Source organism: Ambystoma mexicanum, chromosome 9, assembly GCF_040938575.1.
Source record: "Ambystoma mexicanum isolate Mex_15411 chromosome 9, UKY_AmexF1_1, whole genome shotgun sequence".
In the NCBI taxonomy this organism is placed as follows: domain Eukaryota; kingdom Metazoa; phylum Chordata; class Amphibia; order Caudata; family Ambystomatidae; genus Ambystoma; species Ambystoma mexicanum.
The window spans coordinates 118963209-119035297 of record NC_090931.1 but is presented as its reverse complement, the minus strand read 5'-3'; positions in this window follow the sequence as shown (position 1 = coordinate 119035297).

The window sequence follows — 72089 nt, the reverse complement described above, 5'->3', positions numbered from 1 at the left end:
GCCTGATGACCAGGTGTATGGAGGTACAGGTTTCCACCACACATCATACTGGACCTGGTGAGTGAGTGGGAGGATGACCTCACATCACCCACCCTGTGCTCCCAAGCACTCAGCCCCCTGGAGAAGGTCCTCAATGTACTGCACTTCTTAGCCACTGGATCATTTCAGCGGACAAGTGCCATAGTGGGTGGGGTGTCACAGGCCACCCAGTCACGCTGCCTACACCAGGTCTTGAACATCATGACTGCACGCCCATCAGTCCGCAGGCACATATACCTGCCCAGAACACCTGCAGAAAGGCATGCTGCCGCCCTGGATTTTTACGCAGTGGCACGATTCCCCAAAGTGCTAGGTGCCATCGACTGCACCCATGTGGCTCTACGTCCCCCCAGGGCATCTGAGCACATCTATAGGAACCGCAAGCACTGGCATTCCATCAACGTGCAGGTAGCATGTAATGCCAAGGGAATCATCACCTCAGTATATGCCAACTATCCCGGCTCCACCCACGACAGCTTCATTTACCGAATGTCCACCCTAAGCCGGGACCTAGAAGCTGGGCGGCATGGCGATACATGGCTGCTTGGTGAGTATGTATGCCACTGCACATGCATGCATGTTGGATACTGAGCAAGGTCACAACCTCACCAATGATACCAATCCCCACCTCCACAGGGGACAGTGCCTACCCTCTCAGCCCCCACATGATGACGCCAATTCGGAACCCCACCACGCCACCCCAGGTAAGATTTAACACAGCCCACATTACAACCAGGGGCATAGTGGAGCGCACATTCGGAGTGCTGAAGTCACGCTTTCGCTCCCTTGACCGTTCTGGCGGGCAGCTGTTATACGCTCCCCCAGTAGTGTGCAGGATCATAGTGGCAGCATGTGTCCTGCACAACGTTGCAACACGCCGGGGCCTGGCCGTGGACATGGTGGTGGCCCCACATCCCCAACCACATGCACAGCCGCTGCGCATGGGAGGGGAAAGGGCACGGGGGGAGGCAGCCCGTACACAGCTAGTGGCTAATTACTTCACATAGAAATCACACCCCTGTGGAGTGCACACTGCCCTGGCACATTCCATCTGACAATCAATGATGACTCAACCTGACACTGATCCTGAATGTGTGGAGAATGAACCGGGAATTCCATGTCAGCCTGAGATTGTTCACCTGGAAGTGTCACAATGTGTGCATCCCTACCCACACAGACACCACCAATGCAGTTTTGTGAAGTTACACATTGAAGCAGCTAAAATGAATACCCACTTGCAAAATGCAACAAGAGGTCAGTGCCATGTCAGCCAACCCAACCCCAGCACTGCCACACGACACACCGTGCCATGTCATGCTAATTGCAGGTAAACAAAGTAATCCCCACAACATGACATCACTCTCACTATGTACAGTGGCACTATTAGAAACCTGCAACACCTGAAATGCTCACAGCAATGCCGGACCAACAACATACTTGAGCACGTAGTACCATTAACATGGCATCAAAAATGTTACATATTAGTAGTCTCGCCACCTGGAAATGCCTGCACTCCCACCACTACCAACTGTGCAGTGTTGGCGCCATGTAGAGTTGTAGGTGCACTGCTGCCAACATGGTCCCCATCGCCAGACTAGAGGTCCTTGTGTGGACTTGAGGAAGGGACCTGCAAATTGGGAGGTAGACACAGAAGAAGAGTTACACATCAATGCAACATGCAGTGTACAACACAACAGCAATATGCACTATGAATGTATACACAGTATTGACTACAGACTGGCCACACAGCTCATGGGAGTCCAACGTCACTGTGTAATTCACTGTCACTTGGGCACACCCTTTGCAAGCCCATGGAAACGGGAAGCAGGAGGGGTGTGTGTGACTCAAACCCAAGCATCTGAACCAAATACATTACAAGCCTGCATGTGCCCAGCCACAATGCAGCGTATGCCCACAGGAACCACGGAAGCCAACACATCGAAGCCAACACATCGGAGCCAACACATCGGAGCCAACACATCGGAGCCAACACATCGAAGCCAACAGATCGGAGCCAACACATCGAAGCCAACACATCGGAGCCAACACATCGGAGCCAACACATCGGAGCCAACACATCGAAGCCAACAGATCGGAGCCAACACATCGGAGCCAACAGATCGGAGCCAACAGATCGGAGCCAACAGATCGGAGCCAACAGATCGGAGCCAACAGATCAGAGCCAACAGATCGGAGCCAACAGATCGTCCCAAAAAAATTGGGAATAAAAAAAATCAAAATAAAAATCAAAATAAGAAACAATCAAAAATGGCCATTGATGGGCCCGGGGGGGTTGGGGAGGCCACCCAGGAGGTGCGAGGACAGGATGCACACCAGAACCCACCTGCGTGGATCCTGGGAAGATAAAACACCTCCATGGGCTCATGGCCCACACGGCTACCCTATTGTGGGAGTATCACTGCTGTCGCTATTATCACCCTGTGCAGCTGCATTCGGAGGTGGTTGCACTATGGGAGGCAGCCCACGCAAGGCCCTAGTCTGCTCCTCCATGGCTGCAAGCATGCGGGTGTGGTAGGTCTGGTTCTGGAGGATGAGTGTGCGGAGGTCCCCATGCAACAACTCACGGGATGCCCGGACCTCCGCCCTCGTTGCCTGCATCTCAGCTGAGAGCGTACGGGTGAGACGCTCCAGCTGCTGTTCTGTCCTTTGGTGTGTTGAAGCCTCAAGCTCAACAAGAGTCGTCCTGAGGTGTAGGAGCTCCTGCCTCAGGGCTTCCCTGTGGCCCTGGGACTCAATGGAGATGGCCTCCTGCAGAGTCGCCAGTGCCGCCCGCCTGTCCCTGTTGGACCCCAACATGTCCTCCCTGTGTGACTGGCAGATGGAGTCGGTTGCCTGCTCTAGTCGCTCCATCAGCCTTTCTGGGGGGACAATGGAAGTGGCCACCCTATCCATGGCCTGAGCCATCATCTCGGATGATGCAGCCTGTTGGGTAGCCATACCGTAAATGGATTGCTCCCATGCGGTATTGCCGGGTGGCGTACGGCCACCACGTCGGCGGGCACCACACCTGTCTGGGGCAAGGCGAACTGCGCCTTGCTGTGCCGGCACTGCCTGAGGCTGCAGGACTGCATTCCCCCTCTGATCTGCTGGCCCAGGAACAGGATCAGATGGTGCGGAGTGTGACCCTGCATCCGTAACCACCGAAGGCGTAGCTGCCAACACTGACATCCCCATGGAGGGTACTGACCCTGGTGCAGGTGGGTGAGACAGAACAGAATCCCTCCCTGGAACACTCACCAGCGACGGCACGTAGGTCTCATCCGAATCAACACCTGAGTACAGCTCGGGGGAGGTGCAGCCAGAGACACCCCTTGAGAGCACGACCTGCAGCACTTGTGGGTTCTCCCCCACCACCACACCACGTCCCTCACTGGTGGTTGGTCGGCCCTGGGACACCTCCTGGGTCTGCACCATCTCCACAACCCCAGCAGTATCAGGTGCGTCTTCCCCTGCAAAGACATGAAAACAAAGTAATGGAAACAGGCATTAGCACCATGGCACACATTGAGGGCTGAGAAGCAAGAGAACCAGTACTTGATTGACACATGTCCCACATGACTAAAACCCTCCCATGCATGCACCCTCACTGCGTATGAAGTGCAGGCAAATGGCACACACTGATGACACCAAGATGGAAGATGAACAAATTTTCTGCATGCTGCCTGGCAGTGGCATCACACATTGGCCTGTGATTGGCAGGTGAAACACACATGCCATCACACAGATGGCATGTACCATTGCTATTGAGTGAAGATGGAGAGGAGGGCAGCACCTATTCATTCAGTCCAGTTCCCGCATGTAATAGCTTTTCTGATTCTAACAGGTCAGATTTTTCACCTGGAGCTGCCAGTCTGAAATGGTCAAATTGCACAGGGACATGTGTGTACAAATGATATCCAGGTAACAAAGTCACTCCACTTTACCATACCCATGTCAGACATGTGACTAGTGGACAGCGACATGCCTAGTGAAAGTGGTGGAATGCAAACAAACTGACTGAATGAACAGTGAAAAATAAGCAAATATGTTGTGTCAAGGTGACACTTCAAGGGCAACTGGCGTGCAGTTGTGCTAGATGTCTACTGTTGGCAGAAGGGATACTGCTATGGCCAAATGCAGCTGCACAGGAAGTATTGCATGAAGCACATGGCTGACCCATACGACTGAGGCGCACACACTCTCACCTGGCACCCAAACAGAAGCCCTCACACACACACCATGCACATGGATGACACACACATGCATGTGCACTCACCGGACAATGCCTCGTAATCAGCCAGATCTCCCACGCCTTGGATCTGTTCCTCCGTGACGTAGGTCCCAGCGACTGACTCATGTGGAGTGAGTTCCATGTCTACTACTGGAGACCCACCTCCAGTCACTAGAGTTGCGGCATGACTTGAGGCCAGCTTACTCTTTGCCCTGCGCTTTAGGTCATTCCAGCGCTTATAGCAATCATTGGCTGTGCGCCTCACGATTCCAAGGGCACTTACGATGTCCGCAACGGTCTGCCAGTGTGCCTGGCGTTGTGCAGGTGTGGTCTTGGATCCTGCAACAATGACCATCTCGTTGTCATGTCCGGACACATACTCGACAAGTGCATTCAGTTCGTCATCCGTGAAGCTGGGCTTCCTGGACGGGCCGGACTGTGTAGCCGTGTCTGGGGCATCAGCCTGTGCCGGACGAGCACTCTTCCTCTTCCGCTTGGAAGGTGGTGGTGATCCTGAGTGTCCTGCGCCGCTCTGGACACTAGGGGCAGGAGCCCTGGTGGACTCTGTATCAGGAGTGTGGGATTGCACACTCAGCATGGGAGTTGGTGCAGGCATTGGCTCTAGTGTGATGGTGTCAGGGGGAATGTCAGCAGCATGGACTAGGACCGACACTGTCCTGGCTGGGTGTGTGAGGGCTGGGGTGGATGGAGCCGCAGCTGCCCCTGCAGCCACTCCGCCCTGCCTCCTTGGTGCAGCAGATGACCTTGCTGCCCCAGATCCACGTGGCATGATGGCATCAACGTGCACCAGCGCACGTGTCGTAGCCCTGCTGACCTGGAAGTCAGCCATGGAGTCAGCCAGGTCTGGTGCCACAATGGGCTGGTCCAACAAGGGCTGAGCATGGATGGTGTCAGCCACTTCAGCCTCAACGGGAGGGGGGGAGGGGGGGAGGGGGGGGATGATGGGTGCCCTTGACTGGTCCTCCACACATGGGGGGACAGGCTCACCCTGCAAGTTACGACCACGTCCCCTACCGGATCCACCACGGCCACCACTTGTGGCTCTTCCACCTTTGCCACCCTTACGGAATCCTCGCCTCCCAGCCATGGCACTGATATTAATGTGCGTATGGGAGTGGCTGTAGACAATTGTCCTGGGCAATTGGGGGTCAAAGGGGTTGGGTACCAGATGGTAATTGTACCCTAGTGCTCTAGCACGGCTGATTGTAACCCCTGGGGAAATATGACGGGTCACGCAATGCACAGGAGGCCCAAAAAAGGGAGATGACGTGCACGCAACCCCTCCTAGACCACGTGTGCAGAAAGAAAAACCTGCACTACGCTGTGGCACCCAGTAACACAAGAATGAACGTATGCGTGTCACACGCAGCCTAGAATGACCTCTGAAGGGGTAGGCTACACACAGGGCAAGCACAGAAGTTGGATACGTGCGTGACTCACCGTCTGCCAGGTAAAAGAGCGTGAAGAATGAGCGCGTTTGGCTGGCTAAACCCCCCCCAAAAGAAGATGTGTACGCTGTCTGAGAAGACAGGACAACAGTAGAAGGGGACACTGTTTGAGGGAACAGGCCCAGGTAAACCAGTAAAAGAGAAAAAAGAGAAAAAGCTGTCAGAGGTAACAGGGAATACGAACTGGAAACGCCGTGAAGTAAATCGCGTGTGAAACGACAAGAAGTACAGAATTCACCCACTCGCTCTCCACGAAAAGCACGTACAAGGAAATGGTGTTCTACATGTACCTTATATACAGGCCCACACGTACAGCGTCACTTACGCGGCGTGTACGTTCACCAATCACACGCTTTGTCACTCCTGCGTGTAGATCCATTTTCACCAATCACACGCTTTGTCACTTCTGCGTGTAGATCAATTTTCACCATTCACACGCTTTGTCACTTCTGCGTGTAGATCCATTTTCACCAATCACACGCTTTGTCACTTCTACGTGTACATCCATTTTCACCAATCACACGCTTTGACACTGGGACGTGTCACGCAACAATTTCCTGCACGTGCAGGTGACTATAGGCGCGCATATGCTGTTGACGGGTTTACGCGCTAAGGGCCTTTGCTGACGTGTGGGATTTCACTCCCTATCAGGCTGTCCACGCGTTCACACACGAGAGACCACGCTCCTGGCCAGGAGGCCAAATTACTGCCCCCCAGAGCCCTGAGCACGCTCCCACCTGCCATCTGCTGCTGCCTGACTGCCTGCTGGCCATGTGCCCCACAGTGCTGGTGGGTGGGGGTGTTGGGAGACATGGGTGGGGGCCTGGTGGAGGGTGCCCCTGCACTGGTGGGGGTGGTGGGAGACATGGGTGGGGGCTTGGTGGAGAGTGCCCCTGGTTGCGGGGGGGTGTCGGTGGTGGGAGACATGGGTGGGGGCCTGGTGGAGGCTGCCCCTGGTGGCGGGAGGGTGGGGGTGGTGGGAGACATGAGTGGGGGCCTGGTGGAGGCTGCCCCTGCACTGCTGGGGGGTGGGGGTGCAGGGGGACATGAGCAGGTGTGCAGGGTAGTCCCCTGTTTTGTAGGCTGCCTGCAGGGGCCGTGGAGGGTGTACAGGGAACACCTGTGAGGACCCACCCAGCCTAATCGCGTGTGATGATTCCCACGCACCCCTGTAATACACGTACCCTGGCCAATCGCGTGTTAAACTTCCCGCATACCCCTGTAATACACGTACCCTGGCTAATCGCGTGTTAAACTTCCCGCGTACCCCTGTAATACACTTACCCTGGCTAATCGCGTGTTAAACTTCCCGCGTACCCCTGTAATACACGTACCCTGGCCAATCGCGTGTTAAACTTCCCGAATACCCCTGTAATACACGTACCCTGGCCAATCGCGTGTTAAACTACCCGCGTACCCCTGTAATACACGTACCCTGGCTAATCGCGTGTTAAACTTCCCGCATACCCCTGTTATACACGTACCCTGGCCAATCGCGTGTTAAACTTCCCGCGTACCCCTGTAATACACGTACCCTGCCTAATCGCGTGTTAAACTTCCCGCGTACCCCTGTAATACACGTACCCTGGCCAATCGCGTGTTAAACTTCCCGCGTACCCCTGTAATACACGTACCCTGGCTAATCGCGTGTATAACTTCACGCGTACCCCTGTAATACACGTACCCTGGCCAATCGCGTGTTAAACTTCCCGCGTACCCCTGTAATACACGTACCCTGGCCAATCGCGTGTTAAACTTCCCGCGTACCCCTGTAATACACGTACCCTGCCTAATCGCGTGTTAAACTTCCCGCGTACCCCTGTAATACACGTACCCTGGCCAATCGCGTGTTAAACTTCCCGCGTACCCCTGTAATACACGTACCCTGGCTAATCGCGTGTATAACTTCACGCGTACCCCTGTAATACACGTACCCTGGCCAATCGCGTGTTAAACTTCCCGCGTACCCCTGTAATACACGTACCCTGGCCAATCGCGTGTTAAACTTCCCGCGTACCCCTGTAATACACGTACCCTGGCTAATCGCGTGTTAAACTTCCCGCGTACCCCTGTAATACACTTACCCTGGCTGAAATCGCGTGTTAAACTTCCCGCGTACCCCTGTAATAGACGTACCCTGGCCAATCGCGTGTTAAACTTCCCGCGTACCCCTGTAATACACGTACCCTGGCTAATCGCGTGTATGACTTCACGCGTACCCCTGATATGCACGTTACCCGCTTTGCGTTCCTTGTTTGGCAGCCCTGTAAACTGGTCCAGGGTTTGCGCAGCCCTTTGCGATGATTTAGCGATTTTGATGGCTTTTCCTTGCGCGAGGGCGTTCTTGGGGGCTTTACTGGCGCTGCTGCAGGGTCGCTGCGATACTCTGCGCCACGGCTGGTTTGGGAGCATGAAATCCATGAATACGCTGTGCGCGGAAATCGGTTTTAGCGCACGTGCCTGGCGCAGTCAATCGCACGCGGACACTCTGCGCCAGCCGCTTGCGACACTTTTCAGCGAAATTCTATGAATTACCCTGTAAATAAATAGGATGGGCCTCATTACGACCCTGGCGGAAAGTTACCGCCAGGGCCGTGACTTTACCGCCATGGTGCTAACTACGTTAACACCATGGCGGTAAGGGGATTTACCGCCCCATTCCGACCTTGGCGGGGCGGTAAATCCCCAATCCCCATTTACCCTTCCCCATTCCCATTTTTGCCCCATAGGGCATAATGGGAGTGGGGAAGGCGTTAATTACGCCACCGTAAATTACGGTGGCGTAATTAACACCAAGTTCCCTTACCGCCATGGATTTTTACACCCGCTAGAAGCAGGTGTAAAATCCGCCATGGCGGAAAGGGAACTCGTGATTGGCGGTAAGGGGTCGGCGCAGCTAACGATGGCGCTAACCCCTTACCGCCAGGGTCGTAATGAGGCCCGATATGTGCATTACAATGAGATGTAAAACACAACACTAGATCTAAATAATATTTTTTCTCTGCATCTATTTTTGGATATCAGAACGCTCTTAACTGGGATTTGTCCCATCAAACTACTACCACATACAAGGAATTAATGACCCCTGGTATGGGTAAGTCGTGATAATTATTACTGACACCCATTTGCATACATGTTAAAGTCTGAAACATATCGAGACTAATTACTTATTCGTTTTCTTGTCTCTGTATGTTTATTTGTCTCCCTTTTTTCCCACCCCCCATTTTACTTTTCAATTGTATGAATTATTGGTTATTCTATTTCATGTATAATGATGCACCTTGGGATCATTTTATATTTTTCTTTTTTCCTTTTTTGTTGTCGGACTATGATGTGCCTTGATTTCTCATGGGGGTTTCTCCATGGAATCTGTATGTTGTAATACATGATTTTCTTGTAATTACTCTGATGAATTGGCATCTATATAACGGGTCACCAAACTTGCTTTATACCCAGGTATATATACATAATGTGTATTTTTTTTGTAATTTTTTGTATTTGTCTTGACTTTTTATTATTTTCAGCATGACCATACTAGCCCTGATTTGATAAAGGCCAGGAAAGGCCGAAACACGTGTAATCGTAATAAGGGCAATAATGTAAGATTGGATGCTTACTATTAGATGAAATTAAAACAAACCTTTCTTGAACCAAAGAGTGCACAAAGTCCTGGGTCTTTTTGTATGCTTCGGCATTTCTGTTACTACAAGTTTAAGACAGGTTTTTATTGGCTTACCGTCAACCCAGTGACCTGCGACAATACATTGCATATGAGGAAATAAGGGGTTATTCCTGTCCCCAGACTATAAATTTGGTTACAAATATTGAAGCTGGAATCAGAGGGAGATTAAAGTTGCCCGACAGACCAACTGTAAAACTAAGCTGATCCTACTTTCTCATCTTCAAATACTGTTGCATCATCTGTAAGGCTGTCATCCTGAAGTTCACAAGCTACCTTACTGAGCAAATCAGCCTGCAATCCACCAGAAGTAAAGAAATGCACCCTGGATGGAAGGATAGAACCAGAAGATATGCCTTCTGTGTCAATGCTCAAAGACATTGGAACCTCCTCCCCATCAACATCAAACTTGTCCCATCACTTTTACAGTTCAGGAAATAGCTCAAGACCATCCTCTTCAATGAATGGCTCTTCCTTAACACCTAGGTCCACACACTCAGAACTCCCCACCATTCCTGAGAGTCTGTGATCTGCTCACCATTGCCCCCCCACCTGGTTGCTTGTAGATCGCTTGCTGCCGATTGAACACACTTGTGCCCTCCACTGTTAGCTTCCCACTGTTTTTTCTCTGCTTCCCTCACTGTGTTCTTACCCCTATGATTCTAAAGTACTCTGTTGCTTCTCGAAGCTAGGTTTGAGCTCAATAAATACTCTATTAATAATAATAATAATAATAATATTATTAATTGGATGAGAAAAACAGCTGTCCCAGAGGAGGTTCTTTCACACTCTCAATCAAGGATAGTGTTAAATGCTTCCCTGGCATGAATTCATATTCTAGAAATGAATGACATTGCATGAACACAGTTTCAAAGAAGGAAAGTGAGCCAATATTTGGTGCACACATAGTGACAGAAGAAAACATCATATAACTAATATATTTGGCAAAGATCACTCCCTTTTGGAGCAGCTACATTCCAAGCATATCTGCCCTCTGACTACCAAAAACTGCAAGCCACTCAGTTGAAATATCCATTTCTTGTAACATAATAATAATTTAGCACTTATATAGCACTATCATTACCCACGGTGTGTGGTGCACATTTATTGACCTCAGAAGGATGAAAGGCTGATTTTGGCTCTGTCCGGATTCGAACATGCATCAGCAGGCTATGCACAGATGTCAAAGCGAGCGCTCTACTCGCTGTGCTATCGGACCGCTGTGCTGACATAGCAAGGTGAATGGAATGTCTGTTGAAATAGGCAAACATATTTCAGGCTTCACCTCCGCTAGCCAGGTCTTTAACATTTCATTCGGTACCATTGACATGTAAGATCCGCTGTGATTTCATTGTAAGCGTGTTATAGATAATCTGAATGGATGAAACAGAGATGCTTTGCAAACATTGATACCTGCATACTACATACTACTAATCTTTGGTGCCTTTTTGGCGACATATACATACTACCTACTTCTAATTGTCTGGTACCCTATGGTGTTTTTTTTTCTTAGCCCCACCCCATCCCATCCCTTTGCTGATTTCTAGTCTCTTTTCTGTTGAAGTTCTTCGGCTGGTGCAAGTGTATCTAGCTCACGTTGCCCCCTCCCCGCTCACCTGGATAGCCTCCCCCCTTTATTTCTATTATTTGCTCTTAGATCACACAGTGTCTCTGTGTGCAGCATCTGAAGTGAAGAGCATACAAAGAGATGTTCAGTTCCTGTTTGGCATTGTTAAGAGCGGGATCAATGTTCCCTGCCTCCCAGGTAAGCCATTATCATGTGAATCATACCTAACTCACCTCTACCCATTTTCATCCAACCAGTCTGCACCCCTCTAACACCCCCTTGCATTTCCAAACTGGAGAACCATCCACATGCCCCTGATCATCACTGACACCCCACCTCTAAAACAAAAACTGTGCTATGAGGTAATACATGAAGCATATATTACAAACCTCATTACTATTCATAGCGTAGACACACACTCTTGATCACAGAGAAATGGTTCACCCTAACCTCCAGAAACATCCTTGATTTCCTTACCATCAAAGGCCACAGAATCGAACACTGGAGAGGGCTCATTATTGTCCAAAAAACCTCATGGGCAACCACCCTCCAGGAGCACACCAAACATGCCTCAATGGAACTCCTCGCTTGCCACTTCCCACTCACCAACACTCTCCATCTGACCTATTTACCAAACCAAACCATGTATTTCTGAATAAATTCACAAATCCTATCTCAGGAACACTCCTCATGAAAATAACTAACATCTTCTTCAGAGATCTGAACCTTCCCAGGACACAAGCTACCAAGATAACAAACCATTCCATAGAACAAACCCACATCAAAGGCAGCACACTCTTTGGGATGCACCATCTCTACAGCTGCCTATTTTCCCTACTTTAGCCTTTGCCTGGGACCATGACCAGGATTATCAGCCTGCTCCAGCAAACACCTCTCCCACATTGGCGTCAGCCCAAACAGACCAGCAATCTTTCAAGAACTTTCCCATGCATGCACTTGAAGTAACCCTCATCACCTTGGCTTCCATGCCTGACCCCTTACAGAATGTAATTGCCCAGCAAATCACACTCAACCACACACTAACTGGGACGACCAGGCAACGAATACAACGTTCAACTAAACAATCATAAGCCCTCCACACCTTTGTATGCGCATACATTCAACAATAGCAAGCACACCATTAACAGAAAAGAAAAGCTGTATACAAAATCCCACCAACTAGAAGACTGCATCACTGTGAGAACCATCAAATCAGAAAAGAAGACTGCAGCCACAGGTAACTACTAAATAACAACCATCATGGAGATATTCAAGAAGAACAGAACACTTTTCTAATCCATGAAGCACTGCATCAACCAGCTGCCAGATTCTGCAGTAGCTTAATCCTCCGGCAAATTCAACACAATCAAACTATTCTTCACAGACATGGTAGATGTCTTATACGTGTGTTGCAAGCACTAGAACCAGCCCAGAACGAAAACACCTTATTCGTATTTGATAGAAACAATGAATTCACTCAAAAGAAAGGAAAACACTTTATAATATGCATTTATGTTTGCAATACATTGATAGAAACGGCAAATAATCACTACATACTGCACAGAAAAGTCTCTTGACAAATAGGTAAAGGCACAGGTTACATTGAGCACAATCTTACATTCCTTCACTTATTCAGGTTGTGCTAGGGACCTTCAACGAGCACCGGACTGGATAGCCCCCGCCCCCAGGCCAGCACCTTCTACGACAGAGCAAACAGGAACAGTCACTTAGAGGCTTAGGATCCAGGACGCCCTGCATGCACCACTAGCTCACTGGTGAATCAATCCTCCCTTCTGCAAGTGCAATGCATTATTAAGTGTGCCTGTCCATCAAATCTTATGTCAACTCTTCTATAAGCTTCTGCTTAACTTGTTTGCGATGGAAAAGTGCTTGTCTTCACCTGGCTTCAACTCACTCTTTCTTTCACCTTCCCTCCAAGTGGCTGGGAAGCGCTTTTGGAATGCAGTCTCATCACTCTGAAATTTCTGGTTCAACTTCGTTCCTCTTTACATGGAAGCGAAATGCTGAAGCCTGCAAGCATTTGGGGCGCACTACGAAAAATCAATTAACCTGTAATAACTCAGACAGGCCTCTGGCATGTGACCTGTGCTGTCATTGTATTATTTATTATCTCAGACAAGGGCATGGGTATCTGAACCTTGAACATGATGTCCTTGTATTCTTGACATTCTGTGCTGTGTTATGCTTAGCCATGTACAGGTTTCTTGTACAAAACACACTATTAGTACCATGGTATAATTATGAATAAAGTCACACTGCATTGAGCAGCCTCACTCAGTGCCACTCTCCAAATAGAAAAGAGCCACAATTAACTCAATTTTTTGATAACATGAACAGTAAAGACAAGAGAACCAGGTTAAGTCTTTAGTTAATTGTTGACATTAGACAGGCCTTTACAGAACCATGGTAATAAATCTAGCATGCGCCCCCACACTGAAGCACAGGTTAACAGTAATATAGAAACAATGAGTGTGTAATAATGCTTCTTTCCGGAGTAAGCTTTGACATCTCAATGAAATTCCTTCCAAACTCTTTATTTGTTCTCTAGAAGAACCCAATGTTCCGGAACCTGTCAAGCTCTTATGAGCCGGAAACGTCTCATCCAGTTGGGATGTTCCTGTGTGGTTTCTTAAGGGTGTTGCTGCAGCGAGTGGTCACATGTGTGCGCAGTGGCTGTTCCTGACATGGTGGTCTCCCTTGGACATTGCGCTGACCAGTTTAATTTCCTGGACCTCTATTCTAGGCTTGAAGATTTTCCCAGACACGTAGACCGCTACACCACACAATCATTTATACAGCATGCAGGCTTGCCGACACAACATGCAGGTAGTTCTGGTTATTCCTTCCCAATTGTGACTTACATTGATAGAATAATAGCAGTCTATACTAGAGATATAGTGCCTGGTACAAGCCATTTTTGTTTGCAAGGCCATTTGTTAAAGGCCCATTTGTTTGAGTTTGTTTTATCCATTTCGCCGCAAATGTAGATGGGTTGTTAGACTTAGGTATTTATTATGGTAGTGTGTGGGGGAGTTGTGAGGGATCTACCCCCACTTTAATTGCACTAAAATAAGCCTCAAACACATTTCATCAACGAACCATCATAAAACTATAGTTCCTCACATCCCTGTGTCTTTCTCTGTTACTCAAAATTCCTTTCAGTTTGAATCCAACTTCCATTTAGTTCCCTTGTTCTCCCACTCAACAATGCTGTGCTCTACAGAGGTTTAGATACTTGAATCCTAGTACTCTACTCCTCTTCACCATTATAAAGTAGACTTCAGACTTGACACTATATTGTTCACATGTAAGGCACTATCAATGTGTTTGCTCAGAGAAGCAAGTGTTCTTTCAAAATACTGTATCTTCTTGCAATGACGCCAGCACAGAGAATCTTGACTTTTGATAATTCTCTGCTGTGATGACAAGTCATGACAAGCAGATTCAGCATTTTCAGTATGCTCCACAATGACCCTATTACCAGACAAAAGCAGAGGAAGCAGGCTGAACAACCCATGGCTTCCCTGCCACAGAGGGAGGCATGCTTCTGACAGTTCAACACATCTTTGGCTCCTTCACTGAAAGGCCTAGTAGTTAGGTAATATAGTTGTTGTTTAGTATTGCAGGCTTAATAAACCACAGCCCAGAGTCATAGTGTACCATTCAAAGCTGTGCCCTGAATATATTGTAACACACATAGAGCACTTAACACTCTGCCAGGCTGAAGACAAGGGTGTGCTGTGTCGCTTCAGATTCTCCTGTAAGAATATCAACTATCGAGAAGAAAATTGAAGGCTTCCTGCCAACACAAATATCTTTCTCAGCTAAAAGCCTTTTGATTATCCAAGAGGGATTGCCATCACCCAATAAACAATCAGAACTGGATAGGCAATTTCCCAGAAGTAGTGTGACAGTGTGAACATGTGTGTAATAGAATTATAAATTAGTGTATCACATATCCTCTAGAGACCCTACTGGAAACATTGAAAAGTTATTGCTGCTAGACTAGTTTCTGAAGAAGGGTGTGGAGATTTCCCAGCCCAGTTAATGGCTTACTATAGGTAGGAATGGCCTTTGTCTAAAGGAACTGTTCCAGAAACTCAATGGACACATAGTGTGTAGAAGTTTGATCTTTTGGCAGCATTGCCCACAAGAACCTAAGCCCAACAATTCTTTAAGAACCATACGAGAGGCTCAATGCAACACTTGAGGGGTTGCCAGTGATAGCAGGACTTTGTTAGATACCCCAGTACCTGCAAACATCTAAATACTCTCCTGCACCTCAAAAGAAGCTATCATGGATCACTTTGCCTCTTTGATTTGAAGGTCTGATACTCTACTCTGACCTTCAGAGAAGCTCGTTCCTGCTCAGAGACTTTTCACAATGTAAAGAGTTCTTTCACATGAGGGACTTTTGAGCGTGCCAGACCTCATCAGCCACTACCTGTGCACTAGTGGCAGCGGGCCTCGTGAGAGAAAACTGCTCTGAAGAAACTTTATCAAAGGAAGCAGAAGACATGAATGATGTGTTCATGAAAGGACCCCACAGGCTGCTTCGGACACTAGGAGTATCAGCTTATGACCCAGTCAATTTCAAAGGCGCATATATCACAAATGGCATTTAGAGGTCTGTGGCTGCGCTATCACTTCTACCTGACCTTGTAATGCCGCACTTGACTGGGGACATTGCCAAAAAGCTTAGGAGTCAAATTATTATTATTGTCTCTCATCTAAAGTGCTGACAATAAAAATGAGATTGATGCATTAAGGGGCAGCATAATTAAAAGCTGACAGTCTTAGTATGTGGCTATAACACCATGCATCACGGTTCAAGGATTAACCAGCTGACGAAAGAATAATTAGTCACAATAGCATTAATTAAGCTGACCTTTGACGTTTCAATCTCATCTTTACTACCAGCCATGCAGGCCCATGTATTAAGGCCCTGAAGAAACACCTCAAGTGAAACACGTGTGTGTCAAATATTTTATAACTCAAGGATCAGTTTATCCCCAGGAATAAAAGTAATGACTATTGTATTTGTGTGTTCATTCAATTGATAATTATTTTGCATACATACTTGAAATTAAGTAAACAATAAAAACATATTAGTACCCGGCACGCGCGGCTGAACAGGAATACTGTGTGGTGATTGGCTCATTTGTGAGCCGTACCACACGGTATTCCCGTCCACGCCATGCGTGCAGGCTACTCTGTTCCCGGCGAGGGGCGTGGCAATCCCCGCTCCGAGCCTCCCCATGGCTGAAGGCTTCCTTCGTCCCCCGCCGGAGACAGCGGTACGTTTTTTTTTTTCTTCCTCCCCACCCCCTCTCTTCCACCCTCCCGACCCCACTTACCTTCTTTTTTCTTCTGGTCGCTCGGGCCTGTAACTCGCCCCGGGGCATTATCTGGGGCGGTATTGGCCCGCCACCTCGTGGCTTATTGCCACAATAATAACCTAGGTGTTTATGCATCATGTAAAACCCATGAACACACCTTCTTATGTGTGTTCTTGTGCAAGGTTGCCAAACAGAAGAGGGGCACCTTGAGCAACAATTTCAGCAAACAGAATAAAGTTAGATAAGCAGTGCCAATGCTTCCCCATCGCCTGTGAAATGTTCTCGATGCATGTTTTGCTGTGTTGCGAGATGTAAGGATATTTGGCGTGTTACAGCACAGAGTACAGCACTACGGCACAGGTAGCATTTTTTTATGCAGCACCACTACATGGGTGTGGTGCATTGTTATATGTGTTGCCAGAGTAACATGGACATATAAGTAAAGACAGGCTATTCAGTCAAAAACGATTTTTACATATAAGATGCAAATCCATTTTTACAGTTAAAAGCACACATCTGCACATTCAAAATGCACACTATTTTTCACCTGAAATGCCTATGTTGCAAGAGACACATTTGAAAATGAATAACTAACCTTATTAACAACTAACCTGACTAATAAAACTTCATTTAACATAACCCACTAATAAAAATGTGTCTCCACTGCAGAATTAGGCCTACTCTGAAAGTGAACTTTTAAACGCACATTCATTTTTTCTCTGCTGCTCTGTCCACATAACTACAGGAAGCAAAGAGCTCGAAGGAGCAGGAAATCAGTTTGTTACAATTGCCACTGTAGAAGTGAGCCATTGTGTAGTGAGGGAGGAGATGACATGATTGATTCTGATTGGAGCAGCGTCATAGCAAGTATCATGCTAGAGGCTGTGATTAGAATTTTGCTGGAAGAAGCTTGAGAAGAGGGGGAAGGCAGTCGACATTTTGCAGAGCTGAGAGAAGGATCTCTTTCCTGGCTGGGGCATTCCTGCTGCAAAAGCTGAGAGCGCCAGGCAATAACCCCGGTTTGAGAACGGCATATGCTTGTTCTCACTGGGGTTGATCTTCAAGGGAGCCAAATTCAGAAAGAGAATAGCCGGAGAAAACTCATGCCGAACAGATAAGGTAATTACAGAAGCGAGTGGGAGCTGTGCGAAAGTGTGCGAAGCTGTTCAGTCAGTGTATTAGAGGGAGTCTCAGTCTCTTATCAGCATATTTAATGTTACCAATTGAATATATTCTCGCAGCTCTCTGTTCATTTTATCACAAATAATGTTGTACCATTTTATTTATTTCTGTAAAAAAAGTTAAACTGTGTTTAAATGAAATTTCTATAATACAAAAATATTTGAAAACAGATAACTAGTGTGTATTATTTTTCTCTTTCATTTTGCATGGGGAAAGATTTAAACGTGGGTAGATTTTTAAACAGTGCAATTGTCATTTTAAAGCAGATGTGTGCATGATTCTATTCAGTATGGACAGTTGAGAGTGACTGTTTGTAGCATCGCCTGTTGGAGGTACATGAGTCAACGGGAAGAGAGACTCTCTGGACATAGTTCCCTACCGTATATGAGGTAGTGGAAATTACCACAAAAATACCACAATTGCCCATGGTGGCACACAACACTAACACTGAAAATATGGTATCCCTCTAGTGATCAAGAACAATCTAGATAAAAAACAAGGGATGTTGGATATTGGGGCCACAAATAAACCAACCACTATACCAACCAACCACGCAAACTACCGCGCATACCATCTAAATAGGTCTGAATTCTGAAATAATGCAATGTATTATTGTCATGTGTGACCCAATATGAATACAGAGAGTGATTATTGCTAAAGGTATTTTGGCGGTAAGAAAATACCGCAAAGCCCCAAATATACACAAAAAACTCAACATATTTATGGTGCGTTGCAGGCCGGGAAAGTGATCATAGAGTACCTACTAGGCGTGGCAAGCGTGTCTCACACTGCCATTTGCACATTAAAGGGAACCCATTTTATAATAGCAGTGTGCCACTAAAAACGAATTTCAGAATGTCACAAAGGGAAACCACATTTTCAGACCTAGTGCAATATTTAGAGGCAAAGCTGTTTGCACATGGGACGTGGTCGTCGAACAGCACCTTAGAATGGCGTGACCGCATTCAGGGTGAGGTGCAGAAAGAAAAACTAGACAAAATTTTTGCAGTAGGCAGCATAATTCAGGTCTGCCTTACAAGATTATTGAATGCAGCCGATAAAAGTGCAGAGAAAGACTGTTTAATACGGCTATGCGGCAAAATATGGTTTATTTTGAATAGGTCCCTGCGAATGCAGGAAAATGATACCCAGCTAATTAACAGGTTAAAGACTGAATTAGATGGGGCAAGTAAAAATCAGGAAATGTTAAGAGCAGAATTGGATGTATACCAAAAAGACATGCAATTAAAATGCAGAGACTTTGATGCTCAGTTATCCAAAAGCAAGAAACAATTTGAGGATAGTGAGCAAGAATTGGTACACTTAAAAGCCTTAGTGGACCACATTAGACAGGATAAAGATGAGGTTGTTTCAGAAATGCAGATTTTACAAAAAGAACATTGTGAAAAAGAATGTGATCTCCAGAGTGCAGAACAAGAAATGATTAAAATGACTCAAGAAAGAGACAAGAGAAATAAAGAGTTCAATGAATGCCAAATGCAAATGTGCGACATGCAGGAGGTGATTAATAAGATAAGTGATGAAAACAACTATTTGCAAAATGAAGCAAACAGACTCCTTAAAAAGTGTAAGGACTTAGAACAGCAAATGTGCATTCCCAGGTCCCAGGAGAGGCGGCAGGGTACCACATTCAATGGAGTGGAGGTGAATTCTAGTTCTGCCCAAAGAGCTAGTGCTCCAGTGACTGGGCCGGTGACTGAACTTGGTTGCAGCGCCCTTGGGTGATTTGATACTCCCATTGGGGGCAGCCACCAATCTCATACGCCTGAAAACAGGATTGAATCACAAAGTAGTGCAATTCCATGCATTGCAACAAGTAGCCCCATAAAAATAATGAAATCCATTAAAGCCCTGATCAAACCATTTAAAAAGGGGGTGAATGCTGCATTGAGGATCACTTAGAAGCAGTGTCATGACATTTTTAAAGCACTCCAGATACATAAGGAACAGTACAGACAATATTTTCATTTAACTTTAGATGCCCCGACGGCCAGCATCATAAGGGGACTAAATGAACAGCAGAATATGACCTGGGTGGAGTTTGAAAAAGAAATTAGGCGTCATTTTTCTCCTTTTCAGTCATTGCAGGAGGCAAAGAAAGTCGCTTACACAATCACTGCTGGACCTAATACATCCCCACGCCAATTTTTACAAGACTTAAAAAGAGCATTTTCTCGCTTTGATGTATCTTTTGACCCAAATTCCAATGAGTTTAAAACTGCATACTTCTATGGGCTACAGAAAGACATCATATCCCAATTGGTCCATGAATTTGACCGTGACAAGTCCCTTGAATGGATTGTACATCAAAGCACAAAACTATATGAGGTACTCTATTGTCAGGGTAGAGAAAGTGATAAAATTAAAGATACTAGACCTAAATCTAAAGAACCCTCAGCCACAGTAATGGAAATCAGGTCAGACAAAATGTCCCTTGAGTCTGCTCAAAGCCAAGGTAAAAATAATGTGACACCTGAACAAAGGGGTAATCAACAAAGATCGCCATTTCCTGTACCAATGTTCCAATCACATGATCCTAGTAATAGGGAGAGCTACATCAGCCCTAGGTATTTAGGGGACAGACCCCGGGTAGGATATCGGCCTGATATGGCAGGTATGAACAATAACCAGAGACAAAATCAAGATCAAAGAAATGATGGTCCCTACCAGTCATTGGGGACACAGAGCAGATTTGATCCCAACACCATGATATATGGTAATCAGGATAGACCCCAATATGTGGATCGATTTACTGATAATGGAAATCAACATAGGGGTCAGTACCCACAATCTGAGAGACAGGACATGAGGCAAAACATGAACTACAATCCACGTCAGTACAATGATTCCCCTCCAGGGGACTATAATCAAAGGATGGGTGCACCCCGCTCCCCTCCACAAATGAATCAAGAGTTCAGAAACCATCCCAAAAGACATCAATCACCTGAGAGGTATCAGAATAGATTCAATCAGGGGGAAAACAACCAATATCGACCTAGGCCACAGAAAGAGGATTCTAGAGAGATGGAAAGGTTCCAGTGCCTTGAGGCCCAAGTGAAAATGTTAGCTGAGCAAATAGGAAAGCTCTATACAGCACAAAAACAACCATCTAAAGAGGGGGCTGATGGCCATAGCAATGACCGGGGGGCTTCCGAAAAGTGACTAAGTACTCATGATAACTGCAGTGCCAAAATGACAGATTGCTCTGATATAATTTTGCATAACGACTCTGAGATGCCTAATGATTTAAAAATGAAAGTGCCAGTAAATGAACATGTGACAGAAAGTGCAAATACTTCTAAAAAAGAGGTACGGTTTAACCTAGAGCTAAATAAAGCAGTAAAGATTTGCACAAATGAAAAAGAAACATTAGGAATTCCAAAAGAACAAAGGGACATATTTAAGAAAAATGACTCATGCATGGGGAATACCAGTGAACAGGGAGTAAGTGGGGATGCTATAGCTCCTTCACTGGACAAGCAAAACAATGACCAAACACAGGTAGAAAAAGGAAATACTCAAAAGGAGGGTACGGGTCAATCACCTGAAGAATTCTTTGAGCCACATATTTTTGAAGAGGCTGAAAGGGCTGGTATCACACTAAATGATCACAAATGCACAGAATTAAAAAATGACAAATTGCTGAATGATGTTGTTACACATGTTCAGTTGGAAGGTTGTAATGTGGTCTCTGATGTTACCCAGATGGATGGGCGAACAGTGGCCACACTCCAAAAAAACTCTGATCATGGAGAAATGAATAAAGTCTCTCGCGCAGAAATGGGTAAAAAGGAGGGAAAAATGTCTTTCCATTTACCAATGTGCTTAGCCAAAAGTGAAAAAGGCCTGAGAAAGGTGAGCCCTGAAATCAGTAAGAATTCACACTTCTTATGTGTATTAGAGGAAGTTGAGGACAGATATTATGCACCCATCACTGTAGAAGAAAAATGCCACACCTTTGCTATGATTGACACTGGCTCACAGGCCACAATTATGTCCAAGGAGCTGGTAAAGAGTATCAATGAAGGGAGACCCCCACAGAGTCAGATCACAGTGAAGGAAAATCAAGGTCCAGTGCATAACTTTAATGGGGAGGAGGTGCCCATCATAGGTGTAACTGAGGTTGACATAAAAATAGGAAAGCACAGAATGAAACAAGAGGTATTGATCACATCTATTTGTGAAATTCCATTTCTGATGGGGACAGATTGCCTGAAAAGATTGTCTCCTCTCATAGATGGGGTGAATGGAGTGCTGTGGTCCTTAACCAAAAAACCATTGAGGCCTAAGAAACTAAAATCACAAAACAGCAACATAAATGATTGTCACACCGTTGCCAAAACAAATGATGCTGTGGAGGTATATCTCTAGAATAGTTGCATACCTAGTGTCACTGTTATATTAATGTGTCAAGACAAAATGCAGAGCGACATTGAAAAACTACCTGTACAAATATACTTGGACCCAAGGAAAAATTGGCAGACTGCCATAGATGAGCACACATTACGTTTTTATTTAAAAGAGAAAACATGCAAACAGAATATTGCTCCTAAAACAGATTCAGAAAAACACATTACCACTCTGGCAGAAATACACATGGAAGATGAGCAACCATGGGTTCATGTTGGTATAAACGAGTATTTTAAAACAATAAAAGCCACTTTAGCGCTTGGACATGAAAGGAGTTTCATTAATGAGAAATTGTTGCAAAAAATAATGGAGAGGGAAGAAATCCAGAAATGTAGGATTAAAAACCAATATGTTTCTGGGTTGGACAGTCCAGACGTTGAAAACCAAATTGCAGGCAGATGCATGCTTAAAATTAGCATTGGGCAGAAAACAATTTACCATAATGTATGGATAGTGAGTGGAGCACAAAATGAATTTTACATGGGCAATGACATCATGCACAGAATGTGTATGGTGTTAGATTTCCTTAATCAAAAAATATGGTCACGCCTAGGTGGTCCGGCACCTGAATTTGAAGACAAAAGAAGGGCTTATCATTGTGCACAACTGGTTCCTTATGCAATCGAATTACAAATGAGGAAATATACTATTATTCCTGCATTTACAAAACAGTTTGCAATAACACTGAAATGCAAAAATGGACAGCAGATGAAAGACTCTGATGCATTTGTATGCCTGAATGAATCCATAAAACAGCAAGGCCTGGATTATGAATACATTCCATTGGTAGATATTGGTGAAGGATCTGTAAAAGTTATGCTAAATAATAAAGGTTGTCAGGATATTCATTTAGAGGAAAACTCCCCATTAGGAATGGCCATACAAAAATCACTTTATACAGCAGATTTAAATAACATGGTGATTGGAAATATCCCTGAAAAGTATGTAGATGCCAAGGGTGAGTTGCCAGAACACCTTGGCTCTCAGCCCAAAGGAATATTTAAAATTAATTCTGTGTATCCTTATGATTCAAATGAGACAGTGTTCTGCCATCAAGAGGATTGCATAATATTTAATTTAAATGAAAATGAAACAGAAAATCAGCCCATTGAAGTGGAAGCTGATATGCCAAAATATTGGCAGCTTTACAAAAAGACACAGCCACACAGTTAGAGGAAAGCGCCGAGATTCCCTTACTAGAAGATTTTCCAGAATTTTCCAAAATGGTAGAAGAGCAGATCTCCTTAGCAGATGCGTGTGACAGCAATGAAGATAGGAACAATCTGAGGGAGATATTTATGGAGTTTAAGGATGTATTTGCAAAAGATGCTTATGATTGTGGTTTAACTGATTTACATGTGGCCACATTACCAGAAGGGTGTAGCAGAAGTCCAGTGTTTGTACGCCAGTATAGACTACCGCTGGCATGTTTAGAATCATTGGCAGAGATTATTAAAAATTTGGAATCGCGAGGAATCATCAGGCCCATTCATAGCACATCCAATACACCTATTTTAGGTGTGTTAAAGCCAAATTGTCAATGGCGGCTATGTGCAGACTTGAGAGAGTTAAATAAAAGAGTACCAGTATCTAGATGGCCATGCCATTGATTGATCAGGGCCTAGCTCAGGTACATGGTTCAAAAGTATTTACCACATTAGATCTCACCTCTGGATATTGGTTTGTGCCATTGGCAGAGGAGATACAGAATTTATTTTCCTTTACATTTGACAGGACTCAATACGCCTGGCTTAGAGCTCCGTTCGGGTACATCAATAGTGGGAGTGAATTTGGCATATTTTTGAGAAAGGCCATGCCGGATGCAGCGGAAAGAGGAACAATAGTTTATGTGGACGATGTCCTGATAAAAAATGAAGGCCTGAAAAGCCATTTTGATGAAATAAGACATGTACTAGGCCAATTGCAGAAAGCAGGCGCCAAAGTATCTTTACAAAAAGCACAATGGTGCAAGAAAAAAGTGAACTTTCTAGGGCATGAAGTGACTGAACATGGGCTAAATCCACAAAAGAAGAAAGTAGAGGCCATGCAAAGATTAAAAGATCCTAAAAATGTGAAAGGAGTAACAAGTTTATTAGGGATGACAGGCTATAACAGAAAGTTCATTGAAAATTATGCAGAAATCACTCAACCATTGACTTAACTGCTTAAACTGAATACTCCCTGGAAATGGGAAAAAGAGCAGTCTGATGCAGTGGCTAAATTAAAGGAATGTCTTGTAAAGGCACCATGTTTAGCATATCCCATAAAGGACAGGGATTTCTTTATAGAAATAGGTTTTTCTGAACATTGTATGTCAGCAGTGTTATCACAAAAACACGATTTGAATCACAAAACCATTGCCTATGCAAGTAAGGCATTTTCCCAAGTTGAAATGAAATTTAATGAATGTGAAAAGGCCCTATTAACCACAGTGTGGGCTACAACATTTCCGCCCCATTGCTCAGGGAGAAAAGGTGATTATTGAAACAAATCATCAACCTTTTCAATTTTTAGAGAATAAAAGAATTAGATCAGGTAATCTAGCGCAGTCCAGAATCACTTCATGGATGCTGGCATTACGAGGTTTTCCTGTAGAAGTGAGATATGGACAAAATAAAAAGAACGCAATTGCTCAAGGGATAGCTGACTTACATGACTGCGCAGCTGAACAAATACCAAATGAAATGGAAGTGGAAAAAAGTTTGCAGGAATTTGAACAATCACCACACAAAGCTTTTGATGAAAAAACATGCAAGGATTTGCCAACTGTATATGTGTATGGTTGTGCTTTTCACATTGAAAATGACAGTAATAAACAATTAGTGGCAGGAATAGGAAATGTCTGGTTGAAATGTGAAGGCGTCCCCAGTATAGGGATGAGGATTGGAGCTAGGAGCAGTCAGGTGGCGGAAATGGCATCCATTTATAAAGCAATTGCTACTGCAGTTGATAAAAAAGTTCAGTGAAATTGTCCTGGTGACTGATTCTGACTATGCACGGAATAGCTTCGTGGAGTATTTGCCTGGTTGGAAAGCAAGAGGCATGGTTACATACAACAAAAAGCCACTTAAACATGAAAAAATGATACAAGCCATAGACAAATTGGTGTCAGAGAATGATTTAACATTTTACTGGAAAAACATTCGTGGGCATTTAAAAACACCAGGAGAGGATAAGGAGGGAAATGATAAGGCAGACCACCTGGGTAAGATTGGGGCTGTGATGGGAGAATTACTACCTATTGATTATTTAATGGGTGAAATACAAATTGATGCAGTAACACGTTCTAAAGCACCAATGGAGGTAGATCAACCAGTGGTACAGTGGAGTCATGACACGCCAGACCAAGATTTGATTGAGGCACAAAAGAATGATCGAATTTTGTGAATCTATTATAATCATTTGATAGATCCTGAACAAAATCCTTTAACAGAAAATGATTGTATGGGAAAAGAAGAGTTGAGGGTGCTATTAAAGAACAAAACACAAATTAGATTACAGGATGGACTCATGATTAGAGAGTCCATAACAGGACAAATACAGTGGGTGGTACCCCTTTCATTCAGAGGGCTAATGCTACACCATGCACATGATGCCATAACTGTATAGAGGTTCACAAAAAACATTGGAAATACTAAAAGATTATGCTTACTGGCCACATATGTCCCAAGATGTGGAATTATATACTAGAGGATGTCTAGTATGCACCCAATTTAAACCTGCTTCACCAATGCATAGAGCCCCATTAATGAAAAGAGGCCTAACTCTTCCATGGTCAGATTTGCAAATAGACTATGTAGGGCCTTTAAAAAGGTCGAGCAGAGGAAACCGTTATATTTTAAGTGTGGTATGTTTGATGTCAAAGTGGATTGAATGCATTCCTGCACTATATTGTAGTGCACAAACAGCAGCCACATTGCTGGTGAACCATGTATTCTCAAGGTTTGGGTTGCCACAAAGAATTGAGTCAGAGAGAGGAAGTCATTTCACAAGTACTCTAATGAGTAAGGTACGGCAAATACTGGGTATGAAAAGAAAACTACATATTGCATATCGGGCGGCTTCTTCAGGTGGAGTTGAACGGTGCAATAGGTCTGTTGTGGACATTTTAAAGAAATTTGTGGCAGAAGCAGGTTCCAGCTGGGATTTACGATTACCTTTGGTTTTAATGGAAATCAGATCAACTCCTGCCAAAGCAACAGGTGTTAGCCCCCATGAGGTCTTGACAGGTAGGAAAATGGTGTTACCACAACACCTGCTATACAGAACACATGAGCAAACACTTGTGAGTGCATCCACAGTTCATGAATATATTGATGAACTGAGAAGGCATTTGCAACATGCATTTGCTTTTGTGCAGAGAAATCTGGAAAGAGCTGCTGACAGTGCAAAGTCTTACTATGATAAAAGAACATCAGTGAGAGAATAAAGTATTGGGGATCAGGTGTACAAGTTTCATTTTGGAAAAAGTAAACAGAACAATTCTAAATTTCTAGCAGCCTGGCCGGGGCCATTTCGAATTATAGATAAGGTCTCTCCTGTGGTTTATAAAATTTTGAAAAATGAAGGTGAAACGGCGATAGAGCAGTTTGTCCATGTAAATCAGATCAAGCCACGCCATCCCAGACACAAGATCAGGCGGCTTGAGCATGTAGAAACAGAAAGCCCTGGGGCTACTACCCACTGATGCACACAATACAACAGAAAGTCCATTGAACACAAAAAGATAAAATAATTGGGTACAGTCAGGAGGCAGTGACAGAGAAGTTAAAAAGTTGATTATTATAATGGCACATAAACACTGTAATATATGTAAATAAATAAATAATATAAAAAAAATATATATATATAATAGAAGCTCATGGTCGGTGTGCAGAATGAAAATGCATTGAATTCAAAATGTTGTTTCATGTATGCTTATTTTCTTTTTAACCTGTGTTTAATTTCAGAAAAAAAATGTTTTATTTTTGGCAAAAGGGTGGTTAGTATTGTGCAATATACTTAATCTGTTTCTTTTCTATTTTGGTTTAGAACATTAACTATTTATACCAGAGGTCACGGGAGACAATGGAGTCCTGGAGTCCCCTGGATGAAGACCAAAAGATGCCTGCCTCCAGTTGGAGGTGAAGACAAGATAACCAGAATGCCAAAAAAGATGACTCCTATGGATCCAAGATTGCCAAGATGAAAGAGTACTCGAATGAACCAAATGATGTGACATCGCTGGTCGGGACATATCAGAGGCAGACAAGAGTCCTGACATATGGAGTTCCACGTATTTATTATTTTAATTATTTATTTTAATCTGTTATGTTAATTATTTGTTTTAGTTAGTTGTTTTATTTTATTGTTTTTAATTGACTTATAAAATCGAAACTTTGGACTAATGCCACTTCCATTGGGAAGGCAAATGTAGAACATTTTGTAAACTAATGAACTCAGATGAATACTGTGTTGATTGCAACTTTTTCATTGATGCACATGAATATTCATTTTGTTGGATTGCTACATTGTGAAAAGAAGAAAGGGGGCAAGTTAGATTTCTTTCGATTGTCTCTTGGACAAGGGCCAAATCCTCTGAAAAGGAGCAGTTTTTTTTTGGAATTGGCTTGGATCGTAGCCAAATTAAAAAAAAAAAGGAGGGTATGTAAGGATATTTGGCGTGTTACAGCACAGAGTACAGCACTACGGCACAGGTAGTATTTTTTTATGCAGCACCACTACATGGGTGTGGTGCATTGCTATATGTGTTGCCAGAGTAACATGGACATATAAGTAAAGACAGGCTATTCAGTCAAAAACGATTTGTACATATAAGATGCAAATCCATTTTTACAGTTAAAAGCACACATCTGCACATTCAAAATGCACACTATTTTTCACCTGAAATGCCTATGTTGCAAGAGACACATTTGAAAATTAATAACTAACCTTATTAACAACTAACCTGACTAATAAAACTTCATTTAACATAACCCACTAATAAAAATGTGTCTCCACTGCAGAATTAGGCCTACTCTGAAAGTGAACTTTTAAACGCACATTCATTTTTTCTCTGCTGCTCTGTCCACATAACTACAGGAAGCAAAGAGCTCGAAGGAGCAGGAAATCAGTTTGTTACAATTGCCACTGTAGAAGTGAGCCATTGTGTAGTGAGGGAGGAGATGACATGATTGATTCTGATTGGAGCAGCGTCCTAGCAAGTATCATGCTAGAGGCTGTGATTACAATTTTGCTGGAAGAAGCTTGAGAAGAGGGGGAAGGCAGTCGACATCTTGCAGAGCTGGGAGAAGGATCTCTTTCCTGGCTGGGGCATTCCTGCTCCAAAAGCTGAGAGCGCCAGGCAATAACCCCGGTTTGAGAACGGCAGATGCTTGTTCTCACTGGGGTTGATCTTCAAGGGAGCCAAATTCAGAAAGAGAATAGCCGGAGAAAACTCATGCTGAACAGATAAGGTAATTACAGAAGCGAGTGGGAGCTGTGCGAAAGTGTGCGAAGCTGTTCAGTCAGTGTATTAGAGGGAGTCTCAGTCTCTTATCAGCATATTTAATGTTACCAATTGAATATATTCTCGCAGCTCTCTGTTCATTTTATCACAAATAATGTTGTACCATTTCATTTATTTCTGTAAAAAAAGTTAAACTGTGTTTAAATGAAATTTCTATAATACAAAAATATTTGAAAACAGATAGCTAGTGTGTATTTTTTTTCTCTTTCATTTTGCATGGGGAAAGGTTTAAACGTGGGTAGATTTTTAAACAGTGCAATTGTCATTTTAAAGCAGATGTGTGCATGATTCTTTTCAGTATGGACAGTTGTGAGTGACTGTTTGTAGCATAGCCTGTTGGAGGTACATGAGTCAACGGGAAGAGAGACTCTCTGGACATAGTTCCCTACCGTATATGAGGTAGTGGAAATTACCACAAAAATACCACAATTGCCCATGGTTGCACACAACACTAACACTGAAAATGTGGTATCCCTAAAATGTAGGCCTGAGGTCTCTCTCGTGATCAAGAACAATCTAGATAAAAAACAAGGGATGTTGGATATTGGGGCCACAAATAAACCAACCACTATACCAACCAACCACGCAAACTACCGCGCATGCCATCTAAATAGGTCTGAATTCTGAAATAATGCAATGTATTATTGTCATGTGTGACCCAATATGAATACAGAGAGTGATTATTGCTAAAGGTATTTTGGCGGTAAGAAAATACCGCAAAGCCCCAAATATCCACAAAATACCCTACAGAGAGGTTGCATTACATGGCACACACATGAATTCCAATTTTCAGTAGAGATTGAAACGTGTAAACTATGTGACCATTAATTCGGCAGACCCGGATGTATAGCTGGTGTCAGTCTGTAGATAGTGGGCACATTGGGCAGACACATCTATGCACATCGACGTATGGCCCTAGCAATAGGTTTGCTATAGTGTGCATAGCATTGACTTTTAGGTGCAGCAATTGCACTTTGCCATTGCCCCTTAGAATGTTACAAATAAAACAGTGTGGAATTCCGTGATGTGCATCAATTCCCACTCTCGGAAGTTATAACTAATAATAATAATAACAATAACAACAATAATGAAAATAATAATATAATAATAATAATAACAACCGTGAATACTGTTACTCCAGTTAAACATGCTAACAATAATAAAACCAAACATCTAGTGATAACAGTAATACTACTACTACTATTAATAATAATAATAATAATAATAATAATAATAATAATAATAATATTGATAGTTTATTTGTTTAGCTCCTATACACCACGTGTTTCAAAGTGCTTCAAGGTTGGGGATAGAGCAAGGGAAAAATACACTAACATTTTTATAAGGCCTTGAGAGATAAAGAATGGGAAATTAACTATCATACTAGGCCTGGCGACATTTCAGATAGAACAAGAGATATGCCACTGATTAAAGGAAGGGAGGGGGAGGGGAAAGGAACAGACAAGTGACTATTGTGCTAGGCCTGACAACATTTCTAATAGTGCAAGTGGACTAGGAAAGGGAAAGGGAGGTGGGGGGGAGGAAGCAGACAACCGACTATTTTACTAGGCCTGACAACATTTCTAATAGTGCGAGGGGAATGACAGCAGATACGGGAAAGGGAAAGGGAGGGGAGGAGGAGGGAAGGTAGGAGAGGAACAGGCAAGTGACTATTGTACTAGGCCTGACGACATTTCTAATAGTGCAGGGGGAATGACAGTAGGTAAGGGAAAGGGAAGGAGGGGGAAAGGTGGAGGGGGGAGGAGAGGAACAGCCAAACGACTATTGTACTAGATAGTGCAAGGGGAATGACAGTAGGTAAGTGAAAGGGGGGGTGGAGGTGAGAGGAAGAGCCAAGCGACTATTGTACCAGTGCTGACACCATTTCTAATAGTGCAAGGGAAGTGACAGGATGTAAGGGAAAGGGAGGGCGGGAGGAGAGGAAGCAGACAAGTGACTATTGTACTAGGCCTGATATCATTTCTGAAAGTGCAAGGGGAATGACAAAAGGTAAGGGAAACAGATGGGAGGTAGGGGATAATGCTCATTATAATAATACTAATAATAATACACAACATTAAGAATGTTAATGCAGTTAATAACGCTAACAATAATAATACAAGTATCAAAGTAGAACAGTCATAATAATAATAATAATAATAATAATAATAATAATAATAATAATAATAATATTGCTGCTGTTTGTAGAGGAATTGTACGTCAATTGTAGACTAAATAATAATATTACAAGGTTCAACATCTATCTACGAAAAAAACTGGTATGTAGGGTGACCAGATAAAAAAAATATATGTATAAATAACAGGACAGTCCATAGACATAGAAGTATGACTAAAGTAAACACAAATACAACTGCAGTCCTACTTCTATGTTGCTGGCCTGTTGCAGGTGTCAAGGGTTTTGACCCATGTTGAATCAATAGACTGGGTAGATGTGGGGATGAGCTGTCGCCGCCCATTATTCTATCCCAGACCAAACAAAATCAATAGACTGGGTGGATGTGGGGATGAGCTATCGCCGCCCACATTCACGCCAGAATAGGAGAACTGCACAGTTGGCACGAGACCACTCCAAAGATACAACCTTCTTGTGGGGGCTTCCACATCACCACTCTACTGAAAGGATGCCATCAAAACAATGTTAAGCAAGGGTCCTATACTATCAAGCAAAAGACCACTCTATTGAAATGCAGTAATTCAAGACAACTCAAAAATGGATGCAGTACCGACAAATTCCCCAAGGTGGCGCTAGCAGTCTAAACTCTGATAGGGAAACTGTATTTAGGAGTTGCAAGAGGGGCAGGGACTTCAAAGCTTGTTGGTTATTTGGAAATCTTAGTCACCTGCTGTTCCCAGAGGCCAAGAGGCTGGGAAACCTTAACACCTCAGAGATTCCACACCAGGAGGCAGGATATCACATGACCCTGTTGATTGATTGAGGAGAGACTTCCAGGCAGCCTGCTGGAGCCCACACAAAAGGCTCTTTCTGTTGAATGGGGTATGTTAATTTTGAGTGTTTCCTGTCAACAGCCCTCTGCCAGCAAGGAGAGACATGTGATCACTGACCCACCCATACTCCTGGAGGCGGACCCAAACACTTGGGGGAGTTGAATTGCAACAAATATATATTTTATAGAAACAGTGATAATTTATTGTAACCAAATGACAGGAATGTACAACTTTGAGAGTCTTAGTTTGAAAAATGCCCTCACGATTTGAGTCCAAACTCCAATTTGTATCATGTTCTGGGGCCAAACCCCGCTAATTATGATTATTGTAGACAATGGGTTTAAGCTAGAGACATGGAAAGTTACTGGGATATATGTGGAAGGGAAATGTACCTTTGTATAATTTTTGATGAAAAACCAATGTTGCAAAACCCACTAAAATCGAAAATAAGTTGCCATTTTTGAATGCAAGCTCCTAGAAACGCCAGAGTCGGGACAGGGACTATCTCTAGTAATATATGATGTGTGTATGTGATGTCAAACAACTGTGTACCTGGGAAATATGTATTTGGATCAGGAATAGATTTGTGTGCACATTGACCAGGGGAGTGTCATTTCTGCAGGTCAGAAAAATGACATCACTCTGACACACTATCCCTTCCCAAATCAGGGACCAAAGAATCTATTGACCTATCAAATCAAGAGAGGGACAGGCTTAGGGATGCTAGCCTCTCCACCCACTTTTTAAAACACATAAAAAGAGACTGCAGGGACAGGTAGGGACATTCAATTCCATTTTCTGCGGGACGCTCTGCCGGGAGACTCCAGACTTCACATCCATCAATCTCCAAAGACCCGAACTTTACTTCAGAACTTAAAGCAAGGGCCTAAACCCACAAACTGAGAACTCTTCTCAGCAGGCCTCAGCATCCTTAAAATCATTTGCAAACTATTCCACAGCCGGGCGAGCTGTTTGAATTCTTTGCCAAGAACAATTGCCAGAGACCAGACCAGAGATCCAGAGAGACCCAGACCGCTGTGAGCAGAACCGGTGCCTGATTGACCCGCCGAGCAGAGAGAACCGAAGTCCAGTCCAGTTGACCAGATCCGTGACGAATCCCATTCATTTCAAAATTAGGAGTGAGTATCCGCCAGAACTGTGCAGAACCCAATCTCTTAGTTAAAATAATCTAATTCAAGCTATTTTAACCTAATTAGAACAGCCTCCTAGAAATCGTGTCATCTGTCATTTTTAAAGCTGCACAACTGTCACCTGTCAATTCTGTAGCTGCAAGCTGTCACCTGTCATTTTGAGTTTTACTTTAAATCCGAAAATCTACCTTTATTAAATCATCCGTATCTCCAGAACTGTTTGTGCTAGGAATTAGATTTAACTTTCATCTGAAAGCTTAGAATCTAGGCTTTCCAACGAACCTAGAATCGACTTCCTATTCCCTATACTTTTTCCGTAATCGCAAGACACGCATTCACGAAATTTACCGCGATTTGCGATTTGGCCCGATTTCTTCATCTGTAGAAATCAGCAGCTTTTTGCTTCTCTTTGCTAAAATTCTTTTGCAATCTGCTAATCATTCATAGAGTATTGTTAAAGTAAGCCTGAACTAATATAAAGTAGCCATCACCTACCCTGAACCTCTAGAGGGAATTAAAAGCAATTTTAGCACCTTTTCACTTCCTTGCAAACCACATTAAAGTAATTCGCCTGTGTTTAAAACTCATCCCTGTTTTCCCTAAGCTTGCTGGGGGAACTGGAACTGTGTATTGCATTATAAAGTGTGATTTGTTGGGATTCTTGAAGACTGTCTGCTCTCCTTCCATTTCTTACATTGCATAGGGGGGGAGTGAATTGTCAAGGAAGAGTGATTACATTGTCTTTTGTTGAAGCCTTATCAAGTTATTTCTGTACTGCATTTTATTCCACCTTGCGTTTCCTTGAACCAAATAAAGCATTCTTTCCACACCTTATTCTTCTGTTTCTATTCATAAGTTACCTCTTGCTGAGTACTGCTCCTATTCACAAGTGTAATATCCATTATCAATTTATTTATAGAAGTGTGATATATATATATATATATATATATATATATATATATATATATATTGTTTAAATTTTCAAATAAACCTTTTAATTTGCAAAACAAACCTACTTCTTGGCTCAGTGGGGTCAGGGGGATTCTAAGAGGGGGTGTTATACAAGGGTTGTCATCCAGAGTACTGAACTGGATATAAAAATACATCAATAAGGGTTTTCCTCAGCATCCCAGACAAGGCATTGACTTAGCTGTAGTGTTGATTGAATATCGCTTACAAAAGTGGGGGCTCGGAGCCGGGATATTCTGGGTTAGATTTACCACTTGTGCAGATTAATACAGTGTGCCAACTGACCAGATACACATATCCGGTTAGATCACCACGCTGTTTTACACTGTGAAAGCATCCCTCAAAGGAACGCTCTAAGGAAACAGTCTGTTTTGCAAAATAAAATACAAACTTCTGTAAGTCAGGATAGAACTCAAATTCCAGAATGACGACCTTGGTAGATATGAAAATAGCCAGAGCACTTCTTACATAAGCTATTTGTGAGAGGTGAGTGGACTCATCAGGACCAAACGGTCTGGTTGCAGGCAATCGCGCAACAGGTCACTGAAACAGGGTCAGATAAATGGAGATATCAGGGTCCATTACATGTGGCCCTGAGTGAATTATATATGGCTTCTAAGGCCAAAGATGAACACAATAAGATTGCCAGGATAGCGGCATATTTGTATCTATATATGGGAACCATGCAGGACAAATGTGCTGAAGGCCAAGATCTGGCAAATAGGCAACAGATGGCGTTAGAAAAGGCCCAATCTGACCTGGTCTCTTCTGAGCAGAGGCTGCAGAGAAGCCAGGAGTCAGAAAATGATAGTAGGCAGTATATCATTAAAATAAAAGAGGACATGGATATACTGCAACAGGAAAAGACAGACCAGGATACCAGAATTCTGGCTTTGCAGAAGGAGCACCAAGACAGTTTGGACTCCTTAATGCAGAGCCAGAAAAAGCTGGAGCAACAGATCAATTTTTTATCAGGGCATGCACAGAGCAGGTAGCCACCCTGCAAATCCAACTAGACAGAGAGAAAGAGGAAAGCAATAAATTGATTTTGAAAGACCTGGATACCCAGGCAGAGTTTGATGAAGAACGCCAGAAAGCTGGTGCCTTTCAAAGGCAGAGGGACGACCTGGCGTCACAAATGCAGGCTCTGGGTCAGGAAAGGGATACCTTAGGCCAGGAAGTCTGCCATTTAAAAAGAAAAATTGATGAAAATCACTTGGCCCTCCAGGGGCTGGGTGACCTCCAAAAAGAGCATCAGGGCTTGCTAGATCACACCAGGAGGGTGGAGGAGGCTCTGGCAAGAAAGAAGCAGGCCAGTAGGGATGGGACTGAGGAGGTAACCCTCCTGCAGCAGAGACTGGCCCAGTACTCCAGGACCAATCAGGAGGCACAGAGAGAAAATGAGGCTCTCTGTCAGCACAATGATAGGCTCCAGCAACAGGTAGCCATGCAGGAGAGACTGATAGAGTCTAGTAAGGCCTTAACTGAGGAACTGAAAGCGCAGGCTCTTGCATTGCAACAGGAAGCAGGGGCGGATAGAGATGAGGTTCGCTGGGAAAGAGAAACTCCTGAGCATAACCTCAGGAGCTCTAGTACCAGATTCTGCCCAAATCTCTTCGCTAGCAATGTCCAAAACCAGAAAGTTAGACCACCAGTTGTCCAAAAATGTCTCTCCCAGTCCCTGGACTCTGCCACCCCCATGTCCCCTCGCGCACATGAGCCCAGAGCCACGGGGATGGCAGATTGGTATCCAGCTAGAAGTATGGGGCTCATAGGCCAGTACCTCCCAGGAATGGAAGGGCTGGCATCCGGGTATGGGCACCCAAGCACAGTGCAATTTAGTGGGGAACCCCAGGAGATTAGGCCCACTAAGGACATCATGAAAACCTCTGCCCAGTTAGGTCAGTGGGGGGGATACCCAGCAAATCCTGGTAGCAAGGAGGGATCTGAAGACTCCTCTGAGCGTCACAGGACACAGGAGACCAGGTCCCCACATTCTGCCAGCCATTCCCAGGCTCGAAGTATCCGGGAAAACCTGGAAGATCAGACGGGCAACTCTGGGAGCAGTGCTTCTGAGTCGGAGGATGAATGGACCGGGGTTACTCGAACCAAAAAGGCCAGTAAGGCAAAAAGGGCCTTGCATAAGGACCCATTGAAACAAATAAAGGCAATAAGTTATGTCATCACGCCTTATCATAAGAACGCCAAGTATTCTGTTTGGGAACACTTGGAGCTCTATGAGCAAATGATGGAGACTTTCCATGTGAAGGACAGCCAAAGCTGTATTCAATATGTAAAGTGGACCTTGTCACCAGAATACTCCAGTTTCTTTGCGGGGCTGGAGGATCAAAACCATTCAAGGTGGTCCACATACAGGGCGGCCATCTTGAAACATTTTTCTGTGCACAGAAATCCTCAAGAGGCTCGCAAGGCAGCCTACAATTTGCAATGTGGGGAGGATCAGGCCCCACAAGAGTTTGTGCAAGAATTAAAGCGTGCTTTTGCGCAGACCACCAGAAGGGTGCGCATGGATAGCAGAGAATTTATCAATGCGTTTTTCCATTCATACCCAAATACATAATGACCCAGCTCGTGAGAGATTTTCATGAGAAAAGATATTTAGACTGGGTCATTGAACAGGCTACCCGGATCTATGAGGTGCAGAAGCCCATCGAAAATAAAAATAATGCGCCGAAAAACCCCAAAACCAACAGCACCCCTGCTGCTGCCAAGGTGGCAGAGGTAAAGGTTGCCCCCGTTTTAGATTTGGAGATGGGGGGCCTAAAAACCTGCCTGCACCAAATAATTTACAGCCCAGAAGGCCATTGGGCCAGTCACAGACAGGGAGTCGAGGAGGTAGTCCCACAAATGGGGTCCCCCGCTCCCCTGACTATGTAAGTCCCTGCTACAAGGGAAACCGACCAATCCTGGGTTATGTGTGGACTCCTCCAGCCCAAGGGGGGGGGATCCAGCCAAGTGCCTAACCCGGGGAACTTCCCTCCTTCTTACTTCCACCAGGAGTGCAGAAATTCACCAAATCCTGGGCAGAACATTTTTCCCAGGTATCCACCCAATTTCCAACCCCAAAATCATCCACCCTTCTTTCCCCAATTCCCTGAGCCCAGACAACCTAATCTGGGAGAGGGGAGGCCAAGGGTGGAGGGGTACCAAAATCTTCTCAACCAGGGGTACTACCAGAGAAGGGATAGCTACCCTTCCCGGGATCAGCCCAGGGGAGAAAATAGAGCCCCGTATCAGCCTGAGCGGGTTTCACAACTTGAGCGCCAGGTCCAAAATATGGCACGGGATCTGGGTCACATACTAAGGGCTCAACAGAACCCTCAGATGAGCATGCCACCGCAGAATGCCTCAAACTCTGGACCTGGTGCTCCAGAACAATGACGGGGGCAGCACCCCGATAACCCACCGGTTCCCGGGGAGGAGGCACAAGGGGAAGGGGGGTGTAAAGCCTTGGAGGAAGCTTCCTTTCCAACTTGTAAACAGCCCCTGGAAAACTAGGAACCAGAAACAAAATCTCCTGCCCCTGAAAGCCTGCCTCCCAAGGAGCAGAGGGGGGGTAGGAGAAACAAAGGACCCAAAAAGACCCACTTTGGCGAGGAGGTACAGGTCTTCCAATTTGAGGGAGAGGGATCCTCAGAAGATCCTGGGAAAAGGATCTTCTCCTTCAGAGATGGGAAAATGGGTCCCCAGTGATGCCAATTCAGACTGGGGAGATGTGGAGACTGAGCTACCGCCGCCCATCATCTCATCCCAGAACCGACAATAGCAAAATCCCCTGGTTCAAACCCATCCTGGTGACTGCCTCCAAAAGGGGGGGGGCGGCCCAGAACCGGAACCAGGGGAACCCACAATGGCTCTGATCTCCAGTTGCCAACTTTTTCTTTCAGATTCCCAAGGCTCTCCACAGAATTCTGCCCAAATCTCTTCGCTAGCAATGTCCAAAACCAGAAAGTTAGACCACCAGTTGTCCAAAAATGTGCATTATCTGTGCCCCCTTGAGGAGAAGGAGGGAAGATACTATGCCCCGGTACAAGTACAGGGGCAGGGTACAATTTCAACGCTGGTGGACACTGGATCCCAAGCTACCCTTCTGTCCAAAAGGGCCTTTGAGAAACTAAATGCAGGAAGGGGGGAGAATTACCATATTCCTCTCACCTCTCTTCCTGGACAATTGCAGAACTTTGACGGGAAGGAAATTCCTGTCGAGGGGACTGCAGATTTGGACATCAAAATTGGGCGACACAAGGTGAAACACCCGGTCATAGTAGTGACTCCAGAGGGCACCCCTTGTTTACTAGGGAATGACCTCCTGAGAAGGTTGTTACCCCTAATAGATTGCGTAAACAAGGTCCTCTGGACCCAGACTAGCCGACCAATAAAATTAAAACAGAGTGTCAACCATGTTAGTTTAAATGGCACCTGCCACTTGGTTGAACAAAAATCTGACCAAGTAGAATTTCACTTCCAGAACAACCAAATTCCAGACGTGACAGTAATAGCAGTAGGACAACAGACTGGTGATGGGGGGTCCTCTCTATTTCTGAAAACCAACCTTCCTTCCAGTTTAAGGTGGTATTCCACACTGGAAGGAAACACCCTGAAATTCTGTACTAATCCACAATCAGAAACTCCCACTCCTATAGTCCAGAAAGATGTAAAATCAGCTCAGAGTCTGGCTGATATTCAGCAAATTGGAGAGCAGTTGTTCATCCCTGTTCAGTTAAATGATGGGAAGGACTCTGTTCTCGCTCGAGTGTGTGTGAACAACGGTAAGAGCTTCATCAGCGACGCCATGTTCCGCCAACTCCCAAAAGATCCAGCCATTCCCACATTCAAACTGCTACACAAATGGGAAATAAATGGACCTGGAACCACCTAATTCCAAACATCTCCTGCCAAGCAGGTGTATGCTCAAAATCTCCATTAGCAACAAGAGCATAGTCCATAATTGTTGGGTCGTGCGAGACGTCACTGCCGCCTTTTACTTAGGCAGTGACATTCTGAATCGCTTTGCCATTAGTTTGGACCTAATAAACTTCAAAGCTTTGTCCCGATTAGCAGATAATCCCATGGGCTTTGATGATCAAGAAAAAGCATTTAGGTCAGCTCAATTGCTACCTTATGCAATTGAAATTCAGCTTAAAGAGGAAGTCACCATCCAAGAAAGGACCCGACAATTCTCCCTGGAAGTAAAAGTTAAAAGAGGACAAAAATTGAAAAACCCTGATGCTTATATACATCTAAATGCTTCTCTCCAACAGCAAGGGTTGGGAGTAAACCCAACACCATTAGTCAACATAGAACATGACACCATTCCAATAGAGGTGGATAACAGCGACTTACAGAGTATTACTCTAGCCGCAGGCACCATCATTGGAATGGCGGTTGATGACCGACATTTCTCCATTGATTTAGGAAATGAACTGTTAGGACCGATCCCCAAGGACTGTTTTGACAGTGACTGTGAGGACAATACAACACCAGACAGGATTTATACCCGGCATGAGGGGAACTTCCTGGTGTACACTTCTTGCCCTTATGGTAAGGAAGATGTGACTTGTGACTTCAGAGGGGACAAGGTGATCTTCCAGGTCCATGAGGGCTGCCTTTCCCAACTGAAGCCTCCAGTCCAAGTCAGCACTCTGACCAGGGACTTCTTCACCCAGCTGGAGGAGGCCGCTGAGATAGCCAAACCAGAAGTCTTTCCAGGCTTCAGGCAGATGGTGGAAGAGAGAGTCAACCTAGCTGATGCCTGTGTGACTCTGGAACAGAAGCAAAAGTTGAAACAAGTTTTCTTGGATTTCCAAGATCTCTTTGCGGTAGACTCATATGACTGTGGTCGCATCGACATCCACACCACAACAATTCCCACGGACCCTGGAATGACTCCAGTGTTTGTGAAGCAATATCGTTTGCCTCTCGCATCCATGGAGTCCCTTACTGAAATAATTATGAACCTTGAGTCCCGGGGAATAATCCGTCCAGTACACAGCACCTTCAATAATCCGATGCTGGGAATATTGAAGCCAAGCGGCCAGTGGAGACTCTGCGCTGACCTTAGGGAGCTCAACAAATGGGTCCATACTTCCCGATGGCCTCTGCCCTACATTGACCAAGGATTGGCCCAGATCCAGGGGTCACAGGTATTCACAGCAATAGACCTGACCAATGGATACTGGACCGTGCCTGTCAGTAGGGAGGACCAATACAAACTGGCTTTTACCTTTGGGGGCCAGCAGTACACATGGACCCGGACTCCCTTTGGATACCTCAACTCCGGCAATGAATTCAACATTTTCCTACATAAGGCCATGCCCGACCTGGGTGCGAGGGGTAACCTGGCTTATGTAGATGATGTCCTCATCAAAAGTTCATCTGTGGAGGAACACATAGCAGAGATCCGTTATGTTCTGACACAGTTGAGGGCCGCCGGAGCAAAACTTTCCTTTCAGAAAGCACAGTGGTGTAGAACCCGGGTTAATTTCTTGGGGCATGAGATTACTCCTCAGGGTCTCTGTCCCCAAGAAAAGAAAGTGGAAGCACTCCAGAAACTTAAAGACCCCACAACTCTGCGGGAACTAAGGAGCCTCCTTGGACTGACTAATTACAGCAGAAAGTTCATTGAAGGCTACGCAGAGATCACTAGACCCCTGATTCATCTCTTGAAGGGGGGGGTCAAGTGGGAATGGGGTCCAGAACAATCCGAGGCAGTAAGACAACTCAAAAGAAGCCTCTCACAAGCGCGTTGCCTAGCTTACCCTGTCAGAAACAAGGAGTTCTTCCTGGAGACAGGGTTCTCTAATACGTGCTTGATGGCAGTATTATACCAAAAGCATGCCAAGGTCAATAAAGTAATCTCCTATGCGAACAAAACTTTATCCTCTGTGGAGGAAAAATTCAACGATTGTGAGAAGGCACTCCTGGCAACGGTGTGGGCATTTAAGAATTACCGCCCGTTTATCCAGGGGAACACATCATAGTGGAGACTCCACACCAGCCTCTGCAGTACCTCAAAGTCAAAGTGACAGAATCCGGGCCGGAAATGTGAGTAATTCCCGAATTACTTCCTGGATTCTGTCAATGCAAGGCTTTCCTGTAGAGGTCAGATATGGCCAAAACAAGAAGAGTCCCCTCGCGCAAGGTCTTGCTGACTTGCCTGATTGTGCCATAGAAAACTGTCTCGAGGACGAAAGTCTAAAAATCAAGGACAACATGGAGGCATACCTTAATTCCCCACACAAAGTCTTTGAAGAAGACAAGTGTGAGGGAATGCCCACTGTCTATGTGGATGGATGCTGTTACCATGTTGACAACAACGGGGAGAAAGAACTAGTGGCCGGCGTAGGGAATGCATGGGTGAAGGAGTTTCCAGAACCCTCCGCTGGATACAAAATTGGTCCCCGAAGTAGTCAGGTGGCAGAATTGATGGCTGTGCATCAGTCCATCCTCACTGCTGTCCAACATCAACTCCACGAACTGGTCATAATCACAGATTCGGATTATGTACGGAACGGGTTCGTGGAGCATCTGGTTAATTGGAAAACCAGAGGCATGTTATGTGCTAATAACAAACCCTTGAAACATGGGAAGTTAATCCAAAACATAGATGATCTGGTCACATTGAATGGGATGACCATCTACTGGAAAAAGATCAAGGGTCATTCCAAAGTAAAGGGACCAGACAAAACTGGAAATGACTTAGCTGATCAGCTGGTCAAAACCGGGGCCATCCAAGGGGATCTAATAGAAATATAGTCCCTGTTGTGGGAAATCTAGGTCACTGCTATCACTAGGTCCCAGACAAATGCTCACAATGATCTTTCAACTGCACAATGGAGTAAGGAGACCCCTGATGCTGATTTAATTACAGCTCAGAAGGGGGATCCAATTATTGGTAAGTTTTACCAACACCTTGAGGACCCTGAGAACTTTCCCCTGACGGATACCGATTACATTGGGAAAGAGACCTAAGAGTGTTGATGAAATGTCCAAAAAGGTTCCGAATCCAAGACGGTTTGTTGGTAAGGAAATCCCAAGCTGGCCATGATCAGTGGGTGGTCCCTACCTCATTCCGAAGCCTGATGTTAAGTCACGCCCATGACGCGGCCACCGCCGGTCATAGGGGGTTTCAAACAACACTGGAAATCTTAAGAGAGGTTGCATACTGGCCACACATGGGGCAGGACCTCGACCAATACTTGAAGGGGTGTCTTGTGTGTGCACAATTTCAGCTATCATCCCTCACACACCGTGCGCCTCTCCAAAAGAGGGGGATGACACTGCCATGGTCAGATTTGCAAATCGACTTTGTAGCCCTGTAATCCGCCCGTCTAGAGGAAACAAGTACATGTTGACCGTTACATGCTTGTTTACCAAGTGGGTGGAATGTCTCCTAGCCCCAAACTGCAAGGCAGAAATAGCAGCTTCCCTGATGATTAACCACATCTTTTCCCGTTTTGGTCTACCTCAAAGGATTGAGTCAGACAGGGGTAGCCACTTCACCAGTGAAGTAATGACAAAGATGTGGGAGATACTGGGGGTCAAAAGGAAGTTACATATTGCTTACAGGCCAGCTTCTTCTGGAGCAGTGGAGAGATACAACCGAACCATTGTGAGCATATTAAAAAAGTTTGTGGCAGATTCGGGGCCAAGTTGGGATATCCGATTACCTCTGGTCCTAATGGCCATCACATCTACCCCTTCATCTGCAACTAAAATGTCACCATTTGAGTTGATGACTGGACGCAAGATGGTGCTTCCCCAGCATTTGCTCTACAAGACCCAAGAGCAGACACTGATAAATGCCTCCACAACTCATGAGTATGTGGAGAATTTAAGGAAACACCTTCAGCATGCTTTTGCCTATGCTCTGCGGAATCTAGAAAGATCAGCCGAGAGCATGAAGACCCACTATGATTTAAAACTACCCGAAAGGAATATAAGGTGGGTGACCGGGTCTATCTATACAATTTCCAAAGGAACCAGGCCGAACAGCGAACATTTTTGCCTACATGGAAGGGACCGTTTCAGGGGGAAGATAAGTGGGTCCATATAAATCAGCTAAAGTGTTGCCATCCCAGGCACACTCTGCAACAACTGGAGGAGTCCTCTGCAATACCAGAGGGGACCGCTCCAGAGTAATTAAATTCCAACCCTAAAATATCCCACATATAGTCTCTAAAATATTATGATTTGGAAAAAAAAAATGTCTTATAATTGTATCTTGTTTTTTGTTAAAATAAGAACGCAAATGTTTTGACTATAAAATGTATATTCCACCCCACTATATCAATGGTGGGGAAGAAATGTCTACGAATATGTATTGCCGCTTTCCTTTGTCCTAGGAGAAAGAAAACATGGAGACTGGCCAAGGAGGACGATCCGGGGACCGGGAGCAGAGACCCGAGGGGCCCAGGGTACCGCCCAATATTCCCATCAGGACCGGCGTGGAGAACCGATCGATCCAACTGGGTGGAGGAAAAGATGTTGAACTGTGCCATCCACAGAATTGGAAGAAGATAATGGAGACATACCAGCGCAAGGGCTCAAAACCTCCTTTGCACCCGACTTCCCCTCGACTTGAATCAAAGCGCAGTCGGTCGGGGGGATTTGTCAAGGGTTTTCACCCATGTTGAATCAATAGACTGGGTAGATGTGGGGATGAGCTGTCGCCGCCCATTATTCTATCCCAGAACAAACTAAATCAATAGACTGGGTGGATGTGGGGATGAGCTATCGCCGCCCACATTCACGCCAGAATAGGAGAACTGCGCAGTTGGCACGAGACCACTCCAAAGATACAACCTTCTTGTGGGGCTTTCCACATCACCACTCTACTGTAAGGATGCCATCAAAACAATGTTAAGCAAGGGTCCTATACTATCAAGCAAAAGACCACTCTATTGAAATGCAGTAATTCAAGACAACTCAAAAATGGATGCAGTACCGACAAATTCCCCAAGGTGGCGTTAGCGGTCTAAACTCTGACAGGGAAACTGTATTTAGGAGTTGCAAGAGGGGCAGGGACTTCAAAGATTGTTGGTTAATTGGAAATCTTAGCCACCTGCTGTTCCCAGAGGCCAAGAGGCTGGGAAACCTTAACACCTCAGAGATTCCACACCAGGAGGCAGGATAGCACATGACCCTGTTGAATGATTGAGGAGAGACTTCCAGGCAGCCTGCTGGAGCCCACACAAAAGGCTCTTTCTGTTGAATGGGGTATGTTAATTGTGAGTGTTTCCTGTCAACAGCCCTCTGCCAGCAGGGAGAGACATGTGATCACTGACCCACCCAGACTCCTGGAGGCGGACCCAAACACTTGGGGGAGTTGAATTGCAACAAATATATATTTTATAGAAACAGTGATAATTTATTGTAACCAAATGACAGGAATGTACAACTTTGAGAGTCTTAGTTTGAAAAATGCCCTCACGATTTGAGTCCAAACTCCAATTTGTACCATGTTCTGGGGCCAAACCCTGCTAATTATGATTATTGTAGACAATGGGTTTAAGCTAGAGACATGGAAAGTTACTGGGATATATGTGGAAGGGAAATGTACCTTTGTATAATTTTTGATGAAAAACAAATGTTGCAAAACCCACTAAAATCGAAAATAAGTTGCCATTTTTGAATGCAAGCTCCTAGAAACGCCAGAGTTGGGACAGGGTCTATCTTTAGTAATATATGATGTGTGTATGGGATGTCAAACAACTGTGTACCTGGGAAATATGTATTTGGATCAGGAATAGATTTGTATGCACATTGACCAGGGGAGTGTCATTTCTGCAGGTCATAAAAATGACATCACTCTGACACACTATCTCTTCCCAAATCAGGGACCAAAGAATCTATTGACCTATCAAATCAAGAGAGGGGCAGGCTTAGGGATGCTAGCCTCTCCACCCACTTTTTAAAACACATAAAAAGAGACTGCAGGGACAGGTAGGGACATTCAATTCCATTTTCTGCGGGACGCTCTGCCGGGAGACTCCAGACTTCACATCCATCAATCTCCAAAGACCAGAACTTTACTTCAGAACTTAAAGCAAGGGCCTAAACCCACAAACTGAGAACTCTTCTCAGCAGGCCTCAGCATCCTTAAAATCATTTGCAAACTATTCCACAGCTGGGCGACCTGTTTGAATTCTTTGCCAAGAACAATTGCCAGAGACTAGACCAGAGATCCAGAGAGACCCAGACCGCTGTGAGCAGAACCGGTGCCTGATTGACCCACCGAGCAGACAGAACCGAAGTCCAGTCCAGTTGACCAGATCCGTGACGAGGCCCATTCATTTCAAAATTAGGAGTGAGTATCCGCCAGAACTGTGCAGAACCCAATCTCTTAGTTAAAATAATCTAATTCAAGCTATTTTAACCTAATTAGAACAGCCTCATAGAAATCGTGTCATCTGTCATTTTTAAAGCTGCACAACTGTCACCTGTCAATTCTGTAGCTGCAAGCTGTCACCTGTCATTTTGAGTTTTACTTTAAATCCGAAAATCTACCTTTATGAAATCATCCGTATCTCCGGAACCGTTTGTGCTAGGAATTAGATTTAATGTTCATCTGAAAGCTTAGAATCTAGGCTTTCCAACGAACCTAGAACCGACTTCCTACTCCCTATACTTTTTCCGTAATCGCGAGACGCGCATTCGCGAAATTTACCGCGATTTGCGATTTGGCCCGATTTCTTCATCTGTAGAAATCAGCAGCTTTTTGCTTCTCTTTGCTAAAATTCGTTTGCAATCTGCTAATCATTCATAGAGTATTGTTAAAGTGAGCCTGAACTAATATAAAGTAGCCTTCGCCTACCCTGAACCTCTACAGGGAATTAAAAGCAATTTTAGCACCTTTTCACTTCCTTGCAAACCACATTAAGGTACTTTGCCTGTGTTTCAAACTCATCCCTGTTTTCCCTAAGCTTGTTGGGAGAACTGGAACTGTGTATTGCATTATAAAGTTTGATTTGTTGGTATTCTTGAAGACTATGTGCTCTCCTTCCATTTCTTACATTGCATAGGGGGGGAGTGAATTGTCAAGGAAGAGTGATTACATTGTCTTTTGTTGAAGCCATATCAAGTTATTTCTGTACTGCATTTTATTCCACCTTGCGTTTCCTTGAACCATATAAAGCATTCTTTCCCACCTTATTCTTCTGTTCCTATTCATAAGTTACCTCTTGCTGAGTACTGCTCATATTCACAAGTGTAATATCCATTATCAATTTATTTATAGAAGTGTGATATATATATATTGTTTAAATTTTCAAATAAACCTTTTAATTTGCAAAACAAACCTACTTCTTGGCTCAGTGGGGTCAGGGGGATTCTAAGAGGGGAGTGTTATACAAGGGTTGTCATCCAGAGTACTGAACTGGATATAAAAATACATCAATAGGGGTTTTCCTCAGTATCCCAGACCAGGCATTGACTTTGCTGTAGTGTTGATTGAATATCGCTTACAAGGGAGAGAGGGGGGGTGTTCTCACAGGCATACTCCTCTCATTGGCAGAGAGCGGCGGGGAAGGGAAGTTGGAGGAAATGGGGGCGTGAAAAGCATTCACACCCCTATTAACGCACAGGAAAAGTCGCACCAGGCCCGTTTTCAAGAATTCGCAATCGGGTCCTGGCAAAACCCGGGACCATAGCCACCCACTCTTCGCATCCCGGGATGGGGTTTATACATTTAAAAAACTCCCGGGACCCAGGGACGGAGGGCGATTTCCCAGGACGGTCCCAGGAAAACCGGGACGTGTGGCCCCCCTACAGGTATAGAGAATCCCCTGTTAATTTTCGAACACTGCCTTTGACATGGTAATGGGGGCATAACCCCCTCTGCACATCTCCTCAGAATGGGCAGCCAGGGGTAATGCGCCTGTGCAAGTGACACGCATCATACTTGTGGCGACATTTGCAGCACGTTGATTAGCACATGGGAATCTGTCAAAACTTGTTTATTGATCCTTACTTTCCAGGAGACAAAGACAATGGATTATTTGTTATTTGTATAACTTCCAAGCGATCGATGTGACCAAGGTGCTCCCTGTTTTATCGAATCCAAAAATGTTGTATCGAAAAACGGCAGTGCACAGTGATCTCATGGATCACACTGTGCTATTCCCTACTTACCTGTGTATCTGCCTACTTACCTTCTCTCCCGACAATTCCTCCACTCGTCTGTCCCCCTGCAACGTAAGTCTCCTTCCCCATCACAGGGCCCTTTTTTTCATTTTTTTTCTTTACTTTAATTTTCCCCAATGCCACACCACACTCATTCCATTGGATGCGGGGACATACAGGCAGCCCCTAAACCCATTATACAGAACATGGGGAGCTTGGGACCCCCACGCAACCCCCGTTCGGTATAATGGGATTCAGCATTTTCGTGTGTGCCGAATGTGCAGTAATAGCGCATTCAGCATTTGTTTGCCCACAATGTTCCCGGAATACCACTTCAGAGTGATCATTTGCCTGTCACCAACACCCACGTCCGGGTAAGCTGGATTGATTCTTTGAAGCACTGGTATTATAGGAGTGGCTGGACATGTATTGGCGTCGTGTTCAATAGCTCATCCTCCCTAGGTCACAGGGCCAGAAGTCTTCATAGGAAGACATTAAACCGAAAATAATGTGATGTTTAAGTCACTTTTCCGGAAGTCTGATGCGCATGCGCAGACCGAAGTGTGTTTTATGTCCTCACAAGACATGAAGAAAATTGAGAAACCTTTCTATCCATCTCAGTTTAATGTTATCCCCTAGAAATGCATGACATACTTGGCAGTATTTTTTTGTTTGTTTGTTTGATTGTTTATTTATTTATAATGCGCGCCTCACCCTGAGGTATCTGGGCGCAGTACAAGGATATGCAATTTCTTAGTTACACAAAGTAGGTACAAATATACAGTATATTATATACAATGGTCAGCAGCAATGGACAGACAATAACAATTGGCAGGAAACAATACTACGAGTATGCAATAATAATTACAAGTATTTACATAAAACCACAGTGTTATACCCATTTATGGTGGGACACATCAAAATCAACACAGTGGTAAAGTTTCCCCCTTAATGTGCTTCAGAAAATGTAGAAAAATGTGTCTGTGGTATCTGTGTCCTCGCGTAACCTAGCAAAGACATCATTTACCACTGTTACTCCATGTCAGAGTGATAATGAGTGTAGAATGTTAATTTGCTGCTGAAGGCGTACATTCCAGAATGAGGGCTGATATGAAGATGTCTGTTTTTGCCCGTAGGTCTGGGCCCAAGTCAGCACCAGGACAGCATTATATTAGTATCAGCAATTTCGCATGTTGAATTTTCTGACTTACTAACCTAGGGTTTAGCCATTCCCAGGAGAGCAAAGGGCCAAAAGCAACATGCAGTGCAATTCAATGACATTTCAAATGAAAAATCTGTATCTGGCCTAACATAAAGCGATGAAGCAATCAAGCCGTTTCTCTCTCTTCTTCTCTCTCTCAATTCACTTGCTGTATGCTACCTTTCACTCTCTGTAGATAGCTCTCTCACTTTATGTCTCTCCCACTCTCTGAAAGTGGGGTTGTCTGATGTGCACATATTCTAGAACCTGCTGGGTCTCTCCTGACAGCAGTTTGACCAGAACCCAAACAAAGATATCTTGAATGGTGAGCGGTGGGAGGGATTTTGTGTCTGTTTTTATGGTTACAAAATGAGAGCAGCTTTGACAGAGACAGCACAGCCCTCAAGGTGGGGACCTGCCCGGTATTTGGAGACTTATATTGTCATGGTGTGTGTCCTGTAAGAATGTACAATAGCCATCACACTGAGAGTGTATCCAGTGGGAGTTGAAAGGGAAAGGGGAAATGGGGGATGGGGTGCTTTGGCTCTGACAGACCTTGTAAGAGTTTAGAGAACTGGAGTGCAGGCTCTACAATTGCATGTGTTATTTTTTTTTTTTATTTTCATTGTTAGCTAAAACTATAACAAATGTATGGTTGAAAAGCACAACCAATAAATCATTCCCTAGGATGCAAAGTCAAACATTGCCTTGATGCTTATAGGCAAAACTGATCAGAGGGTTTAATCCGAGCCAGACCCTTTATAAGGAAGAAGCCTGCTTTGAAAGGCAGAGTGATGTGTATTTCCAGCAAACAAAGCTATTAACAGATAGAACAAATATGTAATTGTACCAGCAATGTAAACTGGCTGTATCTACTTCTGCAGGGGGAGTTTCTCTCTTCCAAGAGGTGTCTGTTCTGATGAAGATCTGCGAAGAGTTACATTGAAACAGTGTTCTGAACACCCACAACTTCCTGTCAGGTGACAGAGTGGGACTCTGGCATTTGTAACAGAGCAGCAGTTAGTGAAACATGAGTCCACAGCATCAGCACTGAGCACATACATATTGAAATTTAGGAGGAGTCATTGAGTAGCATTTGTAAGGCTTAGTAATTGTTGGAGAGCAAACAAGGTTGGGCCTCCTTAAATCAAGGACAAGCTTGAGGGGAAGGAAGGATGAGGCATGAGGGTTGAGGGCGGAAGAGGAGGGGCTCCAAGAGCCTGGGCAGAACTGATGTAGAGGGAAATAAAGGAGGTTGCACTGGAAGCTGGCTCTCGTGTATCATTGTGTACCCCCCACCCCCCACTGGGCCCTCACCGCCCAGTAGGCCTACTGACATCCTACGGTGGTCCAGATAAAGGCCACAACAGCAATGCCTTTGGATGGGAAAAGAGGTAAAAGGCTTTCAGCTGCAACGCTATAATGAATTAATGGCAAGAGCTTTTGGATTGGAACATAACAATTTACAGGAGGAGAAGGAAGAAAGTGTGGCGACAGGTATTAGAAGATGTAAAAAGAACAGCTGAATGAAGGAATACGAAATGCGGAGCATGTATGACAGATTGCAATCGGAGAAATGATCATGTGTTGGATTAGTTATGAAGCAACGTGGCATTTAGAGCAAGAACACAATTCACTATTGCCACAGTTTATTCTGACATTGTGGCCTGGCTTCTTCATGTGGAAAGAACGCTTGAGTGGCATCAGGGGGCTCGCTGGTACCCTTGGCGGTGAAAAGGTAATGCTGTGAAACAGATACAGATCACAAGAGCAATGTGGGAAGGGTAAAGACATCAAGGAGAGGGCTCTAGGGAAAAGCAGAACTGGAACTCACATTAAGGAACAGGACCAAGAAGCAGAAACAATAGGAAAGGGAACCAGGCATCAGAGCAAGAATATCAGAGCTAATCCCATTTGTCGGAAAATAACATCTAACAAAACTATCCTAGATGCAAGATGTGTACCATAACAATCAATGGACATCTGGAGGTTCTGCTACAAAACTAGGAAGCTGGTAAACAAGAGAGGATTGCTGAGAAGAAAATTAGCATGTACCAGGCCCGAAAGCTGCAGCAGCAAACTGCGGTTTGGGAAAGAGTGAACAGTCACAGATACACAGACAGACAACTGCATTCGAGTCCACGATATGAACCAGTGTTGATCTGCTATGTTGTGCTTCCAAGACAAACGTATTTCCCCTCAGCTGGAAGAATGCCCAGTCTAGTGCTAGAGGGTTTATGAAGGCACGATCACAGATATAAGTGATGAGACAGATGCAAGTACCTCTTCTCTAGAATGTGGACTTGTCATGGGCTGAGCAGTGCAATGTCTGCAATCACTGATTCGGTACTCCTTAGAACAGTACATTGGCAAGTTCCTGGAGTCTTGCAAAGGCAAGAGCAGCTCAGTGGGCTAAGGTCAGTACCCTGTGTGGCCTTCAAAAATGCAGACAATCCATTATCTCACAGGGTGGGGCGGGGAGGGCTACACGGATACATTTAAGAAGGGGACACGGGAAAGAGTTACCTTAGGGAGCATAACATTGTATAATCAGAATCAGAATCCATAGAACCTTCAGTGGTGACCTCTGTCCCAAAAAGGTTAATGTAGCATTCTCTCAAGAGGGCTTCACTGCTGATACCCCCAGAGTATCACAATTTGCACTAAAATTGTGCTTTTTTACCTGCTTGCAGCCTGGTGTTTTGCAACAACATCAATCTACTTTGTGATCAGAACCCACTACCTGGATTTTCTCTTGCATCGCGCTTTTACTTCTTCAAAGCCTCATTGTGTTTGGCCCGTCCAAGATGGATGCATTCCTTTCTACCAAGTAATCTGCCTTGACCATCCCTCACTCCCTTCTCCCATTGGTTGCCATTGGTCCTGAAAGGTCAAACACTGGGACCGGGAGGCTGGAGCCGGCCCAACAACCAAGGTCCACGATGAAGGCCCCTGTCTGCTCCCAGTCTGCTGTCTGGATGTGTCTGTTTGGCACTGCCAGTAACTAAATGTGTCACCTGCCCTGTTCTAACATCGAGTTTAGCATGTCTAGGGTGTTGCATTTCACGTACCCTGTTTTAAAATCGAGTTTAGCCTGTCTAGTGTGCTGCATTTCAACTGCAATGTTTTAAAATTAATCAAGTTTAGCCTGTCTAGTGTGCTGCACTTCAGCTGCCTTGTTTTAAAAGCAAATTTAGCCAGTCTAGTGTGCTGCATTTCACCTGTCCTGTTTTAAAATCGAGTTTAGCCTGTCTAGTGTGCTGCATTTCACCTGTCCGGTTTTAAAATCAAATTTAGCCTGTCTAGTGTTGCTGCATTTCACCTGCCCTGCTGGATAATCAATTTTAATTGTGCTTTGTGGCTTTTTGTTTTCCCACAAGGTGCACCTCTCCCCCCTCCTCCAAGTGCATTAGTGCTTCAGCTTGGCTATTGTCCTCCCCACTCCACTTCTGCCTGCCATGTCAGTATCTATCTCTCCTATCCTCTCAAACTGTTTCACGATCATCTATCCCTATGACTGCTGCTGGCTGGAAGAAATTTAAAAAGGACACTCTGGGCTCCAACCCAGCCCTTCCTATTGCAGACTTCTATGTCATGGCTTCTGCCAGAAAATACTGTCTCTGACATCCTCTTCGCTACATGGTTGGCCTTCTCTCTCCTATTGCCTCTTCTCCCATTAATGGTGGCAATCACTGGGAGTTCCGTCTTGACCTCTACACCATTTTCAGAGTCATCATTAATGTCTATTTTAACAGAACCATCATGTTTCAGGGTCCACAACCCAACCTTAATCTCTTTGATAGGCCCCTCCCTCGCCTCTCTAATCTTACTGCCCACTCTGGCCAGGCTCACTTGCCCACTGTGCCTTCCTTCTCCTCTACACAGGCCCCCTTGTCCAGTACACCTTCTGCCTCCTCCTCTGTACAGGTACCTGGCATTGCCCTAGAGTCCCGGCCCTCTCTGTCCCTCTTGCCACCCTCGGGGGGACAACTGTCCTATGAACCTCCATGCGGAGGACCTTTAAGGATGGCAAATTACTCCACATTTCCACCCTTAACACTCACTCTGTTGTAAAACACTCAACCGATATTTGCAACCTCCTCAAACTCATGGATCTTGATGTGCTCGCCATCACTGAGACATGGTTCAAGAATAGCTCTGTCATAAGCTTTGAAACTCTCCTCCCTGAAGGCTACAAAATCTTTTCTGCTCCCAGGCTAAAGGAGGCAGGTGGTGGATAGCATTTATCTTCCCTGAATGGATACCTTTGTCTGTTATCCATATTTAGGCCTACTCCTCCTTTGACGTCCTAGTCTTTGGGCTATCACTCTCTTCTGAATGTTCTCTCCTCATGGCCACTTTCTATCTGCCTCCTGGACAGCTCCCTCTCTTCCTTTCAGAATGGGCTGACCTAGCCTCTTCTGTACTCTCCTCCTCCCCTCATCTCCTCCTGCTGGGTGACCTGAACATCCACCTTGACTCTCCTGACTTGTCAGGACCTTTCTGCAACCTATGTGACTCTCTCTCCCTCTCTATTCTACCCTCTGGCTCCATTCACATCATGGGCCACACGTTGGATGCTCTCATCTCCACTGGCATCCCACTCTGTAACCCTCTCATTGCCTCGCTCTCTTGGACCGGCAACTCTCTTCTATCAACTCACCTGAAGCTCTCCTCTTCTCTGTCAGCAACTCACCCGGCACAGCCACTCTGCTTCAATGTTACCAGTCCCATGAAAAAAGGGACAGTGGCTGCCTTGGCCACCACCTACTCTCCTCCTCCCATTCCTGCGACTGACTCCCATCCTGACACAGCCATCACTATCCTTAATCTCCCTATCTCCAACACTCTTCATATTCTTGCCCCTGTCATGAGGGTCCGACTGAAGCTTTCCAAAAAGTGCAACTCTTGTAATGACGCTGACGTGGCTGCCCTTAAATGCAAGTGCATGGCAGCTGAGTGGAAATGGAATTTGTCTGGTGAACCATCTGACAAACTGGCCTGCAGCATCCTTCAAAGGCAATATCGATTCTGCATCCACTCCAAGAAAAGAGTCTTCATTCAAGCCCACATCTCTGTGGAATCAAACAACATGGCCAAACTTTTCAAAGTCTGCAAGGAACTGGCCAATCCTGCAGCAGCCTCCTCCTCTGTCACTCCCACCCAGGACCTCTGTTCGGCCCTGGCAGCACACTTCACCACAAAAACCCAAGACATCCTCTCCTCCCTTCCCCCCACACCACAGCACACACCAGCACCTGTGCCTCCCTTGGACCCCAGCTCCACTTCTACTCTCTTCTCTCTCTTTCATCATACCTCATCCAAGCAAGTTGACCCTTGCCCTTCCAAAACCATCAAGGACAAGATTGACTCCCTTGCACCAGCCTCGGCTGACCTTTGAAACCTCCCCTTTTTCACTGGAGTTTTCCAAACTGCTCTCAAGCACTCCCTTGTGCACCCTCTTCTCAAGAAAACCTCTGCTGACCCCCTTCCATTCCACCAAACTACCGCCCGATCTCTATCACTCCTTTCCTGAACAAACTCCTGAAGAACCTGGCTATCTCTTAGCTAAACCCCCACACAGAATCAATCAGTTGTTTCACAGCCATCAGTCTGGCTTTAGAGCATCCAGAGGTAGGGAAACTGCTCTTCTGAAAACCTGAGAAGACCTGATCTCAAATTGTGATACAAACACTGCCTCTGTCCTCATTCTCCTTGATCTCCTTGAGGGCTGTGTCTCAGGAGGATAGCTCAGGGGCCACATGCTCGCCTTGGAAGCAAGACGACCTGGAGCAACACATGTTCGATCCCCGGGTCCGTGCTTCGAAATCTCTGGGCATTATGCGCGTTATTTATAACCAATCCTGCCTTTGAAACAGTTAACCACAATATCCTGATCTCATGGCATTGTAACACCTTGGGAATCACAGGTCAGACTCTGGCTTGGTTAACCCTATTTCTCTCCGACCGCCCATCCCAGGTCGAACTTGGTACCTTTCTCTTGACTATTACCCTCTCAACCTGCAGTGTTCCCCAGAGTCCTAACCTATCCCAATTGTTCTTCAGCATCTACATGGCTACCCTGGCACACGTGATTGCCACGTTCACCTCTAATTTCAAGTGTTATGACGATGACAAGCAACTATCCTTCAGGCTACCCTCAGCCGCCTCCTCTTCCTCACTCATACCTGACTGTCAATTCGCTATTCAGTCATGGTGTGCTGCAAATAACCTTTGTCTCAATGTCAGTAAAACTGAGATTGTTTGCATTGGGAACCCTGCTCTCGCTTTCCCCCTATCACTCTGGCTGGCCTCCCTTGGCCTTGCGCCTACCCCCATCTGTGAGGCCACAAACCTTGGGGCCATCTTCGACTCCACTCTCTCCTTCTTCTGTCACATTTCTGAAATCTCAGAAAAGTCTAACTATGCACTACACCTCCTCACAGGCACTCTACCTTTTCTCACTTTCCCTCAGCAGATCACTGTCTCCAGAACCCTGGTTCTCTCTTGGTTGGACTACGACAACAGCCTCTTCCTCAATCTCGCTGCTTCCGCCCTGCGCCTTCTACAACTCATCTAGAACAGAACCGCAAGACTAATCCTTGGCCTCAAGCCCAGGGACCGCGTCTTCTTGGCGCTGAAATCCCTTCACTGGCTCCCCGTGGCTGCAAGGATCACATTCCAGACCCTCAGCACTGTCCACAAGGCTTTCTGGGGCCTGGGACCTACTTACCTTCAACGTTGCCTTCCTAAATACTGTCCCTCCCCAGCCCTCCGCTCATCTACCTCCAACCTTCTGCGAGTGAGCCGGTTCTCCAAGCAGAGATTTGGAGGGAGAACCCTTCCCTCAGCAGGTGCCTCCCTCTGGAACAGCCTCCCTGCAAACCTCTGTCTTGAGCCTGATCTTCTTAAGTTGCGGAAACTCCTCAAGACCTTCCTCTTCTCCTCTTCCTTCTCTCTCACCCTACCCGGCTAACCTAGCTCTCTGCTCTTTCTTCTCTCCCTCCTTTCCACACAGCCTACTGACGGGCCACTTGGCATTCCTCAGAGTCTCGCAGGCCCCAGGCACCCCTGCCAGTCCTTCTGCACTTGCCTCAGGGCCCTGCACCCCAACCCCCACCCCCTCTGCACTTGTAAAAAATAAAAATAAAAACTTGAGAGCTTCTCCCTCTACATTTCATCAATCTCTATCGACTGGCTGCACTTGGTCCCCTGCCCCGCCCTTGCCCTGCCCACAGTTGCACGATCTGTATACAGCCCTGCCTGAAGATCGTTCTATCTGTTCTCCCTTGTCTTCACCCGTTAATGTGCACTTGAAAAAAAAAATGCAGAATCACTTTCAGGCCCATTTGCTGTATCTGTACTTTTAAATGGATCATATTCACTTAATCTGCCTGTGCAGACAGTTATCGTCTCAGAAATTCAACTGTTGTGCTTTCCCTGTGTTCTCACTCTCCGTGAGCGGTTTGAAACACTTGCCTGTGTATAGGCGCTAAATAAATAAACATTACCATACCAGGAGGTACTTGACCAATTTTAGCACTCTGTTGCTGATCAGATTCATCCTGTAGAAAATACTGGATCCTGGATGGGTATCCTCTGGGGAGATTGTCTCTGCAGATTCTGCTCCAATCAAGTGGAGACGCAGCGGCACATCCTTACCAACTGTGGGGCCCTCCACAAGGAAGATGGGAAGGGTTACGCCACAGGCGTTGCTAGGGGTGGGCTAGGGGTGCTATAGCCCTGGGTCTTTTGGTTGTAGCCCCAGATAGAAGCTCAGGGGCTAAAGCCAAAGGGCTAGCTAGCCCCCAGTCCCGACAGTCCCGAAATTAGCATAGCCCCAGATCTTTTCCAGACCTTGTTATTTTCATCAGCACAAGGCTGGCTTATGATTTGTAGTGGTAAATCCTTGGTAATAGCTTCTTCTGCACACCACGTTAGGCATCAGACGTTGGTAAAGATAAATAGACAAACAGAATAGCAAACTACTGGGCCTTTCACTTTGCCTGTAATGGAATAGTCACTTTTTGGTACTTAAGTGAGGAAGGCATGTTTTTAAAAAGTTTGAACATAATCAGTTTTAAGGTTTTGATGCTTATAGGATGATGAACTGAATTTGTGTAAGCGCTTTTAGAATGCTGTTTAATGTATTGCAGTGAATGTATTATTTTAAAATCTATAAACAGATAATGTATTGTGTTGTTTTAAAAGGCTGACAATGCTCTTTCAGCACTTAATACAAATAAAAAATTAATAAAAAAAGGTTAATGTGTAGTACCCCTGTGATGCACACATACTAAAGACACACTGCACCTTTGCAACGGCAGTTAGCAACCGATCCCTATCGGATAGTTCATAGCTTTTAAAATGCCAATTTCTACACTGTACTTTTCAAGTGAGTTTGCAGCTCTGCACTACAACATTTGCAAACACATACACATGCTGTATAGTTTGTATGTCTTAAACTCTTGCAATTCTTTTTTTTTTCGAGAAGTAAAACGTTGTTAATGATTGTGAAATTGTTCTTTTGCTAAAAGTTGGATAATAACCAAATGACAATTAAAACATTGAACATAATTGCAAGTGTGCAGATATATGACACACACGTTGTAAAGGCACAGGTACATTTATCTGATCGTAACTTTGTGATGCAAGAGGTGTAACTTATGAAATTGCAAGTCAATTTGCTTAACCCACAAAACTACCCATAGCAGGAGCCTAAACCACCTGCCCAGGATCTCCCAACAGAAAAAAAAAAACATTCTATATAACTTACGATGACCAAGTGGAATGTCCTTTCCGTGGTCCATTTAGATGCAAGAGGTTCGGTCACACATGCAGGGTTTGTCCTGTGGAACATTCTCCTACTTTTTGTTTTGTATTTTATTTATTTGTAAAGCGTTCCCATCCCTGGGGCAACTGGGCGCATATCTTACAGCTATTACAGCTCTTAAAGCAATATAGTTACAAAGGATAATACAGTTACACAGTATAGTAGGTTTGTGACTGACTCAAATTCCCAAAAGGCTCTAAAGACTCAAACCATGGCAAATTAGACATATTAATACACTGGGACATACATGAGGACTATTTAGATAATTCTGTGTGAGGTGATGCTAAACATCGACTTGTGATTGGACAGTGCCAAAGGTAGGCTGGGGAAATGGATGAAGTTAGCATGCAAGCTTGCATTCAATTTTCGTTTTTCTTTCTAAATTGCTTATCTTTTGGGAGGTTTACACAGTGGCCGGCACAGAGCACAAGGGTCGGTGGTATTACTGGAGTGCACACAAACACAGCATATTAATGATAACCACGCTCCAACTGAAAGTGAGCACGCCAAAAATGGCGATATTGTAGATACAGCAAAATCCCGGGTGGTTTGACCCAGGCCTAAAGGAGGGCTCCAATCAAACCTGCTCATCCTGTTCAGCAAGCCAGAATGCTGTGCATCATTTAGAGGCCCTGCATCTCCACGCCATCCATGCCTTCCTGTAATAACCTTCCCTTATCCTCCTTGAACCAGGTCAACTGATCCCTCTCCCCAGTGGGGTGCAATGGCCTTGGCAGAAGAACAATTACAGATGCTGAATAAAGCCCTTAAGCCTCTTGACATACACAATCCTCTGCACATGCTTTGTCCTGGTTCTGCAAATATTTTTTCCCCATCCGTTTGACCCTCCGGGATGATGTTGAATTTGCCAACGTGCAAGTACATCATATATACAATGGACAAACTTGTCAAGTATTAGAACATGAAAAACAAAATAAAAGACTTCTAGTAAGACATACAGGCCGTTCACCAATATAATCCATTTTCATTATATATAACCCTTTTGGTTTGGTTTTGGGTAAATTCATATTAGTGTAACATAGGACAAACCAGTGCAAACAGTGATGAGGTTAAAAAAAAATGTGTCTAGCTTGGGGTTGTCGACTTATATTAACTAGTTGATTTCACAAGCACAGGTCGGAAAGGCCCAGGATAATTGCCATGGCTTATGATGCAACAGTTGACCAGACAATGCTCAGTAAAATGATATATATGACCCCAAAAGCCCAATAACTATGGGGAGGTATGCCCACTTTTCTTCAACTCCCAAGTCTACCAGATTTAGTGTTTGTGATTTGACTGACTTGCAAGTTCTCACAAGAATAGTGGCTATTCCATTGGTTGTATACGAATTGATAGTTTTTACAACTGTTCGTATTACAATTGACCTTTTCACAATTGACCGAATTTACCGAATTGTGAAGGTCAATTGTAACATAAATGCGGGGGGAAACCCCCCACAACCTCCCACCCAACTCAAACCCCCCCAAAACCCCTTATATATATATATTACCAAAGCGATATATATTCAGTGAAAAAACTTTGTTAAAGGGACGTTATGGTTCAAAGTAAAACCCGAAAAACCCCTGAAATTCGGCAGTTATGGTAACATAAGAAACCATAACTCGCGCCACCGTGCACTGCTAACGCTAACACCCAGGACATCAAAGATAACAGCACAAATGTCACATATTGCCATGTAATATATATATATATATATATATATATATATTACATGGCAATATATATATATATATATGGTCAATTGTGAAAAGGTCAATTGTGACCCTTTAAAATCGGTCAACGAACAATTTGGTGTATACCATTCCATTTACCACCTAGGTCCATACACGTCCACTCTCCAGCTTACATGAGACTGGGTGATCTGATTCCCACTGTTTCCTTCCCTGGTTACTTGTAGATCCATTGCTAACTATGGCCCTCTGTCCCCTGTTGTCAGAACCCCACTCCCTTGTTTATATGCTCCCTAAACGTATGCTTCCCCTATGAATGTAAATTGCTCCATTGCTTCTCGATGCTAGGTCTGCACTCAATAATACCCAAATGATGATAATAATAAAAGCAGTATTCCAAATCCATGCATGTACTAGTATGTAAGTTACAGCGGGCATGCTCGAGATCACTGAGCCGATCAGGACCACTAAACTTGTTGGAGAGATCCAGTCGGGATAAGAGTAACCCTGGAATCTCTAGGGAGAGTTGTGGGCCATAGAAAAGGCTCGGCACAGTTTGCTTTTCGTTTTGGGTTGTCCTTGGCTGTTAGTGGAAGGAGTCGGACTGGAGACGCCATCACCCATACCAGACGACTTTCTATGCCTTGTAAACATTTAATTCCCAGTTTGTGAAAGTATTTTATTTTTGTTTTGCAGGTTTAGAAATGTTCCTTATATTTGATCAGCTCAATACCTATTCCTTTCCTTTCATCTTTCAACACAGAAAAACACAAAAAATAAGCCTAGTGAGAACCATGTGTGAGACATTTGTGAAGTTTATGTAAGTTGAGTAAGCAGAATTTGAAATCGTGTGCCTCTTTCCTCTGACTCTTTTTCCATTCTCCTGTTTCTGGGGTGTCACCATTGTTTGTTTGATTTCCTCAACTCCCCTCTGTTGCTCCCTCCCTGTACTTCCTCCCTCTCACCCCTGCACACCCTCCTTGTTCCCCATTGGCCTGGTTGTCGTGACCTTGTGACTGGAACCCAAAGCATCACCTGAGTGCTTTTTAACCATTGTGTAGAAGCTTCGCTTCCCCTTCTCTTGGAGTTCTAGCTCAGTAAGCAGCGTATGGCATCTCATGCCTCTTTACTGTGAGTTCTTGCCATTATTGTGTGTGTTTCTGGGCTGCTGCCATTGTTTGTTTGTTTGTTCTCCTCCTCTCCCTTGTGTTACTCCCTCCCTGTACTGCCTCCCTCTCACCCTAGCCCACCCTCCTGGTTCCCCATAGGCCTGGGTGTTGTATCCTCATGACCGGAAATCCTCATCTTAACAGGATGTCTCAGAGCAGCCTTCACCAGGCAGCCAGCAAAGGGCAAAAGCTAAGAGCATCACCCTTTACATATTTGACCCTGTTCACCCATGATCGCACAGTGGAGCAACCTACTACAACCACTCAAAGTAAGGTGGGACAGGTGGTGAGCAAAGTCATTACTCTGCTCAATTAAAGCCCTGCCACGTCCTTTACTCCTATGACACCTGACATACTGCTGTGCTCTAATATGCATGCAAACAATTGTATTGTATTGTATTGCATTGTATTGTATTGTATTTGGATTTGTAGAGCGCAAACCTCCAGCCCAAAGTCATCGAGGCGCTAACAACCAATGACTTGGGAGGGAAACTGCTGCTTATCAGACTCAGAAGAGACATGTTTTCAAATTCTTTTGGAACTGCAGATGATCAGCAGTGTCTCGGAGAGCCGCTGGCAGGGAGTTCCTCATGCTGGGGGCCAGGACTGAAAAAGGGTGCCCTTCCCCTTGTGCCCTGTGGTAACTCTGGATTTTAAGCAAGATTTGCGAAGAAGAACACATCAATATAGCCGGTGTATATAATGTAAGTTTAGAGTAGAGATGTTCTGCACCAGTGCCATGAGTGGCACGATGTACCAGGCATAGTATTTTAAATTTAATCTGGCTGTCAAGCAGAAGCCAATGCAACTGACAAAGCATAGGCACAGAGTGAGAGAGTCTCAGGGATCCAAGAGCTAATCTGGCTGCTGCTTACTGTAAAATCTGCAGTAATTTAAGCAGGGTTGCGGGCAGCCCCAAGTAAATGCCATTACAGTAGTCAATTGATCCCATGATGGACGAGGTAACCACCTTGATCCAAGACTCAGGAGAAAGAAAAGTAAGAACTTTTTTCAACACTTTCAACTTTAAAAAACCCTTCCCACACTCCGAAGAGATTTGAGGCTCTATGGATCCCGAAGCAAGCAGTTTCACCCATAGGCGTTTTTCAGCTTGCACTGGCTCAGGACCAGGCACCAGGGAAGTAGGCCAATAGTGGACATTCCATGATGCCCCATGGTTAGCAAAGCCGAGCCCAAGTGACTCTGTTTGGTTGCCATTAAGCATTAACCAGTTCACAGACATCCATTCTCCAATGGAAGACAGGCAGTTCCTCAGCTTAGAAGGAGGATCTATTGTTGGGTCATTTAAAGGCAGAGCATCTGCACATCAACTGCATAGGTATAGAAACCTACCTCATGGCCAGCAATAAGGTTGGCCAGTGGACCCATATACAGATTAAACAATAAGGGGGACAGGGCCGAACCTTGGGGAACACTGCACGTTAATGCCGTTGGCAAGGATTTTAATGGAGGATGCGACACAGTCTGAAATCAATCGAATAGGAAAGATTTAAACCGGTCGAAAGACCATTATACCAATACCCTTCAGACTGCGTATTGTCTGAAAGGTACCCCTTTATTTGCGTCCTATATATACTCTCTGCGCCACACAAGCTTAGGCTACCTTTTTACCTCTCTCAGACCCTCTTCACCAATTGCACATCAATGTTTTGATTCTAGGCAATCTCTCACTCTGCTGATGTTTTGAATCTAGGCAATTTCTCACTCTGCTCATGTTTTGAATCTGGACAATGTGTTGCATTGTTAATGTGTTGAATCTGGACAATTCTCTACACTTCTCACTCACTCTGCTGATGTTTTTGAAGTTTAATCTAGGCAACCTTTTCACAATGCTGATGTGTTGAATCTAGACAATTTTAGAGACACAGTTGATGTATTGAATCTGGACATCTCAGGCACTGTTCATACCGATTCTAGTTTGCATCCGTAAGACTTCTCAGTTTCTCAGACGGTAGGCACTCCTCTGACCAGATCTCAAAGCAGTATCACTCCCTCCCTACTTTGACTCAATCCTACCAAACTACCATTCAGGTCACACCCTGGTCACCATGCCTCACTCTGCCCATATCAAGAGCTGCACCATGGTGGTCCAAAAACTTAGCCAATGACACTCCATGCTTCTGATTCCCCCTTCCACAGTTAATCCCGCCTCCAATCCTCGTCTCTTTCACTCATTCCTCTCTCCCTTACCAGCCAAATTCCTCTCCACGCCCATCCTCTTCCCCCACATCTCACATCCTCTAACACCCACTCCCCTGTGTCCCTCACACCCACACCTCCTGGAATAGGGCTGCACTCGGGAGCTCCACTGTCCAGAACATCAACATTATCTACTGTTCCCTGTCCATATCTCACTAGCACCCCCTCCCCTACACAACCAGCCACTCCTCCTGACCGTGTTCCTCCTTTCTCAAGAATCCCACCTCCTCCCTAACCAACCCCTTTTATCCCCAACTTGTGCTTCCACTTCCTAAGCGCAGCATGGGCTGCCTTGGTCAGCACACCAGTTTCGAAACCCCCTCCCACACTCACTCAAATCCCTTTGCCCCCAAACAATGCCCTAAAAACACAGGCTCTATGCACCATAAGACATCAGATATTCCTCCAGCCCTCACTTACCACTGTCAACCCGGTCCTGGCTCTCCTCACCTCCCTGCTAAAACTCCCAACTATTACCAGCATCCCACATACCCCCTGAACCCCCAGGCAACACCTCTGTGCCTCCCACTGCTTCCCTTCTCTTCCCCCAACTATTCTCATCCCCTCTTTCAACACTACAACTTCTCACCCCTCTGAGCTCCCCCAGACAATCCAGCCTCCCAGTCACCCTTCTCGGCCACCCCAATGCCAGCCAATCCTCTCATCCCCAATCCTACCCTACAGCAGCAACCACACCAACTATCCTGCATAATCATTAACTCCTGATCTGTCTCCAAACACGAATACAACATTTTCTGATATTGTAAGTCAATTTGCTTGACCTACAAAACTCCCCCGGAGCAGAAGCCTAAAATATCTGTCCAGTACCTGCAAGAGAAAAGTATCCCATATAAATTACGTTTCCCAAGTTGAATTTCCTCTATCTAGTCTGTTTAGATGCCAGAGGTTCGGGCACCCATGCAGGGTTTGTCCTCCTGCACAATCTCCCACAACACTTAAAACATGTGAATGATTGACTTAAATTCCAAAAAGCTCTAAAGACTGGAACCATGGCAGATTAGAGACATTAATAAAGGGGGGAAACATGAGGACTATTTAGATAATTCTGTGCAAGGTGAAGATAAACAATGACTTGTGATTGGACAGTGCCAAAGGTAGGCTGGGGAAATGGATGAAGTTAGCATGCAAGCTTGCATACAATTTTGTTTTTTTTATTTCTAAGTTGCCTATCTTCTGGGAAGTTTACACAGTGGCTGACACAGAACACAATTGCCTGTGGTATTACTGCAGTGTGCAAAAACACAACTTATAAAATGATAACTGCGTTTAGGCTGAAAGTGAGCACGCCAAAAATGGCGATATTGTAGGTAAAGCAAATTCCCGGGTGGTTTGATTCACGTCTAAAGGAGGGCTCCAAAGAAACCTGCTCATCCTGTTCAGCAAGCCAGAATGCTGTGTATCATTTAGAGGCCCTGCATCTCCACACCATCCATGCCTTCGTGTAATAACCTTCCCTTATCCTCCTTGAACCAGGGCAACTGATCCCTCTCCCCAGTGGGGTGCAATGGCCTTGGCAGAAGAACAATTACAGATGCTGAATAAAGCCCATAAACCTCTTGACATACAGAATCCTCTGCACATGCTTTGTCCTGGTTCTGCAAATATTTTTTTCCCATTAGTTTGAACCTCTTGGATGATGTTGAATTTGCCAGCGTGCAAGTACACCATATATTCAACTGAAAAACCTGTCAAGTATCAGAACATAAAACATTTTTTAAAAAGGTCTCTGGGAAGAAATACAGGGGGTTCACCAATATAATTTACTTTTTTTTTTCTTGTATAACCCTTTTGGTTTTCTTTTGGGTTCAATAATATTAGTGGTACATGGGACAAGCCAATTCAAGCAGCGAGGAGACTAAACACTGTTGCATTTTGCTCGGGATTGTTGGCTTGTGGTCATTAGTTGATTTCACAAGCACAGTTTGGAAGAGCCCCAGGATAATTGTCATTGTTCATGATGCAACAGTGGACCACACAATGCACAGGAAAATAGTATATCTGACCAATAGAACCGATGTCTGATGGGATATATGCCCACTGTTCGTTTAATGCTAATACATCCGACTCCCAAGTCAACCAAATTCTGTGTTTGTGGTTGGCTGACTTGCAAGTTCTCACAAGATGAGCATCTATTTCTATATAACACCTAGGTCCATACACCATATCTGATCCCCAATGTTTCATCACCTGGTTACTTGTAGATTCATTGCTAACGATGGCCCGTTCTCCCCTGTTGTTAGAAACCCACTCGCTTTTTTCTATGCTCCCTACACCATGTTCTTCCCCCTATGATTGTAAATTGCTCCATTGCTTCTCAATGCTGGGTCCGCTCTCAATAAATCCGTGAATAACAATAATTTAATAACAGTATTCCAAATCCATGCATGTACTAGGATGTAAGTGTCAGCGGGCATGCTCGAGATCACTGTGCTGATCAGAACCACTGAACTTGTTGGAGAGATCCGGCGGGTTATGCAGAACCAGAGAATCTCCAGGGAGAGTTGTGGGCCATAGAAAAGGCTCATCTCACTTTGCTTTTCGTTTTGGGTTGTCCTTGGCTGTTAGTGGAAGGAGTCGGACTGGAGACAGCATCATCAATATCAGACCATTTTCCATGCCTTGTAAACTTGTAATTCCCAGTTTGTGGCAGCATTTTGTTTTGTTATTCAGGTTTGTTCCTTACATTTCATTATTTCAAACCCTGCACCTTTCCTTTCCTCTTTCAACACAATAAATCACCTCAAAAACAAGCCTTATGAGAAAACACTTGTGTGATTTGTGATGTTTATGATTTTGTAAAATCCTTCTGTTTAATATTCTTCCTCCCTTCCTAATAAAATAAAAATAAAACATTCATGAAAATCTTAGTGAATTTGTTTGAAACCCTTTCCCTTGCCATTCTCTCAAAAGTTCCAGCTCAGTAAGCAGTGTTTGGAATCTCATTCCTCTTTACTATGAGCACTTTGTCCTTCTTGTGTGTGTTCCTGGGCTGTCGCCATTGTTTGTTTGTTTTCCCCCCCTCGCCTTTGTTGCTCCCTCCATGTACTGCCTCCCCCTCACCCCTGCCCGCCTTCCTTGTCCCCTTTGGACTTTTGCACAATGTCCTCGAGACCGGAAACTCAAAGCAACACCTGAGTGCTTTTAAACCATTGTTTAGAAGCTATTCTTCACATTCTCTTGAAGATCCAGCTTGGTTACCAGTCTTTGAAATCTCGTGCCTCTTTACTGTGAGTGCGTTGCCATTCTTGTGTGTGTTTCTGGGCTGCTGCCATGGTTTGTTTGTTTTACACACCTCCCCTGTGTTGTTCCCTCCCTGTACTGTCTTTCCTCACCCCTGGCTGCCCTCTTTGTTCCCATTGGCTTGGGTGTCGTGTCCTCGTGTCCGGAAATCCTCTTCTCAAGATTATTTCCCAGGGCAGCCATACCCAGGCAGCCAGTGAAGGGCAACAGAAAGGACATCACCCTTTCCCTGTTAGCCCCTGTTAGCTTGCGGACGCCCAGCTGAAGAACCTACTGCAAAAACACCAGGTAAGGTAACTTGGATGGTGAGCAAAGCCATTACTCTGCACAATTAAAATGCTGACACTTCTATCACTCCTATGACACCCGACTTACTGTTGTGCTCTAATATATATACAGTCAATTGACTCCACAGAGTACCTCTCTAGGCTTACGTGCTCCTTCCTAGACCTATTCGCTGTGCCACAAGATGTCAGGATGTCTTTGTACCTCTCTCACCCCCTCCTCACCCATTGCACCATCAATGTTTTGATTCTAGGCAATCTTGTTCTGCTGATGTTCTGAAACTGGACAATTCACTGCAGTGTTAATGTTTTGATTATAAGCAATCTCTCACTCTGTGGATGTTTTGATTCTAGACAATTTGTCACGCTGTTAATGTTTTGAATCTAGGCAATCTCACTTTGTTGATGTTTTAAATCTCGACAATTTTTTGCGCTGTTAATGTTTTGAATCAAGGCAATTTGTCGCACTGTTAAGGTTTAGAATTTAGTCAATTTGTCCCACTGCTATTGTTATGAATCCAGGCAATCTCTTGCTCTGCTGATATTTTGAATCAGGACAATTTGTCGCACTGTTAATGTTTTAAATCCAGGCAATTCATTGCACTGCTGTTGTTTTGAATCGAGACAATCTCTCACTCTGTTGATGTTTTGAATTGGGACAATTCGTCACATTGTTAATGTTTTGAATCTGGACAGTTCATCACACTTCAATGTGCTAAGCTAGGGAAGCCCTCACTCTGCTAATGTTTTTGACGTTTAACCTAGACAATCTTTTCACACTGCTGATGTGTTGAATCATGCCATTTTTGGAGACTCAGTTGATGTATTGAATCTAGACATCTCAGGCACTGTTCATAAAGATTCCAGTTTGCATCCCTAAGACTTCTCAGTTTCTCAGACAGTGAGCACCATCCCAGCCAGACCTCACAGCAGCACCACTCCCTCCATACCTTTACTCGATCTTATCCAACTACAAAACATTAAGGTCACACCCTCATCACCATGCCTCACATGTCACAGATCAGAGCTGCACGCTGGCAGTCCGAAAACCTAGCCAATGACACTCTCTGCTACAGAATCCCACTTCCACAGTTCACCCTCCTCCCCTCCTCCTCCTATCTTTCACTCACTCCCCTCTCAACGTTTGCAGTTGCGTCCCGGTCACTGCACTTTGTTCAACATTACTGCACTTTCAGCTTACGTTCCTTGAGTGGGGCAATCTCTCTACACTTAAACCAGGACCCCCTGCTCGACCGGACTCTTTGTTCCTACCCAACCTTCCACCCGTCTCTGCACCTCCATCTGTACGCATGAATGACTTAAATGTACTAGTACCAGTTAGTTCATCTGTCCTGTTCCCCTCACTGTGTTTCACCCCCCCACCACGAGATTCATCTCAACTGTACCACTTCATGCACTTGCACTAAGATAAATGTTGTCAGGCCTAGTATGCTAGTTTTTGGTGTCCAGTCATAGTTTTCGAAAAAAAAGGATCGAATGTCCTTTTTTTCGAAACCAAAAGGACTGGAAAAAAAAAGTAATGCTTTTTTATTTATTTATATATATTTTAGTTTAGTATGCATAAAAAAGTTTTTAAAAAATAAATTGGGGGTTGTGGGGGGAACCCTACATAAAAAATAAAAAAAAAGCATTCAAAATGTTTTTTTCCATCACTTTTGGTGTCGAAAAAAAGGCATTTGATTCTTTGTATTTCGAACAAGTCACCTAACACCCTAGTTTTTCTGTTTAGATCATTCAGAATCTTCAAGGCCTAAGAATGTTTACTGTATTCCCTTGTTACCTTCCCGCCTTGAAACATTTTGAAGCACTACACCTGTGTATAAGCGCTATATAAATAAACAATAAACACATAAATAAATCCCCCTTCCTCCCATCCTTTACCCACTCCTAACACTGCCCAATTGGCTACTCCTCTCCTCATTCACACCTATTTACAACTATTCTTCAAACTCTTAGCACTAAGCTGGCCCTCAGGATCCCCTGGAAATGCCTGTCCTGCTTCACTTCTTAAAAACATCCTAACTACAACCTGTGCAGGCTACACTACTCAGTCCATTATTAACAATTCTCTCTCATCTGGCATCTTCTTGGAGGCCTTCAAAAGCTCTTATGTCGAGCCCCCTCTAAAAAAAAAAACTCTCTCGACCCCTTCCTTCCTTCAAACTACTGCCCTAGCTCTAACATCCACTCTATTGCCAACTCCTAGACCATACTGCTTACAAGCAACTCATCCTCTTCACAGAAGCCAACAGGTTCATCGACCCATCCCAATCAGGCTTCAGACCCTTTCAAAGAACCTAATCTTGTGTCCATCTGGGATGATCAAAAAAGAACAGCAACATGGAAAGGAAATCTGCACTCATCCTCCTCGATCTGTCTGCTGCTTTTGACACCATTGACCACACAATACTCATGGACAGGCTTTATACATTATGCATCAGAAACTCCACTCTAAAATGGATCTTGTAATTTCTTTCTAATTGATTGCACATCATGCTCCTTCTGCTTTTCTCCTCCACTCTTCACCCTGTTCCAAAAGAGGTCCCACATGGAGCCTCCCTGTCAGCTCTTCTCTTCAATCTCTACCTTAGCCCACTGCCGGCATTCATCGGCTCTCATATCCTTTCATATTCTAACTATGTAGATGACACTAAAATCACTTTCAAGATCCCCAAGACACCAGCATGCCTTCGAAACAACCTCTTCTCCAGCCTCTCAGAAATCGACCACTGGATGATGGCTTACCACCTTCTCCTTCACCCAGGAAGAACTAAAATCCTAATATATTGCAAAACTGGTCTCATTCTTCACAACTGATACCATGGCCACACTCCTGAGGGGCCCCATCTGAAGCCTCCACTTCTGCAAAAAAAATCTTGGATGCACACTGGATTTGGATCTGTCACTCTCCCAACACATCAACTCTGTGTCCATAACTTGTCAATTCTACTTATGCATCCAAAGGCAAATCTTCCCTTATCTCTCCTACCTACAGAGTCTCTGCAACACTTGACATCATTCTCTCCCATCTAGACTTCGCCAACTCCCTCTATCTAGGCATACCATCACATCAGCTCACAAACCTCCAATGAATCCAAAGCTCTCTGGCCAGACTGCTCCTTCCCCTCTCACCCAGAGAAAATATCACCCCGTCCTCAGAGCACAACACTGGCTCACTATCAGCCAACGAGCCACCATTAAAGCCATGTGCATCACAGACAGTGCCCTACATACTACTGGACCAGTCTGCCTCCAGGACAAGCTCACTTGCTACCGACCCACCAGAAACCTCTGATCAGGCTAGCATTCCTACTCATGACCACCCCCCACAACTCCACCAGAATGGTAGAATCTGCCTTCTCTATCCAGGCCCCCTCCATCTGAACATCCCTTCCACTACACATCTGCGGCGACAAAGACTCGCTCTCCTTCAGAAAGGACCTCAAAACCTGGCTATTTCCCATGGCAATCTGAAACGTCCCTCCCTCATCTCCATCTCCACTGCATCATTCATCCAGCTACAGCCGCGTTCGTACCCAAAACTCTCCTTCTGCAAGGTGTAGAATAACAGAGATCGGTTTGGTCATCTTCATCCTCCTAGCAACACCATTGCAAAACTCCAACTAGGTACATCATCTGACACGACCAGGTGGTGCCAGCCGTAATCACGGCACCCCCGCCCTCACAAACTAATAAATACACAGTGCACAACACCCATCTGCGGACTTTAAACTGCCAATATGTCCACGAGTAAAATAGATGTATAAACAAACTCAGCACCCTTCTATGTTCCTTATCTGTTAGGAGACTTATTGTTTCACAGCCAGCCCACCTAACTGCTTATCTCGGCCAAAGCTCACACAGATTATAAGCTTTAAGAAATCCTTCCCTTGCCTGGACCCCGGCATTAGGATAGCCTGTCCTCTGCACTTACTTATCTTATTACATCTAGAAGACCCATGATTTTAGCCGGTCTATTGAACTTATATTTATGAGGGTTAAGGTAAGCAAGTAGCCTCGATATCGCCCCTAGAAGACAGTAGGGTAACCGGCCTATCCCGTTTAGAAGATGCATTATGATAGCTTGTTCATGATGTTTAGAAGAGCTATTTTTGCAAACTGGTTTGTGCAGCCAGATGACTCTCTCACAGAGACAGCCTGATCAACCAGTTGCATCAATAACAAAGCTCCATCCGACATCAAGCTATGTATAAATGCACCACTTTGGTGGACATCTACTGCAGGCATGGCTACCCACATGCACGCATCAGAATTCAGCGACTACCTACGACACATTTGGTCTAGCAGGGCTTATAACGTTTTCACCTCTGTATACTAGATTAAGCCTCAACACCTAGGCCATCAGAATAGAATACAGTGATGACCCACAACAACAATTTGGTCCAGCTGGACACATAAAGAGTCTCTTGCAATCGGCACTCTCCTGACCTCCCTTAACACCCGTCCACTTGCCTGATCTCTTGGGTTTCTTACAGGAACCCAGACAGCCCAGCAAATTTCTTTTCTGGGCCAAATGCACACATGCATTCTAAGCCTTTTCTGAGAATTATCCAATACTCGGGACTGTGGTCCCCGAGGGTATTCCCACCACAAGCGAATTGACACCATATTAACGGGAAAAAGCTCTACATAAATGGCTACTACTACAACTACTTACCCATCCTATTGCCACTCAAAAAGCATCACTGTTGGAGAAATCCTTTGTGAAAAACTCTGTGAGAACCCTGATGACATCTTTGTGATTATGTTTTCCTTTTTCTTACCCTTCCTCTCCCAATCAGTCAATAAGGAAATGGAATTGTATCTGAAATCCTTAGTAACAATTTGCAAATGTATTTGGAAACCCTTTACCTTGCCCTTACTCCCTCCATGCGAAGAAAGCATCACTCTTTGAGACATGATTTGTGAAAAACTCTGTGAGAATTCTTATTACATGCACCTTTAAGCATATGCAATCATTTCTATTACTATCTTTTCCACTCAATAAAATGCTCTTTGAGAAGTCCTATGGGAAAACCTTCCTGATGCCTTTGTGAATCCCTTCTTTTGCTCACAATCCCACAAGCAAGAAAAGCTTTGTGACAATCTTTGTGAGAAAGCCTGTCTCACTTTCCATGCAGTCCCCCTCAAGTTACATTTGCTGAGATTTTTGTGAGATTTTCCATTATCCATTGAACAACCAAAAAGGTCACACTGGATGTTTTTGAGAACCTGTTGTCCCTTTGTGAACATTTTGTTGCTTCAGACAAGGAGAAGGATGAACATGTGGGGAGACAATGTATAGCATACTGTGATTGCAGCTGGCACCTCTCCAAAAGTAGTAGTTGTGATAAAACTTTAGGTGAATAAAGGTGCTGTGGGTGATGTTATTATTGGGTGGGTGTCTGCCAAGCATTGGACATTAACAGTCCAAGAGCGGGAAAGGGTGCAGGCACACAATTGTATACTGAAAATGGGGAACTGATGTTGGTGGGAAGGTGGCAGCATCTGGGTGTCTTTTAGTTCCAATGGTGATTCTGGAGCATGAGGTGTTTGCAACCGAAATTGAGGATCTATAGCGGAGAGAAGATAACAGCATTCAGCAACCAGAGCAATTAGACAATGAGGGAAGTGTGATGCAAGAGAAGGGAGGCATGAAGGGACTAGTGGTAAAGCAGAAGGAGTCAAATGTGGGAAAGGATTAGATGGAAGGGCAGTAGAAGAGGCAAAGTGAAGGGGCAGATGGGGTCGCAGGAGGAACATGAAGATGCAGCTGTTGGGCAGGAGGAGGAACAGTAAAAGGTGTTGCAGTAAAACAGTAGCCAAATGACTCCATGAAGAATAACTCAAGAGTGTCACTGGTGGCAACAGAAGAAATGACACAGCCATTAATATTAGCTAAAATCTCAATAGATAGGAGGTAATTACATTTCATACACAGTCTTTTATCACATGACCCATAATTGGAGAACACTTACTATTCATTAGAAGCCAACATAGATATGACACCTGCACTCCTCCCCAAATGCACATATAGACATGAGGTGCCACACAATGCCAAATACAAAAGGATTGCCTGGTCTCATGGCCTGGGAATGAGGGATGGTACATCTTTAATTGAAGAAAGAACAGTCCATGGGCCTCTCGCCCCTTACTCTCTGTCTGGCTCTTATCTTGATGGCCTGTCAAGTGTCCTTGGTTGCTTAGCAGAGTAAACCTATCAGAATCCCTAGTTTTGTGCTGCTAATCAGGTAGTATGCCAACCAATCACCTGTCGCAGAGATGATTATTTTTTTACCCTTTACCAGTATAGGGGTGGTTCTAGGTGGAACCATGAGATACTTGTAACCCAATTAAATGTTTAACCCCTATGGAACCTATATGTATCCAAACTCACTAACCTATCCCCATTCCCGCAGATTTTGTAGACTGAGATTAACTTATGATGCCATTGATGACACATTTGTCGTATTGAAGCAATTTATTTTTATTAACATGTTGGGAGCAACAAGATTTGAATGCTTTTTTGCTGTCCCAGCATTATGTTGATCATAATAAAGCTGGATTTTGCCATACACTGTGTCTACTCCGTCATTGAGTATGGTTTGGACTGACTCCATTTCCTATGGGTCTATTTGGGATTTTGAGACCACCTCAGCACTACTCCTTGGTGTGACAGTACTTCCCGCTACCCCCTGGGAGATCGCAGA